Source organism: Aplidium turbinatum, chromosome 4 (assembly GCF_918807975.1).
Source record: "Aplidium turbinatum chromosome 4, kaAplTurb1.1, whole genome shotgun sequence".
NCBI lineage: Eukaryota > Metazoa > Chordata > Ascidiacea > Aplousobranchia > Polyclinidae > Aplidium > Aplidium turbinatum.
The window spans coordinates 12,880,479-12,948,811 of record NC_137475.1 but is presented as its reverse complement, the minus strand read 5'-3'; the positions used below and the strand labels follow the sequence as shown (position 1 = coordinate 12,948,811).

At 38.5% G+C, this 68,333-nt stretch overlaps 1 protein-coding gene and 1 non-coding gene across 3 annotated transcripts; one reads left to right on the top strand and one right to left on the bottom strand.

The window, feature by feature from the left end:
• Window positions 1–5,838: 5,838 nt before the first annotated feature.
• Window positions 5,839–5,950, top strand: LOC145769780 (U6 spliceosomal RNA). Its single transcript, XR_014289093.1, has one exon. It is a non-coding gene; the product is annotated as a U6 spliceosomal RNA (small nuclear RNA).
• A 20,721-nt stretch (window positions 5,951–26,671) lies between these two features.
• Window positions 26,672–46,872, bottom strand: LOC145768206 (leucine-rich repeat-containing protein 49-like). Of its 2 annotated transcripts, XM_082579692.1 has the most exons (20): window positions 46,739–46,872; window positions 46,124–46,275; window positions 45,785–45,849; window positions 42,358–42,464; window positions 41,802–41,873; window positions 41,008–41,074; window positions 40,378–40,483; window positions 39,755–39,958; window positions 37,735–37,873; window positions 37,033–37,166; window positions 36,464–36,611; window positions 36,121–36,192; window positions 35,523–35,779; window positions 34,925–35,008; window positions 34,404–34,519; window positions 33,137–33,243; window positions 32,442–32,630; window positions 31,433–31,586; window positions 31,140–31,216; window positions 26,672–27,549 (listed from the first exon to the last, which is right to left on the bottom strand). In XM_082579692.1, exons 1-20 carry the CDS (start codon window positions 46,790–46,792, stop codon window positions 27,349–27,351), a joined length of 2,505 nt encoding a protein of 834 aa, XP_082435818.1. In that variant the 5' UTR covers window positions 46,793–46,872; the 3' UTR covers window positions 26,672–27,348. The 2 variants fall into 2 exon arrangements, with proteins under 2 accessions (XP_082435818.1, XP_082435819.1); XM_082579693.1 differs by lacking the exons at window positions 45,785–45,849; window positions 46,739–46,872 and having other exon boundaries at window positions 46,124–46,237.
• Between the last annotated feature and the right edge of the window lie 21,461 nt (window positions 46,873–68,333).

Genomic DNA, 68,333 nt, shown 5'->3' with positions numbered 1-68,333 from the left:
AAATCCACATAAACTAAATACACCTCTATATAACCTGTTGTAAGCAACTTTAAACTTTCTTTTCCATTTGACAGAGACATTGGTCCATAGGTGTGCGATATAAAGAGGCATGCAATAATCTCGAAATAAAGCTTGTTTTACGTCCACACTTCAATGTTTGACAAACGAAGGCACATTATTAGCGGCACAATACAAAGCTCAGATTTGTTTTTTTACATCACTATTGTCACACAACATGTAATCAATAAGCACACCAATATATTTGGTTGACTGCACAAACTCAACGTGTTGACCTTGAAGGGTCACAACAGAATTACAATGTAAGTTCATGCGTTTGTTACTAGTGCAAATGCAATGTGTCTTTGATGCATTAAACATAATATCATGAGATTTAGCATATTCGGAGCAAAGTGACAAAATAGCTTGGAGACCTTTCAAACTCCGGGCAAAACAACACATATCGTTAGCAAACATTGTTTAAATCAAATATTTTATTGTTACTATCTGAATACTTAACAGCCTGTTTCACCTCAAACATATCATCAGAAGAGTCTTATTCAAATATAATCTTTCTATAATAGATTCTATTTGAATAGGGCTCTTCTGATGATCCGTTTGAGGTGAAACAGGCTGTTAAGGATTCAGATATTAATAACTGTACTTGATTTAATTCTCTCTGCTTTGCTTTTTTGCTTAGCATTAAGCACTTTTTGTAGTATTAATAGTTTTCATTGTTTTAAGATTGTTTAAACAACATGCATGACCGATGTAGCAGCCTATTGATAATGCATTTAGTCGCTTTGTCAAGTCATCTACATAAACAGCAAAAAGATAAGAGCTTAGGATTTCACCCTGTCTGACCCCGTGAGTAACTGTACAGTGTACATGAATCAGGGAAGGTAGATCCCCAATGTTGTATTCGCATGTGCTGGTTGTGGAACCAGTAACTTACATGCAAGTTCTACTGTACAGTGACAAGGTATAGTTTGTGACGGTGAGTGCATTACGTAGGTACAGGTACATTCACGCACTACGTCCTCAACATCAAGTCGATATCTTTTCTTGCTTTCAGTTTGTAATAGAGAAGGAAATCCTGATACGCAAACTCACTCAGACGCGAAAAGAAATAAGAATGCCAAGAGCTTTTCTGTTGTTGCTGAAAAGAATCTTTCTAATCCAGAACTGTGGAAATATAAATTCCTCCAATAAACTTTTTAAATTCCTCCTTGGTTACGTTTAAGCATCACAGTGGTATTCGGATACTGTATTCATGATTCCGATATCCATCCAACTTCCAAAGTTCTTGAATTCACTCCAAATCCAGAAAAATTAGTATGATGGCATGCGTGTCAAGTTATTAGCATGTAGGCCTACTACATCTATGAAAAAATAGAGAAAATGTTAATGCATATTGAAATTGTACAGCAGATCAAAAACGAACTAGAGTTTTATCAAAATTCACCGCACAAAAAAACTGCTTCTTTTGTAAGTCCTGTACGTTTCGTTTATTAGAGCAGCCCCTATTGCCTAGCTTACAATTTATAAACAGTTGAACAGCTTTGTGACCTGCATACATTAATTTAACAAACAATCAGAAATATACTTGCCACATATACTGTACAAAAAACTGTATGACAATAATAGCTTAATCTGCTGCTCAGCTTTCGTATCAACTCTGGCTAATTAGGTTGATCAACCTTAAAATTTACAGTTAATCAACAATGGTTTAGCAGCCTAATGTTTTATATTAAGCTAAATTGTTACTGCTGAATGCAGATAGGCTACGGGTAAATATTAAACTGCTACAGTATTGTATTCTGCCATCTTAAAAAAAATGCATATTCAAATTCAAGTAGGCTTACAACACATACAAGTGAAACTGTCCTTCGCTGTACCAGGTGGCCTACCGGTACCGGTACCCACTGTTATTACATAATGTTTGGCGAGAGGCTCATTTTCAGATACATACGCAATATCTGTACCGGTTTGTAGATCAATGCACCATCACAGAATTTATTTTTTTCAGGTTTTCATTAAATTTTATATAAAAGGCAGCTCAGTCATAGAGCTGAACAGTTTGGCCACTAAGTTCAAGTGTGCCCTGTCTCTAAATAATTGCCCAACCGGCTCACTCGCCCTAGCAGTTTGGGATATGCGCCTACGCCCATTGACAGACTATCCACAGTAGGCCATACATAATACATACTTTTAATTTTATACTTTTTTCCAAAAAGCTGTAGCCCAGTAGCCCACTGCAGCCAACAACAGGTAAATCTCTTATAAGGGCGGAAAACCCAAATTAACTTTTGCGAGTTTTTTGTTTCAGCGTGATGTCATTGTGTACAACATGCGTTTTAGCAACAAAAAAATCCAAATTTTGTTGCCCTCGTCTCGCTAAGGCCGCTTTTGTTTGATACCCGTTTGCGAGGCCTCGCGCGCATCCAGCCGTGATGCTGTACGATGTGATGTCACAAGGTACATACTGTACAGCCGTAGCCAAAAGTTTAAGACCAGACTTGATTTATGACGATTTTTGCATTACTTCAAAATACTGCGTCATATATTGTTTCAGTTGCATCATCTTTATGCATCATCTTATATCTGATGCAGTATTTTGAAGTAATGCAAAAATCGTCACAAATCAAGTCTGGTCTTAAACTTTTGGCCACAAAAAAAAACAAAAAACAAAAATGGAGCTGTCCTGACACAGCTCCAAGATCATCCCATCTTATCATTCTAAGGCAGCCAAACTACGTCATTGTCACATGACTTTCATTTGGTTTGTTTGCTTTGATGACGTCGGGGCCTTGGAGCTGTTTTAGTCTTTGCGCCAGCCAAAGCAAGCGTCATCAAAAAGCAGTCATGTGACAATGAGGTACTTTCCCTATCTTAGAAAGCGTTTCCAGTTAACAGAGCGAAAAAGTTGTAAAGGTCTACAAAACTAAACGGATTAATAAAAATAATGAAAAGTCACAACGTTTGCTACATTTCTTATAACGTGAAGAACGAGGGAAAAATTTGGTGATGCTGCAGCGCCACAGCACCATTACACGAGCCGCCACTGATGGTAGCACTCTGGGTACGGCAGCTTCTCATATGGCTCTGAAGTGCAATCCTGCCGTGGCAGTCTCGTTCACAGTTTGGACATCTGAAATCAGAGGAGTTCTGAGGCTGCTGTCTCTCTTTTCTTCTTTGTCTTCTTTCCTCTAGTTGCTTCCTCCGCCTCGACTGACCCTTTGCTAGACCCGCACTGACTTTGTAGCGCCATCTGTTGCGATTTGCTGCGATCAGTTCCCAGCTGGCAGGGTCTATGTCAGTTTGCTTCAGGTCTCGTTTGCAAACGTCTCTCTAACGCAGTGCGGGTCGTCCTACTGGGCGTTTCCCTGTGGCAAGTTCACTGTACAGAATGTCCTTTGGAATGCGCCCATCCTTCATTCTGGATACATGCCCCAACCAGCGTAGACGTCGCTGGCAGAGGAGAAGGTGTATGCTCAGGGAGCAAGAACGTTCCAGAACAGTGGTGTTGGGTATTCTGTCCTTCCAGGAAATACCAAGAATGCGCCTCAAGCAACGAAGGTGAAAGCTTTCAAGGCGGTTTTCTTGTCTGGCGTAAGTGGTCCAGGACTCACTACCGTACAGCAGAGTACTAAGAACACACGCACGGTACACTTTGAGTTTTGTGTTAAGTGTCAAAAGATTATTGTCCCACACTTTCCTCCCGAGTTGAGTCATCACTCCTGCAGCCCTGGATATCCGTCTGTCGATTTCCTTATCTAAGGACAGGTTGCTGGTGACCGTTGAACCAAGGTAGGTGAAGTGGTCTGTCACTTCGAGCACTTCTGGTCCTATGGTGATGACAGGTGGCTTGGGGACATCTTGGCCCATGACTACTGTTTTCTTGATGCTGATGGTCAGTGCAAATTCCCTACAGGCGTGTGCAAACTGGTTGAGCAACTGCTGCAGCTCGTGCTCGGCGTGTGCTGACAGTGCTGCGTCGTCGGCAAACAGCAGTTCTCTGATCAGCACTGTGCGAACCTTTGTCTTGGCTCTCAGTCGGGCCAGGTTGAACAGTTTCCCATCACTGCGGGTGTGTAGGTGGACACCTTGTGTGGAGTGACCGAATGCAAACTTCAGTAGGCCTAACAGAGAGAAGAAAATCCCAAACAAAGTCGGCGCAAGGACACATCCTTGTTTCACACCAGATCGAATTGCGAAGGGTTCAGAGGTCTCCCCGTCGTATCTGACCACACCCTACATGTCCTTGTGGAAGGAGATGATGATGCTAAGCAGCTGTGTGAGACAGCCAATCTTCTGCAGTAGCTGAAACAGGCCTCTCCTGCTGACAAGGTCAAAAGCCTTCGTCAGGTCAATAAAGGCGATGTATAACGGCCTCTGCTGCTCACGGCACTTCTCTTGAAGCTGTCGTACGGAGAAAATCATGTCTGTTGTGGACCTCTGGGCGTGGAACCCGCACTGAGATTTAGGGTAGACCCTGTCGGCCAATACCTGAAGGCGCCTAAGGACCACCTTGGCAAAGACTTTTCCCACGATGCTAAGCAGAGAGATGCCTCTGTAGCTGTTACAATCAGTGCGATCCCTCTTGTTTTTGTACAGAGTAATGATCTTGGAGTTGCGCATGGACTGCGGTACTTGGCCCTCTTTCCAACAAAGACGCAGTAGCTCGTGCAGTGGTTTTAACAGGACAGGTTTCCCACACTTTATGACCTCGGCTGGAATGTTATCCTCTCCCGGTGCTTTCCCACTTTGCATAGAGTCAATGGCTTTACTCAGTTCTTCTAAAGTAGGTTCTGCATCAAGCTCTGCTATAACAGGTAAATCTTCAATGTTGTCTAGCACTTCTTGAGAGACTGAGTTTTCTGTTGAATATAGTCCCAGGTAATGTTCCACCCAGCGTGCCATCTGCTTGTTCTTGTCTGTAAGGATCTCGCCAGTCGATGCTTTAAGGGGGCACACTTTCTGATTGGTTTTCCTGTTGCTTGCTTGATGCCCTCATACATTTTTCTTATGTTGCCACTGTCTGATGCAAACTGGATACGTTCTGACAGCAGAAGCCAGTGGTTGTTAGCACAGCGGCGTGAGGTTTGCTGAGCTTTGTGTCGGGCGGCTTTTAAGGCTTGTAGGTTCTGACTGCTCGGGTTTTGTTTGTAGCTGAGCAGTGCTTTACATTTCAGGTCGATAATAGGTTCCAACATAGAGATGTGTGCTTTAAACCAGTCAGTGTTCTTTCGCTCCTTCTCTCCATAGGTCTGGACGGCTGCACGGTGGATGGTCTTACTCAGTGACTCCCACATGTGTTCTGCGTCCTGAGTCTGGACAATGTTCAGGCTTTCTTCAAGACGTTCAAAGAACTTCTGGTTTTTGTTTGGAAGGGAGGTTTTGCTGACATCGATTTTTGGCTGGCCTTTCTTCTTGATGTGATGCAGCCTCTTGGGCCTTATTGATATCCTTGAGGCAACAAGAGAGTGGTCAGTGTCGCAGTCTGCACTGTGGTATGATCTTGTGTTGCAGACACTGTTTAAAGACAGGCAACAATAGGCTACAGGCAACAATAGTGACCCGCAAACATATCAGCGAAAAATAGGCTCTAATAACAGGGAAAAAGAAACCAGGCACCATGAAACAAACGCTTGTGAAAATCAGCGAAAAATCGTGATTTCTATCGTAAGTCATGAACAGTCTTCCCTCTAAAAAAGCAATGAGTTGATTTTTCATCCTTTTTGTGACAGTCTATAAAACCGTCTTTCATTTATTATTGACAACTGTCACTTGCGGTGCTTATCAGCGTGGCAAGAATTTGTTGATTACCAACATTTTGCAGTACTTGCTTCGGCAGTACATAGGCTACACTAAAATTGGAACGATACAGAGAAGATTAGCATGGTCCTTACGCAAGGATGACACGCAAAATCGTGAAGCGTTCCATATTTCTTAAAAAAAACAAAAAACATTTTGCAGTACGGTACTAAGCTAAATATTTTCAAAATACAATCAGAAATAGTCTTTAAATTTACATAATTATAATATTTTGCCAATTTATTATAAATTGAGTTGACACATCGACCTATTTTGCCAACAAAAACTTGCATAAAGGGAATACTGCTCGTGAAACACAATAACGGTGAAACGCACACTATAGTGTTTGCATGACATTTACAAACTTAAAATAAGCAACCCTATGCTTACAGACAATTTCGAAATTCGAAAACAGACGTTTTAATCAACCACTGGTACAGTGTGGCTGGACATCGCATTGGAATAACTTTAAGCAACCCCCACCTAGAACTATAATCTGATTGGTCGGTCGGCGGAATCGTATGCAAAGCGAAAATATGCTTCCCGGAAAGTATTTTTTGCCTTCGTGCTTTTTAACTTCTCAAGAAAAGTATTTTTGGTTATACTTGTACGCTGATACCTTCCGCGGCCTGCATGCGGCCCACGGGCCGCCAGTCCCAGTTGGTGACCCCTGCTTTAACAAAAAAGCTTGTCACTAAGATCTTCTTAGTGACCACCTGCTGGTAAATGTAACAAACAGGAAAAAGACAAGATCTGAAAAAATAACCGCAGCAGGAAAAGCAATACAGTTTTGTTAAGTTCCATTATTTAAAGTTGTACACTCAGGGGCGGATCCAGAGGGGGGCGATTGGGGCGATCGCCCCCCCTAAAACCCAAGAAAGTAGCTTTATTCTTCATTTATATGTATACGATTTGGAAAACAACATATCGAAAGCAATGCTGAATAAGTCTTTCGCCATGTTCAAAGATTAGGTTAGGCTAGGGTAGGCTACAATAATAACATAGTGTAAGGCTATTATTTCGTCGCAGAGTCTAATTACCGAACGAAATTACTAAAATTTAAAAAGTTTCTAAACTTTTTGCCGGCACTGTAGAGCATAGCGATAAATCCCTTAGCCTAGATAATTTGGTTGACAGAGCAAGTTATTGGCAACTTTGACGGTCAGACGTGGAACTAAAACCATTGAAATTCTACCTTGAAATTGCATCTAGAAACAGCAAAGCTCAATTTTTTTCAATGAGACTTCAGCATCTTGACACCTAACATCATTGCTACCACGAAATTGCTTAAGTACCGACCCGATAGCATTGACAAAAGTCATTTGCAATGCCTACAACGGCTTGTTACCTCATATATATAGTGTGGAATCTGCTCTAGGTTTAGAGATCCAACTATGGAAGAAGTGGGAAAACAAAACTGTTCCGGCGACTGCTGCAGTCTTACCGATGACTGCGGAAGAAGCTTTACAATTGTGTGATGAAAATGTGTACACAATCGTAGACTCTCTTCTAAAAATACTATTAACCTTGCCAGTCAGCGTAGCATCAGCCGAAAGAAGCTTTTCATCTCTTCGGTCGTTGAAAACCTGGCTGAGGAACAACATCGGCGAGGAAAGACTGAATGGATTGGCCTTACTATACCAGCATCGGGACATTTTAATTGACACAGACTCCGTGATAAGTCGATTAGCCACTGTAGAAACCGTAGACTTGACTTAGTGTTGTAGTCAAAGGTACGACACCTGTTAGTATTACCCGTACCGGCAAAGTAGCTTTTTATTTTCGTTTTATTTGTGAAGTCCACAGAAATAGTTGTTTCTGTTATTGTTAGTTTTTTTTTTGTCTGGTGCAGCGACCGTGCATGACACGTTTTAAGGAGGACTATATCTTTTGGTCGTCATTTAATTATGTTTAACTGCCATTCTATTGTACAAATTGTAGTGTTTTGCTGGTCCAAATTAAAATTTACAATTGATACCTAGCCTATAGTGGCGATTCTACGGGGTGGAGCATGACCCAGTGTTTTGACCTGGCCCCCACTTTTGTTACTCATTATGTTGAGTGTATGCATAACCTTTCATCATTGCTCTTTATAACAATTCAAAACTTGTCAGAGGAATAAAACCTCAAAATAATAACTTCAATGTTTGTATCAATATTGGGAAAACAGAATTACCTGTTATTATCTTTCCGAGGTCAATTTTTAAATTGCCGTAAAACAATCAAGAGCAGTGGCGTGCCAAGGAGGGGGGGGGGGGGGTTGGGGGTTACAACCCCCCCTTTGGCACGCGTGTGACGTCACGATAATGAGAATGATGCTTTCAGTCTAAAAAAAATTGCCTAATTTTATACAAACTGCATTAAAAGAGCGAGTTTTTCCAACACCAAACATTCAAACATCTCAGCCAGGAATTAGCAACAAGAAAACATAGAGACTTATAGCTTTATTTCTGAAAAATGCCGAAGAAAATATGATCTTATCCTTTCGCTATGCCACCGGACAACACCATTTTACAGGAATATTCATACCCACATTTTTGTTGAAAGTGCTCTCAGAATGCACCAAATTCAATGTAATTTTTCAAAATTTTCTGGGGGAGGACCCCCAGACCCCCCGCCGCTAGGTCGTCAAACCCTCCCCCCCTTTCAAAATTCCTGGCTACGCTACTGATCAAGAGTGCAACCTTCAGTCTCAACTATAAATGCGGCTAGGTTGCTCAGGCTTCAACTTGACATGGCAAAGGCATATCAGCTCTTCATCCCTCCCTTTGTTAAACAACAGCATTGTTGAAGATTTTTTAAGTGATAGAATTTCAATTTCTCATACTTTGTGTTCGAAATGCTTTCAACGCATCACATTCGATCTAAATTTTCTAGGGGAGACCCCCGTCGTTGTTTGTGCCTGGCTGATCACTTGTCTGAATGTCAATGACATCGCCCCCCCTAACGTGAATACCTGGATCCGCCCCTGTGTACACTATGCTTAGTTTGCTATACCATCAAACTTTTTGAACTGGAGATTATTAATCCTTCCAGCGAAACTTGTTTTCAACTAGTTCCCTCCCCTCTGACTTTACCTAAAATGGCTCTAATTCCCGACGACAGATCCGCGGCATGCCGCCAAAGCGTTTAAAAAATCTCGCATTGTGATTGGTTAAAACTTGTATCACAGTCATGTGACATTCAAGTCCACGTAAAGGCGTTTGTGAATTGTTTTGCTTGTAAAACGTGTAAATTTTTTACAAGTAGAAAGAGAGTAAATATACAAATTTTTTTAACAGTGTACCCAAATTTGAAGAGCATGTTTCCGCCTCTGCTTAATAAAGGCTAGTAGGAATTTTGTAACGTATTAAAAACATAACGGCAGAAAAATTCATTTAATTCATTTTTACTAGACTGTGTAATATAGTGTAATATGAATAGTTGCTTACCAATGCAATGATATAGACGTTTTCTTCTTTTGCTCATTGAACTTTCTTTACTTATTCGCAACGTAAGTTTTATAATTTTTCCATTAATTTTTATATACTTACAATACTTTAAAATAAAATATGGATAGCATCATTTAAAAGCTTATTCCTATCAACTGTAAAACGAATACAAAATGAGCAAGCGCTCAAATTACAAGGTTGCAAATGCAGCAAAATCATCTTTAAGTAGACTTTAGCCATGCTACTGCGCAATGTTATCACTTTTCAACAGCCGCGTTCTAGTGACGGTAGCAAAGTTATTTATTACAACAGTTAATAAACATAGTGTTGTACTCCCCCTCTCCCTGCATTTAAAATATATAATTGAGGATACAAGGCCGGTTTATGTGGCCAAAAGTGAAATCCAGTGCGGCATGGCATCAGTAACAATAGTACAGTAGTCAGTAGGTAGTGGCCTATATTGTTACAGCAATTAATAAAAAATCTAAATCTGAAAAAATGCACTGCGGAGCTCTGCAAAACCGGTCTAACTTACACAGCGATAGGATTATAGTTTCGCGTAAGCTATACGGCAAAATCATTTACTGAAATGTTTGTACTATATAGTGCAGCAGCAGTAGATTACTATGGTTAATCAGTATTCAGCAACGATGTGTAAAAACAAGGTAACTCCCTATTTCACTGAAAATCAAGAAATATTATCAGTTAATATTAGTGATACCCAATTACCAATGGCAACATCAATATTATAATCAAAATCAGCTTTATATTTTATTGAATTACTAGAGTAAATCGATTTCACCTAAATTGTTGGCAACATTCCATTATCATGCTGAAAATTGAATGAGGCTGTTCACCAGGCATTAAATTAAATGATATGAGATGTTCTACTGGTGCAAATTAAGCTAAACTATCACAAGATGTATACAGTGACAATCTGCTTTTATTCCGACGTTTCGTCAATCAGACACGACTGACTTCTTCAGGGGGCTAGACCAGGTAGTGACCACCTGTCTAGCATGGCAAAACACAGGACATATTGCTGAAAACAACTAAACATGCAAAATGAAAATTCAACTTCTGGACAAAAACTTATCGCGCGCAAAGTTTGAAATAAGTTAGAAAATAAAAAGGGGGACTTAATTGCGATCAATAGGAGAGTGAACAGCATGAGTCATGAATCGAGTTTTGTACGCACTACTGCACAGTTTTACAATCAGCATGAAACCAATTTAAATAAACGTCAAATAAGCACTTACAATAGTTTTTTGTAGATAGCAGGAAAAGAGATGCCATCATTGCGATTCATTACATGAGGCTTTTGATTGATGAACCAACTTTCAGAAAACATTCGCTTTTTATAATCACTTTCAACTTTTAGAATTTTAGAATTTGCTCCAAGTTATTTTATGATCTGAAGTTATGGCATGCATGCAAGGAGCAGAATGTTCAGGGCGTTGATATTTGAAAGCTCTTTTGTGTTCATTAACACTTTGCTCCTCAAAGGGAGGCCAGATTTGCCCCCCCCTCATATTTCCTTTGATTATTTGAAGCACAGTAACGCCATGTACTTGGTTTTTCTTGACTTTTCCTAAAATTGCCAGGCGGATCTGATGATATTAAATTTGATGCTAAAAGTTGTGTAGTTTTCTTGTAAATTCAAGATTTTGGTGAATTTTTGCTATTTCTAGCTAACTTCCAGCAAAGCGTGAAATGGATTACATTGCGATAACAAGCCATAAGCTCATAATTGCTTCGTGCATCGATATGCGCGAGCAGAGAGATACACCCTCTTGTTTTCCTTTGTTTGGTTTGACCTCAATAATACAAAGCGCGTTATTTCTTATGCTACAAAAGAAAAGCCAGTGATCACAAAGCTGTTAATTAGAAAAAATAATAGCAAACGTTTTTTTGCGTTATCAGCTCTACAAAGATGAATAGCAATCCACGATCAAAATAGTAGGCTATGTAGGCCACAAACTATTCAAAACAGTTGTTTCAAGCAGATAATATTCATTGACGAATAAAAAACGTTACAATAAGAAATCTTGGGTAAAGGCACGAAAACCTGGTTTCGAAATAAACGTTCTATGGAAATACTCTCATTGACAAGCATTGCAATTGCAGAAATGTATGACTGCAAATGCTTTTGGGAGAAGCCGGAGAAATAGCGTTTTTGCAAGCAGTAATTGTGAGATACACTCAAAATTATGAGATAGGCTCCATTTACACGTAGCAGCTAACTCGATGGCGTCCCTTCCCTGCTTTATGTCACCTACTTGTTGTTATGTCCTGCATTTTTGTTTCACCGTGCACTGTGTGTTGTTCCAAAGAGCGCAAAATAAAGATGACACTGCCTCATCTACATTACAAAATATTTTGTAATGTAGACAAGGCATAAAGTTAGGCGTCACATTAGACAAAAAACAAATCAGCTTTCTTCATCATTGATTCAACATCTGAATACGTTGCGCCAATGTACAGTATAAGAGGCCCGCTATTGTAAAGACCCGCCATTTATAAACGATCCGATTATACCACAAGTGGGACAAACTAGTGGATCAAAGAATCAATAAACAATATTGAGAAAACTAAATCTAAGTGACGAACAATACCGATGTATTCATTTATCTTGGAAAAATGCTGCCTAAACTTATCAACAAAAAATACCGTAAATAACGGCAAATATCCCGAAAGCAGAATTTGCTCGACTTCGGCATGAATTTAGTCAGACATCTACAGTAATAATTCCACACATACAATAACGGGCTCTCAACGGCTGTAAGATACATAATAATCAACCTGGTTCTGGGCGGTTTGTGTAACAGCTTAGGGGAAGACACTACTTGAAATAATGCACCACACAAAAGATTTTCAATGAAGACTGAGTCTAAAAACCGATGTGGATTGTGCTTCACAATGACTTGAAGTTTAGGACAGAAAAGGCACAAAAATATCATGATGAAAATAAAGACCTTGTGGGAAATTTTCGAGAATCATAACACGATGCAAATACCAAAAACGCGTAGTTTGCATGCTGGTCTAACCTGGCCGGCAACCACAAAGGTAGACAATACAGGCAGTTTATAATTCGATAACAGCGCAATAAACATTATAAATACGTAAACCGACAATTTTCTTTTACAAACATTTTACGTCTAATAGTAAATTTTCCCCCAATAATTTTTTGTGAAGCGCTTGCAAACCACGGTTTTGTAAAATAATTCATCATTATTATTTTTTACTTCTCGGATATTGTAAAACGTCATCAGCAAAATCACAAAAAAAAATTCATTACTTCAATGTAGTAGGGCTAAGAATTTTTTATACAATTGTAGCCACGTTGTTTCAACAAAGAAGCCATTTTTTGGCAATATAAAGTTATAGAAACAATTTGCAATCATGCAAATGTTTGAAAAGAATCTGGGAAGTCTTCCCACAATCTGGCACAAAATGATTATGTTTATTGTATCTCTGCAGTATTTTTTACGACAAACTTTGAAGCTTGTTATAATCATTTTTATCTTTGAAGTCAAACGTTAATTTTTTTTTGGGCCAGAAACATAATCGCTGCCTTGCTGATGTTGTCGCCTTTACGCGTATTTTTTGTGCTTCAAACAATAAGGACCCAGTCAGCAATCCAGTCCTTTTACATTGATCCAACATTTGTAAACGTTAAATTTATGTAGATTTCCTGACTGTGGGTTATTTCACATTTCCTTTGTTTACGCATGTTCCTCAATTCGCTGTTGCATTGTTTCGACGCTGGCAGACTAAAAATGTTATTTCAAATTGATTGACACAATCTTCAATAAAAAGTAAGCTTCGAACTTAGCTTTGTTGATGTAAATGCTGTATTTTTTGTGGATGTAATTTATGAGTCATGTTTATAAACACCCGTAAGCGAAATGACTTATGATGTGGCCTGCATGATATTTGTGTTGCGACTTGACACAAGTCCACAATTTCAAAAGCACCTAATTTGAACTTAGAAATTTCTGGAGGTGGGCAGTAACTAGTTACAAAAGTAACTAGTTACTGTAACTAGTTACTTTTTGAGTAACTGTAACGGTAACTTCGTTACTATTTTCCAAAAGTAACGAAACGCGGTAACTAGTTCCTATTTTAACACTTTTTCAACAGTTACAGTTACAAGTTACTTTTGTATTGAAATTTTAGTTTTTAATTGCCGTTTATTTCTCTGCACGTGTTTGTGTCTTGCTTAGTGCGTGTTTGCTGCGTTTTGCGCAATAATGCATTTTTTTCGCAGATGTATCGGCGCAGCACTGCGCATGCGCGGTTCTACTTTTGTTTTGTGGTCTGGTGGAGAAGGGTTGCCATATTGGCGAACTGATCGCCAAAGTCCAGAAATCTGGCGATTTTTTAAGACGTTTAGCTTCATATTTATGATTTAGCTCTTTTTTGGCGATTTTTTATAACTGATTTGGCTAAATTAGTTGTTTTTGGCGATTAATCAATATGTACCAAAGACAGGCAAGACACAACAATGCAACAGGGTTGAGCATTATAATAATAAATTTTACATATTTACAAATGAATTTAACAGTCAAACGTTTTCGGTTTAACTTAAGCCCTCATCAGGAACCTGAAAATATTTATAAAAATGCAGTAAATTTCAACTTCTTGAAGGTAACTAACTAACTGACTTTAAGCATCAAGAAACACGCAGCAATTAAAATAAATTTGTTGATGCTTATAGTCAGTTAGTTATAGTTACTTTCAAGAAGTTGAAACTTATTGCATTTAGTGTAACGCTTGCAATGCCTCTAAAAAGATTGTCTGACATTAAAACCAGCAACAGCATTGCTGTTTGCTTGCCGTTGGTGGACGTTCTTGTGGAAGCAATACAAACCAGATTTGGTCATTGGTTCGAGGACAGCGACTGCATTCCACCTACAATTTAGACTTATCTGTGTTTAATGCCTGAGCAATTGAGCATTAAGCGACACTGCTGAATTGAAGACAAAAATAAAACAGAACATGCTTCAAGCAATTGAAGAAGCAAACTGGTCTGCTGAAGAGGGGAGCAGCAGCGACGCTGAAGTGGATGGTGGTAAGTAGAGCCACGGAGGACTTTTGCACCACTTTACGCAAATACCTAGAAAAGAAAGCAATGCGCGTTGAATCTGTTACAGGAGTATTTGGAAGCGGACCCTGAGGACAAGTTAAGCGGATCCAGATTCACAATTGGACCGATGAAAAAACTGTTTTAAAAACATAACACTCCCATTCCGTCAAGTGCTGCAGTAGAAATATTGTTTTCATTGCAGCACTTGTTCATCACCAGACTATTCGTTCATCCCCGACGCCGACACACGCTCCATCGACCTGACACTACCAAGACAGGCATGGGTGCGCCTCAACCGTCTCCGTACGGGCGTCGGGCTTTTCCGCTCAACCATGCACCAATGGGAAATGGCCTCTTCCTCCTGTGAATGTGGTGCCGAGGAACAGACCGCAGACCACATCATTGATTGATTGATTAAATCTTTATCCTCGGACTGGGAAAGCTTCTTGCAGAACTTAATCCTGGCAGTTTCGCATACTTGTAGAGGCTTTAAATCACTGACGCAGGCCCGGTCACCGAGATTGACAGAGTGAAGTTTCCGATTGTTGAAGTCTTGTTGCCGGGAAATTATTCCATCTATTAGATGCCGCTAAATAGAGAGGAGTCCTTAACGTGCGTTGCTCAAGCGCATGCCCTGAGAGTCGAACCAGTGCCGCTTGATCTTGAAGCTTTTTCGTTCCAGAAGTGACGCGCTAACCAATTGAACTATCGGGGCGGACATCATCGATGACTGTAACATCTTCAAGCCACCCAACGGAGTGGAAGGTCTGCGTCATGGATGATGAAACCAAAGACTGGCTGCTCTCTAGTAGCCTTCCAGTGTAGTCCGGGAACATCGTGAATCTAGGGCGGTAAAAGGATAGACTTTCGGCCCCAGGGGCTCACACAACGACGACGATTGGGCAAGGATGGACATTTTAAAGCCCAAAAGGGCAGGCCTGAGTGACGAGCACTTTGAAATGCTCGTATTTCTCAAAGGAAATAAACATATAAGCCACTGAGTATTTTTTTTAAATAAAACCTTGTTGGTTTTGTACTTGTGCTGTTATGTTAGCATGGATGGCTCTAACACTATATATCAAACATTGCGGTTAAACTGGGCTTGCATGCAGAGCTGGCCAGGTGCAGAATTTTATGTTCAGATTTGTGAGTAACTGAAAGTAACTAGTAACTGTAACTAGTAACGGTAACTAGTTACTTTTTAAAATTGGTAACTGTAACGGTAACTCAGTTACTATTTTGGCCAAGTAACTGTAACTGTAACTCAGTTACTTTTGAAAGTAACTTTGCCCACCTCTGGAAATTTCAGATCATTTCAACAACTTGTTCAATTGTCTTCTCTCTACTAAAAATATTCATGCTGCAAACTCAATTGTAGACCTAAAATACACAAACGAAGATGTAAACAGTTATTCAAGCAGGCTAAGGTGTTACTTATATGAGAAATTTGGTTCCATAAAACTAGAAGCTAGCCATGAGTTTCGGAATGCATTAGTTTAGGATAAAAATGTATGACAACAAACGCAGTTTTGATTTTTTTCAAATTCGTGTAACAATATTACTCTGATTGTAACTATTTTAGAATCAGTGAGTAGCTTACAATAAGATTTGCTCGCAAGTCGTAAATTCTAATCAATGCAATGATTCGGCACACCGCACACACACTTCGTGCGTTCGATCGAGCTCTTTGTTATTCAGAAGTTTGCATGAAATCGGATTAGCACGGTAATTAAATAGCGTCAAGTTAAGTCAAAAGTGTCGTTTTGGGTACCTTTGCAAAAATTGAAATATCAAGTTTAACATATAAAATTTTTAAATAATGACTTTTCAAACTTATAGACAAATGATTTGCTTTCACACCAGTGCAACTTCTGTTGAAATGGCATCAGCGGATAACACGTAACAGATGATTGAATTTGATCCAAAAACGGCCCCCCCTTGAGCAGTTAACTTCCAAAAAAATGTTGAAAAGCAAAGGGTTAATGCGAGATTTGAGATCTCGTTTTGTTTGGCCAACATAGATTAAATTGCAAATTGCAATCATCACAAGAAACTTGGTACACTAAACCTGAGATTTCGCTTTGATTCAAGGGGTCTTTTAAAGACGGCAAAAATTTACTTATTGTCAAGAAAGGTTTCAAAGCGACTTTTACACCAATTTCATTTAAGATGCGCCAAATTTTTTCAGACACTCCCTTAACATAAGGTAAACAAACAAAAGACTTATACTGGGTAGATGGGGGTACTAAACTTTTAGGTTGTCGTTGGCAAGCATGCTTTCTTGGAAATCCATTGAGGCGCAAAGTATCGTGTAATGCTTTGTTCTGTTGTGAACGTTCATGCGGATCGATTGACGAAACGTCGGAATAAAAACAGATTGTTTGTCACTGTATACATCTTGTGATAGTTTAGATTAATTTGCACCAGTAGAACATCTCATATCATTTAATTCCATTATCAATTACTAATGGACAACTTTATAAACATAATGTGCGATTACAGTAAACTTCGTTTTCCCTCTACAGCTGTAACAAAAATGCACGGCCGCCTTATTTATTTTCTCATATTAAAATTAATTCATTCTATATCCTTTGGTCAATGTTTCTGGTAAAATATTTTGTAAACACAAACGTTGGTTAATAGTTATTAGGCCTACTGTGGAGTAGCTTATCTAAAGAGTCAAATAGTAAGTTGCAAATGTAACTGTTTTACATTTTAAAGCAGTTTCTGTAACATAAGTGAGATTGTGCATGAGTCACTTCAAAAGTTAATTTTTCTGCTCTGGCTGCAAAGTCGTCAATTACCAAATCAAAATTAATTGAATCTGCAAGATCACGCGCAACGGAGAGTATTGACTTAACGTGGAATTATTCCATGTTTTGAACGTTGCCATTCTGTTTGCTTTTATTTTTCGTGTACTTTTGCATTATAAAAAAAAAACAAAAAAAACGTCCTGTCTGAAAGTGCCGCCCCTAGACGTGCCGCCCGGGGCGGTCCGCCCCCCTAGCTACGTCACTGAGATGTACCGATTCAGCGACGTCTCAGTGGCCGCAACAAGTGAATAAGCGTAGAAAAGACTACAGCAATAAGTAAGAAAATTTTTCATTTTTAACAATGATTCTACGTTTGCAGACGTTGAAACAATACAGAAAATTACTGATTTGCTGCCTGTGCAACCATGCACAGAAAACAACCCAGGGAGAAAAATCCGTCAATTTTACATTGACGTTGAATAAATGTAAAATTGACGGGTTTTGTTGTCTGAAAAATCTTGGCAATAACTTTTTCAAAACACCACTTTCGACAAGCGAAAGCTCGAATTCGAACGACTGTTCTTTGAAGTTGTTGGTTGTAGTCATCTGAAGAACATTCATTCCAGATGAACTATTTCCCAAAGTTTATATAGGATGAAATTGAATAATATGAGATGTTCTACTGGTGCAAATTAAGCTAAACTATCACAAGATGTATACAGTGACAACTGCTTTTATTCTGACGTTTCGTCAATCAGACACGACTGACTTCTTCAAGGGGGCTAGACCAGGTAGTGACCACCTGTCTAGCATGGCAAAACACAGGACCATGTTGCTGATTGCTGAAATCAACTCAACATGCAAATGGAAAATTCTACTTTTAGACAAAAAATGGTCGCGCGCAAAGTTTGAAATAATTTAGAAAAAGGAGGACTTACATATTAACGATCAACAAGAAACTTAAATAACAACAAGAGAGGAGAGTGAACAGCATGAGTCATGATGAATCGAGTTTTATACGCACTACTGCACAGTTTTACAATCAGCATGAAACCAATTTAAAAACGTCAAATAACCACTTACAATAGTTTTTTGTAGATAGCAGGAAAAGAGATGCCATCATTGCGATTCATTACATGAGGCTTTTGATTGATGAACCAACTTTCAGAAAACATTCGCTTTTTATAATCGCTTTCAAGAATTTTAGAATTTGCTCCAAGTTATTTTATGATCTGAAGTTATGGCATGCATGCAAGGAGCAGAATGTTCCGGGCGTTGATACTTGAAACCTCTTTTGTGTTCATTAATGCGATATTTAAGATCTCGTTTTGTTAACGATGTAGATTTACCAGATTTAAGATCTCGTTATGTCTTAAACTTCTGTGATTTTGCCACCTTTTCCTTTTGTTGGTTTTGTTTCTATTTGTAACTTCATCATTACTGTTTTACTCTTACAAAAAAAAAATTGAATTAAATTCTCTATCAATGTGTTTTCACCATTTTATCAGCTCAGGTAAAAGGTCCCAGACCCATGCATACCCAGTTATTGAGCTGTCAGCTCAGAACAGGTCGTAACTCGTAATCTATAAACTCTTGTATGCATGTAACATGTAGGTTACCGTGATTTTAAATAACAAATTTAAATTTATGAGAACATTTTGCCAAAACCTATAAGAACTAAAATTTGAAAATGCACTTCAACTGTGAAAATTCAAAACCTAAATTCCGCTCTCACGAAATCTAGGTCACGCTTCCCCACAAATGCCACTCTCACGATAGGCTATAGCCTATAACTCATAAAAAGGCACTACCGGTAGCCTATATTGTGAAATAAGCGGGGAATTTGAAAAATGCTCAAACTTAGAGACAGACTTTCAAAGAGAACATACCGAACGACTCAAAAAAGAGCAGGTAAAATTCACGACTGGAGAATTCGCTTTTCTGACTGTCACAATCAATGTGTATTGCCTCGCGATGGGTTGCTTTGTGTCTTTAACGAGCGTTGTTGTTTTGATTGTAACATTCTGGTGCGATGTGTGATTATCGGTTATGACCTGAAGTAACCTTTGATGCGAACCTCGAACATTCTGTTGTTTTCGCAATCACCAAATATCGTTTGTCATGATATGTCACAAGGATGTCATAATGACGTCATCAATCAAATTATTTTGTGTTTATTTTATCTCACTTATTTGTATGTGCTTTTTAAGTTAAAATGTGCAAAAATCAAATATGTTATTGCACAAAAATGCCGTAAAAAGAGCTGAAACTTGATTTCTAGGGAAATCCCCGATTTGGGAGTGATCACGTGACCCAAAAAGTTGCGGCACCCACTAAAGTCAAAGTTGGGTTGACCAACTGCAAAAATATGCAAAAAAACAACGTGTAACACGTTTAGCCTAAAGATTCCCCTAAGGGTCTGCACTATATTGGCTAGATGGGCAGTTGTGATATCACGTTCACGTGGAAATAATGAAGTTTAAACAAAAGCAATCAGTCAAAGGAAAGGGAAGGCATCAAAGAGCGATAATAATGAATGAAAATATAAGGCCCTAGTCATTACAGTCATCCAATTGGGTTACAGTTGTACCTCTCTCACTGGCTCTGGAACAGTGGCGTAACCAGATCAATTTTCACAGAGGGGGAAGGGCAAGGAAAAAGCAAGACTTTTCCAGGAGGGGCAACGTTTACAATGAAGTCATAAACGAAACCGAGTAGTCATGCGCAAGTAAGCCAGCACAAAATTTCCGAAAGAGCAAATATAAGTAGCCGCTTGAAGGGTCTCCCCAAGAAGATTTTGAAAAAACGCTTGAAGTTGCGCATTCTAAAAGTAGGCTAATTTCAGCCTAAATCAATAGTTAAACTCTGTCAAATAATGCTGTAGCCTAACAGAAGATGAAAAGTTAAGTTACATAAAACCGGGGATAGCATAAAAACCAAAACAGCTGCAAGATTAAATAGGCCTAGACTGGACTAAGTCTATAAAAGTTGGTTTAATGGCAGGCTTCAGTGTGTCAATAAATACTTTACGCATACAATACAACACAGGAGCCTAATTAGGCCTATCTAATGTTCATCTTATATCTGAGGTGTGCGTCCAACGTAGAAATTAAAATTCGACATTACAGTTGGCTACTGGTAAGTAAAACGTTAAACAACAAAATTGCACATAACTGCTTCTGATTACTGTTAGCAGCGAAAGTGTTATATGACTAGCCTAAATGCCCTGTAAATTTAATCGAAAACTGTTTTCTCTGATTAACGTTTTATTATTTGCCTTTTAAAGCAGATCGAGCAAGAACTTTTACAGGGAGGCAATGGCCCCTCTCCCTGCCAGGGTTGGAAGTCGTTAGTCAAAAAGCAATGACTATTTCGCTATTCGATATTGCCCAAAAAGTAATGACTTTCCGCTATCAATACTTAAAAAAAGCAATGAATAGCAATTACTAAAAATTGACTGGCCATAAAACAAGCCCAAAAACAAGCAACTCGCAAACTCAAAAAAAATACGAAAACTCGAAAAAAAAACAAGCCAAGGTTGGCAACACTGTTTAACGACTCTCACTGGCATGGTTTTTCTAAACTGTGTTGCCACAAAGTTTTCCTTAATCCTTTAAAGTTCGAAAACCGAAAGGGGACTAGGTAGGATATAGTAATCTGAAAACTAAATCTCATAAATTTGTTTTGACGACGAAGTAAGTGAACAACAAAAAATGATTCAGCAGTTCTCCTAAGTAGGCCTATCGATTAGTGAAAAACAAATAATGATTTCGTTGCTTGCATAAAAAAGCAGTGAACAACGCGCATTCGATATTTATTTTTAAAAGGAATGGGTATAAGCATTCGACATTCAGAAATCAACGAATAACGCTATCGAATAGTGACAACTAGTCGTTATACTTCCAACCAGCACCGTATTTAGGAGGGAGCACAGAGCATCAATCATGCTGCCATTAGGAAAAGACTTGAGTTTAGAGACAAATAGTCTAATTGCACTGAAGCATCTTTCAGTCTCAACTGAAGAAGGTACCGGAGTAGAAAGGCAAGGCAGGATTTGTATATTTCCAGGTACTACGACAGTTTACCGAGCGACAGTTTATCGAACGACAATTTATCGAAACGACAGTTTATCGAACGACAATTCATCGAACGACAGTTTATCGAAACGACAGTTTATCGAAACGACAGTTTATCGAACGACAGTTTATCGAACGACAATTTATCGAACGACACAGGGCCGTAGCCAGACCGCAGAGCAAGGGGGGCCAACTTTTTTTAAGGGGGGCCGAAAAAAATTAAATGGGCAAAAACATTATAAATGTAGCTGTTGCTCTTGAATGTTTGGATTTTGCCAGGGGGGGAGGATTTGTTTTTAAGGGGGGCGAGGCCTCCCTGGCTCCCTGCTGGCTAGGGGCCTGGAACAACAGTTAATCGAAAACCTAACCCCTAAAACCTAACCCTAACCCCCAACCCCTAACCCCTAACCACTAACCACTATAACCCCTAACCCCTAACCCCTAACCGTAACCCTACCCCTAACCCTTAACCCCCAACCCCTAACTCCTAACCACTAACTCCTAACCACTAACTCCTAACCACTAACTCCTAACTCCTAACCCCTAACCCCTAACCTTAACCCTACCCCTTAACCCCCAACCCCTAACCCTACCCTTAACCCCTACCCCTAACCCTTAAACTCCAACTCCCAACCACTAACCCCTAATTCTAACCTTAACTCTTAACCTTTAGCCCCTAGCCCCTAACTCCTAGCCTCTAGCCCCTAGCCCCTTCGATGAATTGTCGTTCGATGAACTGTCGTTTCGATAAACTGTCGTTCGATGAACTGCCGTTTCGATGAACTGTCGTTTCGATAAACTGTCGTTTCGATGAATTGTCGTTCGATAAACTGTTTTTCGATAAACTGTCGTTCGATGAACTGTCGTTCGATAAATTGTCTTTCGATAAACTGTCGGGTCACGATATTTCCAAGAGTCCGCCCGTTAGCTCAGTGGTTAACCGTTAAGCGCCCGACTCAAGATCAAGCGGCCCTGGTTCGCTTCTCGTGGTGTGAGCTTGAGCAACGCATTCCAGGGAGTGTTCTCCATTCAGCGCCACCTAGTGGATGGAATAAGTCCCCAGCAACAACACTGCAATGAGATACGCAATTCGTTCCCATGCTCAGAAACTACTGTCGTGTTTTCAAATATAACTTTGGCCACAGTTTCACTATAACATGTGCTATTAAATTTTACAACCAGATTTCGAAAAACAAACGTCTGTTAGTGCTAAATATTTACCTCAAAATTTTACTAAATGACTTCAAAACAAGTTTTTTTTTCACTAAATCCAATTCACAAACTCAACTAATCTCAAACTTTCCATGCTGGTGAAGATTGCAACTCTGCATTATTTTACACTTTGATCACGTGACACGATTAGAGATGTAAAAAAACGTTTTTTTTGTTTTAAAAAAAACGAGCTCGTTTTTTTTCATTTTTTATCTTTTTTTTTGTTTTTTATTCCTTTTTTTTGTTTTCTTTGTTTTTTTTACCTATTTTGACATTAAATGTCACAATATGTAGCAAATAGGGTAAACTCATTGCAATAACACAACAGATTATTCATCTGAGGATTCTGATCTTGCATAACTACTTCGTAGCAGACAAATAGACTCTTACTACATCTGATTTTTGTTAGTTTCATTAAATATGTTCTTTTTCTAAAATAAAATAAGTTTTCATCTTTGATATTTGTTTTGTATCTTTCTCCTGCATTGCAGGAATATGGGTAAAACTTTATACTTGTCAGGAAAAGTATTATGAAGCATTTATTCACTATGTGAACACTGAGCAGTACTGAAAAACTCCACTTTAAAGGGAAAACTTTTAACCTCCACTTTCACCCCCCCCCCCCTTTGGCACGCGTGTGATGTCACGATATTGAGAATGATGCTTTCAGCCTCTTTATGTCTCTAAAACAAAGTTTGCCTAATTTTAAACGAAACTGCATTAAAAGAGCGAGATTTGCCAATACCAAACATTCAAATATCTCAGCCAGGAACTAGCAACAAAAAAACGATGCCGAAGAAAACATGATCTTATCCTTTTGCTATGCCACCGGACAGCACTATTTTACAGGAATATTCATACCCACATTTTTGTTGAAAATGCTCTCAGAATGCACCAAATTCAAAGTAATCTTTCAAAATTTTCCTGGAAAGGCCCCCCACCGCTGGGTGTCGTCTTAGGCGAACACGCCGACGGGCTTCACCCGCCGGCCGTCAACCCCCTCCCCCTTTCAAAATTCCTGGCTACGCCACTGCAGAGCCATCTTGCTTTTGCCAAAATTTCGTCAACCCATTGAGTGTGTAGGCCTACAAGAATAACCAGTACCGGTATACTAACAACGTAAGCTAACTTTGATAAAGGGCACTTCCATAAAAGGAAAAAGAAATTAACTCATCTACATTATGTCATGTATCAAATTGCATTAATTCAATGTTTGTCAGGTCTACTGCCACAAACATGCCTGAGAATGAAGAAGAAAGCGAAACAACGTAGGACTATGCAAAAAACATAGGCTATGCTGCCAAGCACAGATACTTAGAAATTTCAGCACACCAATAAAACCATTTTTACTTGTTTAATGTTTTTCCAGAGCACTATAATGAAACTAAGCTGCAAATTGTAAAAAATTTGCAATTTTTCCAAAAAAGTATTAAAAAAAACAATAAAAACAAAAACAACGCGTGTTTTTTTTGGCCCAAGTTTTTTTCATTTACATCTCTAGACACTAGACACGATGCATATAGTTTCATCACAAAGCCGCTGTAAGTTTTTACACTGTGGAACGTTGTAGGCCTACCCCATTTCATCCAACCTATTTCGACATTATCGGCTACAGCTGATGGCAAGTTTCATTCTTCAAGCGAATAGGATACAAAAAGTTTTTGAATGAAGACATGTTTGAAAATATGTAGGCTACTGTGATCAAAATCTGTTGTTTCATTAGCCTACACTGTAGGCCCTACAGTGTCGCAACCATGCCATATTTTAAGCTGATTGTCCTGTGTGGCTCCTGCGAGCCGTGTAGGCTACATGTCATTTCAATATTGGTTCTGGAATCTGTGTAACTTTGGATTTTTCTTTGCGTTGCGTACAAATCCTCAGGCTGGAATTTCACAGAGCGAGTGCTTGCTCTCTTGCATTCACATGATTTTGCGTCTATCTGCGTTGTTGGTCTGTTGTGTGCGGTGGTGGATTTCCAGAAGATTAGCTTCCGGAGCGCTAGTTTTTTACTTTCCAAATGCGCTAGGTGCCGTAGAAGAAATTCAGAAATATGTTTTTATAAGACTTTGAAACAACACACTTGATGTACGGTACCTAAAACGTTGCTAAAGTAAGTATCATGGTTTATAGATGGTATAGCGTTGTTCAATGCAAATATTCATATTTTAGTGAAACAATAATACAAAAAAATACAAGTTATAGCCCAGAAAAAAAAAGAAAAAATTTGTTTTTAGTTTTTTTCACTTTTGATTTTTCAAGTTATAGCCTCCAATTTTTAAGACACTTATCGTATTCAAAATCATAAAACCTCTGACGACTTCGGGTCTCAATTGCCGGGTTACGTCCATGGTGTAATCAGGATCCAACATACTTCGCTGGTTAAAAATTTCTCAGTGGAAGACGGATCATTCGTTTCAGTGGAAGACGGATCATTTCACCATGTGCCAAAATTATTAAAAGTCACCAATAAAAGAGCGAGTTTTGCCAATACCAAACATTTAAATAGCCAGCTAGGAATTAGCAACAAGAAAACATAGAAACTCAGCTTTATTTCCGAAAAATGCCAAAGAAAACATGATCTTATCATCATCACAATGGTAGCCACTTTAACAAGTCGAAATTCTGCCACTGAAATTGACTACAATGCAACCGCCAACCAATCAGAACGTGTTATAAGAGGCTACCGTCCAATTGTGACCCTTCTAGCACTCATCCAGAGAGTTAATGCTTGTTTTGAACTTTATTTGGTAATTACAGAAGAAAAAGAGCAATAGCAGTGGTGAGAATCGAACACGCGTCAATGAAATGACTATTTCTAGCTCTAACCCTAACCCCTAAGCCAACCAGCTGACAAAAAATCCATCACTTAATTTGCTTTCTATCATCTTCTTTTCGCCATTTTTTACGTCACTTAAACCGTAGCTTATGATTGGTTGGCGGTTTCATTCTAGTCAATTTCAGTGGCAGAATTTCGACTTGTTAAAGTGGCTACCCATCATAATCATAATCCATCGTCGGTTTGTTCCCCACTAGTGGGGGTGGCCGATTGTTTCCGCGCAGCAATTGTTTTTATCCCTTTTCTCCATTTCATCCTGTCCCTTGCATCTTCCCCTTCAGTCCGACTTTTTTAAATTCATCCTTCACTTGTTGTTTCCACGTTCTTCTTGGACGACCGCGTTTCCTCTTCCCATCCACCTTTAGATCTAGTGCCTTTCTAAGAAAACTTCCTTCCTCCCTGCTTATCACATGTCCAATTGTCCATACCATCTTACTCCATTTGCCTTTGCCATTTGGTCTATGGTCTCTCTCATCTCTAGCATATCCAACAATTCTTCAGTCCTTTTTTCCCTTCTCGTTTTCACCCCACACATTGCTCTCACCATTGACCTTTCCGTTCTTCTCAGGATTGCCAGTTCACTCTCTCTCAATACCCATGTCTCGCTACCATATAGCATTGCAAGCCGCACACAGCTCCTTATCCTTTTGCTATGCCACCGGACAGCACCATTTTACAGTAATAATCATACCCAAATTTTTGTTGAACATGCTCTCAGAATGCATCAAATTCAAAGTAATTTTTCAAAATTTTCCGAGGGAGGTCCCCCAGACCCCACGCCGTCAGGCTTCATCCGCCGGCCGTAAAACTCCCCCTCCCCTTTCAAAATACCTAGCTACGCTACTGAATTGGATCATTGTCATTGGGGCTCGCAAAGCATATTCCGCACAGGGTCCGAAATACCCTAAGACCGGCACTGGTATTATGCACGCTATAACGTCCGCGTTTTGTCGTTTTTACCTTTTTCTAGACCTCTACTATACTTGACATTTATTTTTGTTGTTGTTGTTATGGTCACTAATAAAACCAAAACTAACTGGCATTAACGTTTTGAAGCGAAACCCAGTCAACTTGTTAATTGACAGGATCAGCTTGCTTGGGTCATATAGGATACTTTCATTCAGAATGAATGAACTCAACATTTCTATGGGAGAGATTGTAACAAACTCTGCGACTTACCAGCAATGTTGTCTCGACGTTTAAAAACCGTTGTGAGTTGCATTGCTGGCCTGACTTGTCGTTCCAGCAAAAATGGTTTTGTGGCAAAAATCAACCTATCATGTCTAAAATAATTTCAGTATTTTTAAGTCTTCTCCAATTGATATATTTTCGTCCGATCTTCACTGAAGAAGATGCTTCCATCAAAGATGGTACAATGTTATTGAATATTATGCTTTAAATTCACATAGGCTACTTATGTAGACGGAAGCCGTTTTAACAGCGAAATGAAAATGACAAAAATGAGTGGGAACCTTTGATGTAATCACAGTAACTGTTTAACCTGATACGTTCCAAAAACATTTCAAGCGTTAAAGACTTTAGGCTACCTGCTGATGTAGTGCAGTAGAGTACGTGCGTTAAAAGTGCAAAATAAATTCACGGTTCGTTACCACTGAAGAGTGAAGAGGCTATAAAAAAAGGCGGAATCTTACAAAACTACAAAATATCGCCACATCCAATACGTCAATAAACAGAGACTGATTTTCGAGAATTGAAAACAGAATGGACAAGTGCTCAGCTTACTTCGGTTACTGTTCACAATTTAGTTCCAAGTGCAATTTGCATGAACAGCCTGCTTTGATGACAAATCTAACCAAGACCAAAAGGTAGTATATCGACTGCGGTGTGCAGGTAATTCGCCAGAGAGCGTGGTTTGACAAAGTTTCACTTCATGGTTTTTGAAACTAAAAACCTAAACGTAAAAGTTTCAACAGACAGGTGAATAGATAGTGCCAAACCGTGGGTACCTGCTCGCTAATCAATCCTTTTTATAGGCTATTGATTTAACGTCTGCCAACGTTGAATTAATGTACAAAAGGACGAATTTGCTACTGCCAGGGCTTCCCACGAATGGCATTTTGTCGCCAGATCAGCAACACACGAAAGGAAACATTAAACAAGTGAGCCGTGGAATGCGCTAAGTTTTTTCGAATTGCCTCTGTTGCTTTTTAATGTAAGCTTCCATGTCCCACATGTCCACAACTGCGTCTTTGACCATTTGAACAAATATCATTGGCCATATCTCTTCCAGTAGTTTTTGCTTAGCTGCGATGGTAGATGACTCTTTGCTAATTCGGGCTACAACATCTTTAGCGATTTGTCCCCTTGCTTCTATATCCTGTGGAAATAATGTGTAAAACAAATTGTAGTTTTCAATGACACGACGGCAAAAAAAATCGTTCATAACAAAGGTTGTTAACGTTTTGCTGCATTAAGAGATGGACCGGTTCCAACCCCTAACGAAAATACGGTAGTGGTCTAGCATAGTGGTCTAGCATAGTGGCCTCCACAATGTCTTGAGACGTGGCCGAATGATTCAGAACGGCATACTGGACACCGTAGCACAATCTCGACAGTTATTCGATTCTAACCAAGTCGGAGACGTCCACAATTCCTATCAAGTTGGAAGTTCGATTGCCGCTCAAGACACATGGATATGCACCACTGACGATCTTAAATAAGGGTGAAACTGGATTATGGCGTCTTCCATTCACGTTCGATCGGGGCCTTAATGACTTCACAAAGCCCCATATTCTACAATGGAGATAGTAACAATGTCCTAAAGCAATGGTTCTCAACCTTTTTGTCTTGGTGGACCCCTTTTGGTGCCTTCAAAGCGTTCGCGGACCCCTAAAATTTTTATATTTTAAATTTTGGTATATCGCGTCTCCTTATGGAATCATATGTTACATAAGTTTCGAAGCAACACACTTAGAAGAATTTACTGAATTCGCAATTCGATTGACGAAATTATGTTGTGAGCTATGTTGGCACACAGGGTCAAACATTTGTACTCTATTATTATGCTCATTTGATGTTTTTCTATACTATATATATTAGGGTGTCCCACTTTTAGGCGACTTTTCAGGAAAATTAGGTTCGGGTCAAATTCTGAATGGATTTTCGTCACTGATTTCAAAAATGACGTTATTTTTCATTATGACGTCATCTTGATGTGCCAGCTAGCAGATTTTTGCTATTTTGGCCTTATCACGACTATGGCAAGAGCTAGAGACTTGGAACTTGCGCCAAAATGACCGGAAGGGACGATGTCCTATTTGTTGTCACTACAATATGAAACGCTAACTGCAACAGAAATGAAGTTATTTTGAAAAAAACATGTTTTTGCTCATTTTGGACAAAAATATGAGAAACACGGCAATTTTGCTACAGTGACGCTTTTATTTCGGTTGTTAAGTTGCTGTGCTGCGCCACATTGTTTAACAATTAAGTACAGTGGTAGTTAGTCTAGCATATTGTATTTACAATTGATTATATACCTCAGCATTGATTTTTACATGCATGTTGTAATTACTAATACTAGCTAACTTTAAACCCTTGAAAATTTCGATCAAAGATCTATCAAACAAAACCACCATTCAACAACACAACACAGTTCAATGGGATTATTTATCACACCATACTGTGCAAAGCAGCACAAATGCGCAAGTCTGTTTTGGCCACATCATCTTGGTCATCTCGAATCAAGCCGTTCACTACGCGTTTCAGTCTTCCAATAAAGCGCTCTGTTCCTCGATTGTTGTTGTTGATCATACGCAAAAACACTGATGGAGATGAAAAACATGCATTGCGTGGAGCCATCTTACTTTCTTCGGAGAAAAAAATCACTTTAGTTGTTACGCTTCAAAAGCGTCTGCTCGATATCAACGTTTCTTGGAAAACTTTTCTGTCTTGCCTCATCAGCAGCAAAAGGCGGAGCTTCAGCGTGGAGAACTTAAACTTAAAGCAACGTTTTTAGGGCTCAACCATTGAGATGCATGCTTAACGAAATGTTTCAGAACAGCGTTGAATACTGGTTCATCCACAGATTTATATGCAAGTAATAAATCTCTTGTAAGCAGTACCAATTGAGGGACCTTCAGCAGCTGAAGGTTTAAGATGGATGACTAAAAATGCTGGCAAATAAACACAAACAATAAAAGAAACCATACGTTGAAGTTTAGGGATATCTTGAAGCCCAACACAATACCCAAAAATCAGCAATCTTTAGTAACCACTCGCTGTTGTTATTCAACGCGCATGGGATAACCTTTCTTGACGATAAAAAAGTAGGGGTTTCAAATTTCCTAGAACATTCATCACTAAATGAACTGCCATAGCAAGAAGACACATATGGTCGCTCCGAAAAGATGAATCTTAGCTTCTTTCTTGTGCTCAGAAAACCATAAGATCTTGACTTTTAAATGATTTGCGGCTATAGCTGTGATGAAACATTACAATATTGTCGGATTTTCAGATGTTGGGGCTTAAGTTTTGATATTTTCTTAGCCTAATTATGTTCATCAAACCACCATCTTCGTATGCATTAGGGCCTTTCACTTTGCCTTCCAAAAAGCTTTTTGCGTGTGTAAAATAAATCTCATTTACATGGAAGAGACATTCAAGAGTGTGTACCACTCCTACTACCACTGTACTTAATTGCTAAACAAGGCGGAGCAACTTAACAATCGAAATAAAAGCATCACTGTAGCAAAATTGCCGTGTTTCTCATTTTTTTGTCCAAAAATTAGCAAAAACATGTTTTTTCAAAATAACTCCTTTTCTGTTGCAGTTAGCGTTTCATATTGTATTGACAACAAATAGGAAATCGTCCCTTCCAGTCATTTTGGCACAAGTTCCAAGTCTCTAGCTCTTGCCATATTCGTGATAAGGCCAAAATAGCAAAAATCCGCTAGCTGGCACATCAAGATGACGTCATAATGAAAAAATAACGTCATTTTTGAAATCAGTGACGAAAATCCATTCAGAATTTGACCCGAACCTAATTTTCCTGAAAAGTCGCCTAAAAGTGGGACACCCTAATATATATAGAATACTTGCAACTGTTATAAAGAATTTTCCCTTTTTCATTTGTAATCAATATTTAATTCGTTATAATCATAGTCATTGCAAAGTGTGAGTGGTAATAGATGCTGACTAACGTTTGTATTTCCAAGTTAAGCATTGATCAACAATCTGCTGTCTCAAGAATTAAGTTGAACATAGCCTTATTGAAAGGTTTAAGTCATTTATATGACATTTTTTAGTTAAGAAACCAAACCTTTGCGCACTGTCCTTTGCAATTTCAAACGACGCGCCAGCGCGTTGCGACTTACAGTTTGAAAATCTCTGTAGGCTAATACATAAATAAAGCACAAACAATTTTTAAATTTTGCAATTTATCAATCATGCTGAAAACTCATAAACTTTCACGGACCACCTGAAATCGCTTAATGGACCCCTCGGGGTCCGCGGACCCCCGGTTGAGAACCACTGTCCTAAAGTATGCAAGTGTTTAAAAAAGCCACCACGCTTCATACACCTGCGCTGTCCTTAGTCATAAGTAACCACGGGACTTGAGGGATTTGTTCACTGTATTAGACTGTAAGCAGGTTCCAGCTAGCAATATCTATTTTTTTCAAATTTTGACATCCCTTTCTGCAGACATTGAATCTATGTCACAGAATGGATTTTGTTACTTGGGAAACGACTTTCGATCACAAATCTGTTTGACGCAAAAACAAGCTAAGCAACATTTTCACTCCCTGGAAAGATATTTTCATTTTATCAGTCATGGTTGTGTAATGAAAGACCGACAACAGGATGTTCGTAACAAGCCAAAACCGACGTAAACAAGACAATTGCTGAAACTTTTAAACGTATAGTGCGTTTTAGCCTTTTGCTGCGGAGATGTTGAAATTAACTCACTGCATTTTTCTTTTTCAACATCTTCGAGGAAACGTGTTGTAATCCAGCTCTGCCAACTGATTCAGGTGTTTCTTCGCCTGAAACACCAAAATTAAACAATGTTAAAACAGCAAAGAGAAACACTGACATTGCATAATGACGTATGTCTTTTTCATTTTTCCAACGAAAGTCTGAAGCCAAAAATAGGAAATGCATAACTAGCTTGTGCGTAAATATCTCAACGTCTTAAAATATGCAACATCTAGTTAAGTCATGATGACCGATATAGAACGTTATGAGCTAAGTATAGTTACTCTGTTTGTTTTTCTTGGAATCTTTGTTAGTTGGGACCTTCTGCCTCGTCTCTCCCAGCAAAGACACAAGTCGGAACTGCGACAATTGGGATGTTGCAACCAACGACAACGAACCAAATACTTTCTCGGCTGCCACGACGTCAGCTGCTGTCACCTGCATTTGAATATAAGCAACGTTTGCTAAATGATTGAGGCAAAGTAACAAGATCAAAAGTCAATAGCCTTACTGCTATGCAGCATAAATGAACAAATACAAATGGCAGTAGTCAAAACTTATTGACTTGTGGTAATTGAATCAGGATAATCTGTTTTTCCAATGTCATACATGCAGTATCTTCTACAAATGAAATACGGTATATCAAATATGGTTTGAGTATTAATTCCAAGCAACAGGGGAAATGGTGGAAAATATTCTATAGAAAGCGTCTTTGGTATTCCAATACCGACGTCATGCAATTTGATATCGCGTTGTGTATCTCGATACCACGTTTCATCGGAATACATGATTGGTATCTTCAGAGTCACAAATGGGCAAGGCATGCAAAGATACTGCAGTGGCCCATGAATAATAATACCTCATTTGATAGACCAGTTGTTTGAAAAGAGCTATTCCTTGCAACGTAGTATAATATGTATATGATATAGTACATCAAATGCAGTTGCTATTCACTAAAAATTTTACAGGTTGTTTCACCCTTATTGGGATCATCAGATGGTTCTTATTTAAATAAAAAAATAAATTATGAACATAATTTATTTTTCTATATTTACATATATTTCAGTAAATAACTGCATTTGATGCAATTCGCTTTGCGCTTTTTTGCTAGGTATTGAGCACTTTTTTGTAGTATTAACAGTATTTATTATGAATATGATATAATATATAATTATAGATGCAGGGTAAGTTATAGGCGATGTGACAACCAATAACGTGGAGACGCTTCGGTGCCAGCATGGGACGTGGTCTACACGTTCTACGAATGTTAGAAAAAACAAACTTTCAAACTACCTCTTCTCCATTGAGCTTATAAAGCGCAAGGTGAGAAAGTCGAAAGAGAACATAAGGTTTCCACAAGGCGAACTGAGTGACTGGATTACCAGGACCACATTCAATTGAAAGAGAAGTGACTTTTTTCAAGGGGGAAAGCGCGTTGATTTGCTGCAAACTGTGGAGGTTTGTTTCTTTGAGCACGAAATTCTAACAAATAATGACAAATGACTTATTAAGGATGAAAAATAAATTCATTAACTAAATAATTTACATAGATAAACTTCTGTCCTATCCAGAGTCTGTTTACGTCTGGTGATTAAAGATTTAGATCAAGTGGACAGGAATGCAAGGGAGCAAATCTTCAGTGCTGTTGTTATAGTGGCTTCTCCCGTGTCTTGTAAGAGAATGAAAAAGTATATTACTCCCCACAGCTCCTTTGGGCTAAGAATGAATGGTTAACGCACAACAAGAATGTTTGGGAGCATTTAATCTTCAAAGGTACAGAAACTCAATCAGGTATAACGAGGCTACATTATGAACCCAGCAAGAAAAATTAGCAACATTTGTAGACAATGAATCAAAGCAAAAAAATATCAAGTTTGCTAACTGCAAAGTGAATTTCGCTCAAACGAGCATCAGTCAGAACAAGCTTAAGTTGAAGCCCACCACAATGATGCTAATATCTCTATACTACACGTATGAAGTAAACCTACCGTTGCATTTGGAAATTTGCTTCGTATTTTTCCGGTGTAAAGAGCAAAATCATCAAAGTTAATGAATTGCACAACGACCGTAGTGACAGAGGCAGAAGCTTGATTACCTTAGGCGGAAAATAAAAACTAATCAGTTCCAACATTTTCCAACACCAATTACATTCCGAGAAACTCTTTAAAGAAAGTCCAAATAAACTGCAACCCTTTCATTTTGAAAATTTTTTCGTAAATTTTATAAAGATAAAGCTTTGGTAGAGAGTTTGCTTTGTTGAACCATAGAGAAATAAAACAAAGTAACTTCAGCGGGTTTAACATGATGTATTACATACACAAATATAACATAATTAAAATAAACTCAAACGTTTTCGACACGTACATGTGTCCTCATCAGGAATTACATATCTGCAATATAAATAAAATGAAGTCTGGAGTGTCGTTAGTATACAGTTACAGTTATAATGCAAAGTCAAATTTACCTTACAATTTTCATTTTATTTATATTGCAGATATGTAATTCCTGATGAGGACACATGTACGTGTCGAAAACGTTTAAGTTTATTTTAATTATGTTATATTTGTGTATGTAATACATCATGTTAAACCCGCTGAAGTTACTTTGTTTTATTTCTCTATATTATAAAGAAAAAAAAAAAACTGCACCCAAAGTATGGTTAATAATGCAGTCACATTTACTGCATGCATGTTAATGTAACTACCGAACAAACGGGCAATATGCGTTTGTAAGTAACCAACAGAATTATATGGGGATGTGATAAGTATCCTGAATGTCGAAGTCAATCTTAGGGTGATGTTTCAACATGCGTATTGAACAGCAGCATTAAAACTTAACCATCATTTATTTAAGTTGACAAATACGTTACAAGGCAAACACAAACGACATCGCTACATACTCTAAAATGACATATTAGCGAGCGAGAAAGAAAATGTACCAACTAACTTTAAAACATTAAATCCTTGTTTGATAAGGATGTGTCATCGGCTACCGGATATAAGTGAAATACCTTAGTTGCTATTTTGGCAAAAATGTTGGAACACAAACCAACAAGTCCAATTAAAAAGTAAAAAAAAAATACAGTCGAGTCGAATCAAAAAAATGCAACAACTTCGCTATTGGTGCGTCACAAAACGCAAAATGACAAAAACACGATCATTACGTCATTACAATGAAGAGAGAACCAAATTTTCAAAACATACAGCATATCACGTCACTATCAAACAAACAGTTATCAAGATGTCGTCCACTTACCCCAGTTTTTGTCAAGCGAATCTAGCGCACCATGACCAAACAACTGCAAGCTGTCTCCGTCGATCTCCGCGAGATACGAGTCAGATATGTCCAATGACGTCATCGAGATAGTTTTGCTGAGAGCATAGAACTTTAATGAGCAACGTTACAAAAGCTTTTGTTGCAGTTAAAGAACTTCTGCTGGATTATAAATATTATAAAAATTGAATCAACGACGAACTAGCAGATTGAAAGGAAAAACAAGTAGATGTTTTCACACAAAAGAAAAATTTCAAATAGAAACAGTTTGACGCCATACAATTCATATAAAGTTAACCATTTCTAACCATTGTTAACCACTTTCTTAGTGATGAAAGAAGTTCTGCTTTCTAGTGTAAAAATCAACAGATTCAGTAAATTGTTGGGATGAAAACAGCTAAAAGATAAATCTCATTGCCCCCAGAGCCCAAACCAGAAGCACAGTATGCATTGCACAGGGTAGAAGAAAGATGGATTCTTAAAACTACAAGATCGAAACTCACTTGCTATTCGGCTTTGTCAGGTTCGGCCAACTGCCTTTCTCTGTCGGACCCTTTTGACCACCAACGTCCTTCAAAGACAAGGTTCTGTAAGAATGAGACATAATGTCGGTAAGAGACAAGAGGGGTAGGAAAAAAGAGTATCAAAAATTTTCGTTTCTTGGTTTTCAAGAATACTTGCTTGGTTGTTGTGACGTTATTTAACGTTACAGCACAAAAATAATTAAAAATTTGAAGTTTTGAGGTAAACCAAATCTAACTTGATTCGACAAGTGCAAACTTTTATCAATTAAGGCTTAATAGTCTCAACTGGAACACACATGCATGAAGTCTTGAAGCCATAAAGTACATCTAGGAGCCGTCATCAGAAATTAATTCTTTCACTGATGATGGTGAACAATATCAACATCCCAACACGTGCTCTTTGATATAATTCGGTTAACTATCAAACCCATATTACCAACTTGTAGATGTCTACTACACCGGTGATTCGCCGCATGGGGCTACAGAACACAATCACTTAACGAAAGCGTTCATAGTTGCCACATCAATATCGTGCTTGGAAAATCTCGCAAAACTTAGAATCGATAGGAAATCTTACTTTCCGATGTCGCTTCGATTCGTCACAGGTGAGCTGCGACCAGAAGTAGAATTGGCGTAGAAATCTCTTTGGTCCCTGCTGAACTCTTCCCATTGGTTGACGGGTTGGCTATTAGGCTCCGTCTCCCATTTCTGATTGGTCAACTGTGTCTTAGCGCCAGATTTCCAGAGCTGAGTGGTGAGTGGTTCGCCATACTCAGACTCCCAGAGTCGAGCCGCGTTGCTGATTGCCAGTCTCTTTTTTTCCTTTGCAATAGCCTGAAAGGTTAAAGTTGATTATTCATAGAAAGCAATAGACGTTGTATAAAATACATTCAAAAATTTGGCATAAGAGAATATTGAAAAAATCGTTGAAATTTAAAAAAATATAGAAAAGATACACTAACGTTTGCCATATATTATCAACTACTCTGTCATTTACTCGTACCAGCTTCGTTCCGAAGCCATATTACAACTGGTTGGCGATATGTTGGCGATTTGTAAGCGTCGTTTCATTTATGCTACCTGCCTATGTTCTACTACCATACTTTTGAAGTCAAAAGTTATAAATTTCTTTGGCAACGAGAATTTATTTTTTTAATATCTTCCAAGCAACTGACCTGTTTATGAACTTCTCGTTTTCTCTCCTCTTCTTTACGGAGCATGACAGCAGCAACTCGCTTCTCATCCTCCTGTGGATGGTGACATTAACAAACTATGAGTAAGACACAGAAGAGGGGAGTGTTGGCAAAGTCCATCCCCAGAGGAAATTTAAAAGAAAGTACATTAAGATAGTTATGATTCTGGTTGGTTTATTACTATTGAAAGTAATGTAACAAATCAAAAGTAGTGTAACTTTTACAGTAATGTACATTTCCCGGCATAAACAACACAGAGACTAACATTGCAATTGCTTATTGGGAATAATTGAGGATAAAGAAGCAAATGTTTGCCAATACGAACCGTTATTCGTTTCATATCGAGCTGACGTAGTTGCGGCATGTTCTTGATCACGATTTGCTTGTAGCAAGCGTCGGTTGATATCGGATTACCGTCGAGGGATATCTCGCACAAGACAGACGTATCACTCAAACACTCGATGTCGCTCCATCTGGCAAGAAATAAATCTTACAACCAGTAATATAATATGAGGCTTAGCCACTTTTCCATCGCGACCAGTTTGGGTTAGCATAAGATATTGACACACATACTTCAATATTTATAAGTAAACAGAACACCTCACTAAAAACCCACGAGTGTCAATTGAAAAAGAAAGAAACGAATAATCAGGATAAGTGATGTTGACTTAATGTACTTAAAACCAACACCAAGTGGAATTTGAAATCTTATAAAACAATGCCGTTAGAGTTGTGGTGAAACCCAGGACCGTTAAGATAATTTGGGCCGGTACCAATGAGATCATTGGACCCCAAATGAAGACACTTAAAAAAAAACGCACAAAAAATACTCTCTGGACCCACCAGTCCATCTGTCAACGCTACTAGTGAATCCTGAAAGCATGGGAACTCTACCTGCGTATGTTATTGAAGCTTAAAAATAGTCTTTGCAACGAAGTCAGCATATCGATCTCGGTGACGGTTCGAATGTTGTTTCTTCGCAGATTAAGCTCAGCAAGCGTGACCATTCCTGCCAAGTTGCTGACGTGCTGGAAAGTCATACGTCATATCAGAGCGGTCCATAGTTCGTCAATTGACACGGCAATGACAAAGCTCAATGTATATGCTGGATGCATCAGGTGAAGCGTACACTGACAAAGTGGGACTGTCGATATAGACAGGGAGCTCGATGACAGGATTTTACCTTGTTTCAATTCAATCAGTTTATGTCTACAAACATATGGACAACTGGGTTAGTTCCGATAGAGTTCTTTGCAATACAGTGCAAATATTATTATCATATTGTAGGTTATTCCAAGGATAACAATCCTTAATATGCTAATTTTTTTTTTCAATTAATCAATTTATTAATTTCATTATATTTTACCATTTGCTATGTTGCTTGTATCTGTATATACTGTATATAAGAAAAGTATAGTAAGACGATCAAACGATGGATAGAAAAGAGAACAATACAATAACCAGCCACAGGAGGCCGCAAGATGTAGCCTGATGGTCAAGAAACTGATTACGCCATCTACTGCATCATACCATGCATCACGATCGCATCCTATTTGCATGTGAAACCCATAACAGATACGAAGAATAAGTACATACCACGATCTGATTACCGGCTAAGTTAAGAACTCTTAACTCTGTGAGATGATTAAGACTTTCAATTGTGGTTATTTGGTTGCCATGGAGATCGAGGACGTCAAGCTTGAGTAGGTTCTCCAACCCAATAACCTGTTGAATCCTGAAACAAGCTGAGAATTGGTTGACCATGCTCAATATAAACTTAGTTAGTCTAAAGTCTAAACTAAATCAACTCAAACCCAACGGATACTGACAGTCAGACACTATCTACTTTGTAAAGCGCCAAGGGCAACGCATATCTGCGATGGGTGGAATGGTGGGTACAGCGCTACATAAAAACAAAAACAAATAACATATACCAGGGTGATTGAAAAGTAACTCCCTATTTTAAAATAAATACAATTTATTCAAATGCTATATCATGTTTCTCAATTTTTGTGTATATATTACTTAATGTATGGCAATTTAATTTATGTTCTTGTTTTCCTTTCAGATTTGTTTAAATATTGTTCAATTTCAATTTTTTCAAATTTATTTTATTTCAAAACCCTACAAAAATGGCTGGACGTCTTACTCTACAGGAACGTTGGCTTGGCTTGAATGTTGGCTTGGTTTAGAGATTGGCCCAACCTCTTTAAAAATATTCTATGGAGTGATGAAGCTGTATTCCACATAGGTGGATTTGTGAACCGTCATAACTGCCACTACTGGGCGGAAGAAGACCCTCGTGTTACCTGTGAAAAAATGCAAAATCGACCCAAAGTAACGGTATGGTGTGGAATGACTTTTGATGGGATTGTGGGTCCTTTCATTCTTCGCGATACCATGAATGCCGAAAGGTACCTCGCTATGTTGAAAGATGAAATTTGGCCAATTATCAGTGCTTGGGAAAATATTGAAGATTTGATTTTCATGCAAGATGGAGCTCCTCCACACTTTGCTATTGTTGTTCGTGAATGGCTAAATGCTCAATTTCCTGGAAGATGGATGGGTCGTCGCGGTTCACACGAATGGCCGGCCAGAAGTCCTGACTTAACACCCTGCGACTTTTTTCTCTGGGGTTGGCTGAAAGAGGAAGTCTACTCAACCAAACCAAGAAATTTGGAAGAACTTGAAGGGCGAATACGAGAAGTTATGATTTCCATCCCGCAAGAGTTTCTTGCGAAATCAGTTGATGCGATTCCTGGTCGACTTGAGAAGCTGGTGGCAAATAAAGGCGCCCATATCGAATTTTAAATAAAAGCCCATGCATTATACTTCCTTCTCATATTCATTAATTGTAGAAATTATATTTAAAAAATAAATTATAGTTTTTTTAAAATAGGGAGTTACTTTTCAATCACCCTGTAACATAAACAAAAAACTTGCACATAAAGACAAAAAAACATCAAGATACACCACATCTATTGCCATACTTCGAGGGTCAGTTTTTGATATGAGGCTTAGCCACTTTCGCATCGCGGCAACAAAAGGGCTACCAGAAAAAAAATTGTCAATTTATTTATAATTTAGACGCTTTCGGTATTTTTCAATTTGATGTAATATTATTATTAGTAGATAAATATTTCCTACTGTAAACATCAATTTCTAAAGATGCAAAACTGAGAGGTGAAAAAATGGAATATTTTTGTCTTTTAACAATGAGCGGTTAAAATCCTGTCTACTGCAGCAATATACGATCGCAAATTGATTGAATCTTTATCCTCGGACCGACAAAGCTTCTTTGAAAGCTTAATCCTGCAACTTCACATATTTGTGTAGGCTTTGACCACTGACGCAGCACGCAGGTCCGCTCGCCGACTTTGAAAGAATTAAGTTTCTTGAATTAAATTATTGTTAAAGTGTTGTTGTCTGTAAATTATTCCATCCGCCAGATGTCGCTGAATGTATAGCAGTCCTTTAAATGCGTTGCTCAAGCGCACACCCTGAGAGTCGAACCAGCACCGCTTGATCTTGAGGTTTCTTCGTTCCTAAGTCAGGTGCTTAACCAACTGAGCAATAAGGGCCGACAAATCTAATGTGAAAAACAGTTGTGCTATACCGGTTCTTCCCCAGCATCAGTACTCTCAGAGATTTCAGAGCAGAGAGACCGGTCATGTCTTCAATCTGGTTGTCGTAAAGATCAAGAAAAATGAGTCTTCGGAGGTTGGAAAGATGCTGGATGCGGGAGATGGAGTTGTGTTGGAAGTTGAGCAGCCGAAGATGTTCTTCTCCTTCTAGTATGGGACAAACTGACAGATGACGCCTATATACATTTTTTCAATTCAATGAAGCAAGAGAAAAATATCTCTTGCAAACAAAATGTTGTCTAAACTCACAGTTGAAGCCGTTCAGCAAACTTAAAGTGATGCTAAAATGTTGCTAAAAATAATTCCAAAAATACGAGACATGCAAAAAGAATTTACGTCCACTCCATGCAGGTAGATGAAGACTTCCAAAATATGTAGTGTATACGGTACTGAGTTTAGTTATAATTTTCCAACCATACTGCTTGTGGCCAAAATGTAATAGTCAGATTCAAAGAGAGCCATATGAATGTATCATGATTATGATGGATGTGCGTTACATAATGTGTGCTATGGCAATTTTACTGGGACAAGGATGCCAACAATTCTGAGTAAAAAGCGACAAGTCTTACTCTTAGATCTTGGACTCCGTACAAACCTGTCCAGATTAAGACGATCCGGATTGGAGGATCTCTCCTCCATGGTCCGATATACAATCGGTATTCCAGGAGCAGAGGGACTTTCAGCGAATATTACTCGATCGCCTGGAGACAAAAATATAATAATTGGTAATTAACATCAAGATCAAAAACCCACCTCCACTGAGTTATCGAAAAGTTTCTAGTAAACCCATTGTTCAAAATTTATTTTACACACAAAGCAGTTGTTTAATTATCAAATAACATTTTATTGATGTTGTTACTTCTCTATTATGACGCTAAAATATGAGGTTTGCCGCAACCTGTAAGACCGTTCTGACAAACTCAAGGGATCAATACGGTAACCGAAGTGCGAAGAGCACAATCAGAAGAATCATCAAAATTCAAAGCTGCACAGTTTCAAGTAACACCAACAGTCAACACGTAGCCAAACGGTCACAGTGTGTCGGCGTTTTTGACAACCCAAATGTGCAAGGACGGTGTTAATTCATATATCAAGCTAACACTATCGGAAAGTGAATCATGTAAAGCAGTTCAGCCCTGGCAATGCACGCCTTGGTATGAAGTATCAGCTCCATCCCAGAAAAAAAAAACAGATGCACACACTTAAAGCATTTGAATTATGTTACCTGGTAAGTATGGAGTGCTCTTCTGTTGTTGGTTTTGTCCTCGAGTTAAACTTCTTGGGGAAGAATCCTGAAGAGATTATTGGATTTTTGTGAATGTCATTATATGTAGTAGAGAAGAAGATAAATGACAATTAAGCAGCAAAACAGTCGCAACAATCAAACTGTGTTTCCAATGCTATACTAATACAATACTGTATTGCAATGGTGAAATGCGGAATGGCCCGTTTCGGTGAGTCCGATCCCTTAACGGGGGATTTTTTCAATTTTTTTTTTTAATTATCGTGTACTGTAGCCTAATTATCATTGCCGTTTTAGGATTAGGGGTTTGGGGTTAGGGGTTAGAGGTTAGGAACTCACCGAATCAGACTCACCGAATCGGACTCACCGAATCGGACTCACCGAATAGTAGCAGACCCGGTGAAATGAAGCAGAAGATAAACGATGTGCGAAAAAAAACAAAGAGCTGCAACTAACCCAGAGACAGTGCTAAATAACCAATGTTTAACAATATCACACATAACCACAATTAACATGGTCTATGTCACGTGCTAAACTGCTTTGAGATTATAACAGTGTCCAGTCCATCTATCAAAAACAAATATTGTGCAAGCACGGTGTGGCATCATATGATGTGGATCATAACATTCTTGGTTAAGCAGGCCGATCGTAACAAACCTCTAAGTACTGCATTGTAGAGTATCGTATAAGTTTCTTAAGACCTTTTTTATGTTAAATAAATTGCCACAAAGAAATTAATGTTCATATACAGCGTAATCATTCTCGCAAGCACTGACATAGTGAGAAGGTTGAGGAAGGTCGTTCTCAGGAATGCTTCCGTGCCTCTGGAACTGATCCCCAACCGACAACTGCAAAAAAGCCCTTGATTAAAAACAAGATCAAGTGGGATGTGAACATCTAAAATAATAAAAGTGATGTTGGCACAAATTGCTGTGGCAAGACAAACTTGTATCGTTGATAAACTTAAGCACACAAGCTCTATTATTAAACTAAAAAGCAAAGATCAATGATGCCTGCAGGAAGTGACATCAAGGCTTCTAAATACCTAAGATACTAGGCCTATACAACAGAAGATACGATTAATTTTAACCAATATGGCTTGGTTTGGACAAGCCCGTAGCACCTTAAGCCGACCGGGTAAGTCCAACGCACAACAGAACAAAGTTAAGTGGTTAGAGGGTTCTATATTTTATAGTTCATTTGTAAGAAAGTTTATCTTGCAACATACATTCGCTAAAGTTGTCTGATAACTTACGTTTTCAAAAAAACAAAAATACACCGTTGCCTTAATGTTTGTGCGATATTAGAAGTGGACTAAACTAGACAAATCACCTGTGCAAATTCGGTGGCGTAAACCTTGGAAGGGCTAACGACATTTCGTTTATTTCCCAGCAATCTTGTTTCACTCATGGTGTGTAATAGTGCAGGTGGACCAAAACCTAAACAATAGAGAGCGTAAAAACTCTTCAAAAATATCTTAAATGAACGATAATGTGAACAAATTTAGGTATATTTAATCGATTTACACTACAGTACTTCCCGCTTAATAAGCCCACGGTTAGTAGGCCCACCCGCTTATTAAGCCTAATTTGGTCCGGTCCGGAATTACTCCTATTCATTCGTGTAATAAAAAACAACAATTAATAAGCCCAATTTTCGATTTTATTTTCTTCAAATTGGGTAAAAAAGCGTCACAATTTACTATTTTTCGTTTGCTTTTAACAATTTTACGCTTTACGACGGAGCGAACTCAAGTCTTCAAGTTCTGTGATCGTTGGGTTGTACAAAGCACGGCTCGTTGCTGATACAACTAGCAAACAAACGCAATTTTTGGCGCTTCGTAATGATGTATGGCGTATAACAGGAAAGAACTAATTGTTGTGTATATACAGTCATTAACAGATTTAGCTACTAATAGCCATAGTAGTAAGTACAGTCGGCCATAGTCAATTATGTGTATAGAAGTGGCAGAAATTTTTCTGCTTAATAGGCCCACCGGCTTTAGCCCAAAATCGTCCGGTCCGGAGGTGGAATTAATAAGCGGGAACTACAGTATTAGTATTGTTGAATCGGTCAAAATTTTCTATCAAATTGATTTAGCGTATGGAATATTCTGTACATTAATGTAAAGGATTAAGTACTTTTGTTGCAGCTTCAGCAGTTTCTTTTTGGAATATAATTAGTTAATTACACTATTATGTGGAACAAATAATGGCATAGGGGTCAGTATAAACTCAAAAGTAATGTTCCTTTGAATACTGGAAATCCCCTTTTGCATTTGTTCCCATGGTAACGAAAAAATGTGTTGCCAAAACACAAAAATACACTTTGGAGTTTCGGTGCAAATCAATGTTGCGGACAATCAGCAAAAATATTATTGCGGTTTCAATCGCGCCGCGCCATTCAGCAAATCACTTTATTTTTCATTGAATCAAAGTATTCAGACGTGAATCAATGTAAAGAACCGATAGGCTAATTCAACGTATTCATAATGTTGAATCAATGTAAAAATGAACTGTTAGGCTAACTGGGTGCTTGAAATATATCAAAGCGCTCATCTCAAGGTTTCTTAGTTTCAACTTTCCAGTCAGCAAAAGTTTCTTTTTCTACATGGTTCCGACATTGAAGCAATGTAGAACCGACAATTTATGCTGGCTGATAAGGCCTACTAGGGTAGGGTGCTGAAATTGAACTCGGTCTGTTAGGCTGTGCAAAACATACTTATTTTCGAACAAACTTCTAACCAGAACTTTGGAAAATAGTTTGTTGATCTGAAATATCCTTGGAATTTTTTGTGTTACAGCATCTGAATGTGAAGAATTTTGTTTTGATGTAACAACTTTTATATTGAATAGCCTAGGCTAACTATTCAAAACTAAAAAGCACCCAAAGTTAAACATTGGATAAAATTTATTTGACACATCAAATAAAATCAACTAGTAGTTGACAAACGTCCACATTAGTAAAATAAGACATAAATTTTTAGCCTAAGCTAAAATACTTTGGTTTTTAGCCTAAGCTAAAATGCTTTGGTTTTTAGCTTAGGCTAAAAATAAACCCTAACCAAACCGAAATTAAGTAAGTAGCAAGTGAAACAAGAGATTTTCTTCTGGTTGCAGTAAGCAACTGGTAACTGCACATGAATCATTGGACATGTTTCAATTGACAAATTGAAATGAGATCCTATGCAAACTGACTTCATAGATACTGCATGAAAAAGCAAAGTTTAGGAGCAAAATGGTTGGAACACCTGGTCAATGTAATAAAAAAATAAAGAGACCAAAATGAAGGTACTAAACTTATTTCAAGCAAATGTCTTGAAAACTACACTGTTTTCACCTTCACAGATAATGAATGAAAGCATTCCCTGTTGTCCTCAGTTTTAAATTAAATTGCAACTGACAAAACAAGAGGTAATCAGCAAGCTTACTATGAACATAAATTACCTAATACAGTACAATAACAAATTACGTAATGTATAGTTTATTTTGAAACAATGCTTTTTATCCTAAATAGACAAGACTAAAAAGCAATGCCATGCTTTACAAAATGCAATAGGACATGAAACATAAAATATGGATCAAGTCATAGCCTACAAGCAAGTTGATTCACTGCCTACAAAAAATGCAATTGAATACAGTGGCGAAAAATAACCAAGCTGGTGATTGGGGTTGATGCATTGAAGGTCGAGTTTGGTATGCTGGTTGTTAAATTTGTTGGTGTGTCTTCCTCATCAGCAATCTCCATTGCATGCAATACCTCGATTTCCTGCTCCGCTCTTTCTTCTCTTATGACCCCATCTATTGATGTTAAAAATTTGTGTTAATCATGGAGTTTCAAATAATTTTGGCATTTTATTTGTTGTTTGCATTGATTTCGGACTATTTTTACACATTTTTCCACCAACAACAGCAGAATCAGAACTTAGACTAAAAACCTAACTTTAAAAAAAATAAGTGCTTCAGTTTTTTTAACTTACCTGATATAGGATGATTTGTCCCCACTTTCATACTCCATGTCACTTTCTTCATTCAGTAGCAACTCCAAGGCATTTGATATACCCATATTGTCAGTTTGTTCAATCAACCAATGGAGTATTTTATTGAAAATTTATTTAAAAATTTGATTGAAAAATGGTTTAATTGAAAGTTTCAAAGTGACTTAGTAAAAACCTGTTTCAATAGAAAACAAACAATGTCATCATAACCTATCTTCATAAAAAAAAAATACTTTCTTGCTGGCAGCTAGATAGCCTAAGATAGGGTAGGTAGATTGTACAGTACGGTAGTAGTCTACTGACCCTAAATAATTAAATTAGCCTAAACCTTAGCAAAATAATATAATTATTCAATAACCTTGCTACATCATCACCTACCTGCATTGATCTATGCACTTCATTTGACTAACCATACTGGGTAGCCTATAGTCCTGGAATGCCTCAGTCTAACATACAGATTACTGACTTACTGAGTTGGACCTCGAAATCGAAAATCGACTGCTGGATTTGATGTATTTCACACTTGATTGGCTTTTTTATTTATAATTAATTTCAAGAATTTGAAGGGGATCAAATCGAGATCTGGGTTAAAAATATTTTTTTAGGGTTTAAAATTAAAGCAACCCATCAGGGACCTAGATTGGCAACACATCAAGCCCTTTTGGGACATTATGACGTCATGTGCCGTCAAATTGCCTCATAATGTCACTAGATATCTAGTTGTCGGCAGTGAACGTGTTTAAAAAAAAATTCAGTATTCACCCACTGTCTTTAGAGGCCCGGATGTAAAACTATTAGCAGAGCCACCATCACTTTGAGCTGATGATCTAAACAAAACCAGAAATAAAATGAGGAAAGAGAATATCAAAATCTGGAAAGATACTGAAATCACTTCACTTACAACAGAGTTACAAATATCTTGTTTCTTTGTTTCAAGGTACAACTAAGGTATTAGCCCACTAAAATTTAGGTATTAAAACAAAAGTTATTTCTAATTTTAGTCATCTTTGACAGTGTGTACATCAAGTGCTTTGTAAATGAATACAAATTTCACAAAGTAAAGCGAACGACTTCACAACATCAGAAAAACATCATTCCTACCTGCGAGGACCCTGACCAATTGGTAAATCAGATGGACGAAATGTAGCAGCTTGATCTCTTGTCAGTCGATCAGGGGTGGCTTGCCTAATATTTCTCTCTACAACCGGTGTAGCTGAAGCTTGAAGTGTTAAATGCACAGGATGTATGCTATGCTGGAAAGCAGAAATGGGCAAGTATTTATAAGATACACTATAACTGATGCAATGTTCAGTGATGCACAGCGAGAAAAATCACCAGTTATGTTCAACAAGCTTTGCATGCACTGCAAAGCGAAAACCTCAAACTAGTAATTTGTGATACAAAATAAGCTTGACGGTTCAAAGAAAGGAAATTAGAATTTACAGCCCTCTAAGCCTGGTATGTTTTTACAGCAAGGTAAATCAACGTACTACAAAATTATATCCCTTGCTAATCCTTCAATCATTCTCTGTGCATGATAAATTGCCAAAAAGAGTTCTTCAAAATTATTACAAATGTTGACTCATTAAAAATAAGCTGAAAAACCAATAAGGTAATTGCAGTTAATGTGCAGTGTTTGGTAGGAATTTTTTTTAACCATTTTAAATCGAATTGGTCAATCTTCTTCAGTTCAGTTTGTATACAGCACGCACATACCTGATCTTTGTTAGAGCTGCCTCCTGCTCTGCCACGGAACTTTCCATGATACATTTAAGATACTGTTGGCAAAATTTTAACCTTTAAAATTATACATAAACCATAGGGAAGGTCATCACAGCTAGATATTTCTTTCAATTCAGAAAGCTCTTTAACTCAACATTAATTAATTAAACTAACAATATTTAAAAAATCTACACAACATCGCAAAAGGCAGTAGTTAATGGTATTGCAATGCATTGTACAGTATATAACATGGATAAACTATTGTTCAAGTCTAATGATGCCATGTAAAGCTTTAGTTTATTCACCCCAATAGCTCAGTTGGTTAGCATGTGACTTCGTGAACAAAGAAGTTTCAAGGTCAAGCTGCGCTGGTTCGACTCTCGGGATTTGCGCTTGAGCAACGCATTCTGAGGACTGCTCTCCATTCAGCAGCACCTAATGGATGAAATAATTCCCCGACAACAACACTTCAACAATTGATTCTATTTGTTATCAAGGTTTTTGTGCTAGGGCTTTTTTTTTGTAATCAAGATTGTAAGATTTGTAATCAAGCTTTTTGAATCTTTGAAATTTCTAAGCTTAAAATTGCCTGCTGTCAACTGTTGCTAAAAAATGGCACAACTTTATGACATTTAAGGTAATTCCATCAAAATGTCATGCGGAACCACGTTTCAAAACATATTCGTTAATTCAACGTCTGATTACACAAATAACTTCTTAATTTTGTGTATGGTTGCTGTTAAATTATGTGAATTCAGCCAATAGTAGTAGCATCTTATGAAATACATCGGAGCCGGAGCTATTTTACAAACAACTGGCTCCAGCTCCACTTGAATTTCACGAAGAGCTCCGGCTCCAGCTCCGTTGAAAATGCACGGCTCCCGGGCTCCGGCTCCAAAGCCCTGCGCATAACCCACTCTGGAATATGACTAGAATCCACTGAAGTTCAAAGTCAAAACCTATTTGTTTACCACCACCAAACCACTTGTGACGATCCAATTTGTTAATTCATTACTCAGGTGTGTGGTAGGTGTTTACTCAGGTGTGAGGTAGGTGTGTGGTACAAGTAGCACCTTTGAACCCTGGGCAGTCGCCATGGATTGTTACACCATGGGTCTCGGGGAACACTGGTCTTGATCACACACCAAACTAACAAGTGGGTCCACGTCCCACCTCATGGGCAACAACCTCGACTGGTTGGCTAAAACTTGTTAGAAATCCTGCTGCCTTGCAGGAAATACTTTTTTAAGTAAAGGCTAGGCCCACCGCCAATAACTGTGGTTAGCGTCAGGAAGGGCATCCGGCTGGAAAATCTATGCTCCAAAATATTATTTAAATGCAGCAAAAGCTAAAAATGGCCCCTAGTCCCCAGCAGCCCTTAGATGGGCAAGGGGTGCGAAGAATCTCTGGGTTCCGAGAAAACAAGAAAACATTGAAAAAAGATTATGGTGTTAGAATCGGATGCTGGAATGTGGGAAGTTTGTGTGGTAAAGGAACTGAAATATGTGAAGAACTAAGAAAAGAAGGGTAGATATATCGACGGTCCAAAACAAAAAAGTTGTAAGTGACATTTTTGAGAAATTCGCTTTTTTGTATTTTCAAAACCTATTCTACTACTATTTCCAGCTTGTTTCTATCGTGCTTGTACAACGAGATATCCCAAGCCATTCATGAAAAATTTGAAAACAAAAAAGCGGTAGGTAACACATTAACATAACGTAACACAAGTGATTAAATTGCTCTTAATTCCTTTTATTTGAAAATTTCATCGAAAAAGAAATGTGGCAATCAGTAAAGTATAGAAACGCGCTTCATTTAATAGTTACAGATATTAATGTTCAAAATAACAAAATTTAAAAATGAAAATTTTTTTTGGGTTTTTTGCCTTTTACTCCAAAGTGTAAAACTGCACTTACGACTTTTTTGTTTTCGACCGTCGATATGTTGCCTAGAAGAAGTAAGATGGAGGGGACAGTCAGCGCGGTTTTTAGGTGCCAATGGGAGGAGATATAAGTTATGGTGGTCAGGAAATAACACGAGAATCGGTGGTGTTGGTTTCTTGGTAAAAGAGGAATTGTGTGAGAAAGTAATAGAATATGTTTCTCGGCAGCCGATTTGTAGCAAGAATTGACAGCGATAGACACCGTGTTTGCTGCGATACTGACGAGCCCAGCCTCATGGGCGAAACACGGTGTCTATTGCTGTCAATTCTTGCTACAAATCGGCTGCCGAGAAACATATTGTTGATTGGATGGTCTGAATGGCTAGCGTGGAAGCTACACTGTTATGGTTAGCAAATCGCAACTGCTCGCTGTACTAGTGAGTGCTCAGCCTTGTGCTGATAGCCGGGAAGAACGCCCCTTTCTTCACAAAGTAATAGAAGTTAGAAGAAGGAGTGACAGAGTGATGACAATGGTAGCCTACTTGCTTTTGAAGAGGAGGTAGTGAGGCTAATCTGTGCATATGCACCTCAAAGTGGTAGGGATTACTTAGAAAAAGAAAGTTTTTATGATGTTTTGGCAGAGGAATGGGATTTACGGAGTTCAAAAGAGTTGGTGTTTGGATTAGGAGATTTTAATGGACATGTTGGAAAACAAGCAAATGGGTTCGAGGGCATTCATGGAGGGTATGGTTTTGGGGAGAGAAACATGGAAGGAAGAATGCTACTTGAATTTTGTTATGAAAGGAAACTTTGTATTGCCAACACATGGTTTAAAAAGAAAGAGAAAAGGAAGGTGACTTACAGCTCAGGAGGACATGAGTCGGAAATTGATTTTATTGTGGTTGGGCAGGAACAGAGAAAGTACTTGAAGAATGTGAAAGTAATTCCGTGGGAGTTGCAGCATAGACTAGTAGTAGGAGACTTAAATATGAAAAAAGTGAAGAAAATTGTGAAGAAAGAACGAGTTTTTGTGAGAAAAATGTGGAAACTGGAGGAAAAAGAAACGAGAATTAAATTTGTGAAAAGAGCAAAGGAGCTGGTAAACATAAGTGCGCAGGACTTGTGGGCTTCATTTCAGAAAGGTGTCCTAGCAGCATGTGATGAAGTATGTGGGAAAAAGAAAGTGAGGAGGGATCGTGGAGACACATGGTGGTGGGATGAAGAGGTGAAGCATGCGATTTCACAGAAAAGAGATGCATACAAGCAGTGGCGCAAAAATGGGTCAGAAGAGAATAAAAAGAAGTATAAGAGTATGAAAAAGAAGGCAAAGAGGGTTGTTGCGAGAGCTATGAAGAATGGTGCTGAGGAAGAACTTAATAAAATGGGGGAAAGCCAAAACAAAGTATTCAGACTCATAAAGCAAATGAAAAAGGATGGGAAAGATATTGTAGGGGGAAGATGTATAAGGAGTGGAGATGGGAAGTTGCATTTCAGCATGGAAAGCAGAGAAGTGTGGAAGGAACATATGGAAAATGTTATGAATAAGGAGAATGTATGGAATCATATGACAGAGGTTGATCTGGTGGAGGGTCCAGTGGGAAAGGTGACTCGTGATGAAGTGGTGGAGGCAATGGGGCAAATGAAACTGCATAAAGCAGCCGGTCCATCAGAAGTGAGCGTAGAGATGATAAAAGCAAGTGGAGAGTTGGGAATTGAAGTAATGCTACAACTTAGCCAAAGGGTATTAGATGGAGAGGGAATGCCGGAGGAGTAAAAGCATAGTACTGTTGTTCCACTGTTCAAGAGAAAAGGGGATGTGAGAAGTTGCAGTGCATATAGAGGTGTAAAACTACTAGAGCATGGAATAAAAATTGTGGAGCAAATACTAGAAAAGAGGTTGAGAACATTGGTGAAATTAAATGATATGCAGTTTGGATTTATGCCAGGAAAAGGTACAGTGGATGCTCTGTTTATATTGAGAAGAATGCAGGAGGAATACCGAGAGAAGCAGAGAAAACTATATATGTGTTTCGTCGACTTAGAAAAGGCATTTGACAGAGTACCAAGGAAAGTGATGGAGTGGGCAATGAGGAAAAGAGGTATACCAGAGGTATTAGTGAGAGCTGTGATGTCTATGTATGAGGATGCAAGAACAAAAGTGAGAGTTGGATCAAATTATTCAAACGAGTTTTTTGTGAAGGTTGGTGTACACCAAGGATCAGTTTTGTCACCTCTGATATTTGCTATTGTGGTTGACGTTGTAACTGAAGGAGTGAGGGAGGGCTTATTGAGTGAAATTTTGTATGCAGACGACCTGGTCTTGACAAGTAATAGTATGGAGGGACTGGAGAGAAAGTTTAAGAAATGAAAAAAAGCATTTGAAACCAAGGGTATGAAGGTGAATCTTGAAAAAACAAAAGTGATGGTGAGTGGAGCAGAAGGAACAGTTGTTGAGAGCAAAGTAGATCCCTGTGGAATATGTGGTAAGAGAGTGATGAGAAATTCAATGCAATGCAAGGAATGTGGAAAGTGGGTACATGCAAGATGTGCTAATGTCAAGAGAGCCGCAACAAGATTGGCGAAGTGTTTTGTTTGTGGGAAATGCAGTAAAGGAAGGAATGAAGTGGAAGGCCATGATGATGAGTTCTGCCATGGCATCGAAACAGTGACAGACTTCTGTTATCTGGGTGATCGGATAGATGGAAGTGGTGGATGTGAAGCAGCGGTGACAACAAGGGCAAGATTGGGCTGGGCAAAGTTCAGGGAATGTGGGGAAATGTTGTATGGCAGAAAATTTTCACTAAGGATGAAAGGAAAAGTATATCGGAGCTGTGTGCGGCCTATGCTATATGGTAGCGAGATATGGGTATTGAGAGAGAGTGAACTGGCAATCCTGAGAAGAACGGAAAGGTCAATGGTGAGAGCAATGTGTGGGGTGAAAACGAGAAGGGAAAAAAGGACTGAAGAATTGTTGGATATGCTAGAGATGAGAGAGACCATAGACCAAATGGCAAGGGCAAATGGAGTAAGATGGTATGGACATGTGATAAGGAGGGAGGAAGGAAGTTTTCTTAGAAAGGCACTAGATCTAATGGTGGATGGGAAGAGGAAACGCGGTCGTCCAAGAAGAACGTGGAAACAACAAGTGAAGGATGAATTTAAAAAAGTCGGACTGAAGGAGGAAGATGCAAGGGACAGGGTGAAATGGAGAAAAGGGATTAAAACAATTGCTGCGCGGAAACAATCGGCCACCTCCACTAGTGGGGAACAAACCGACGATGGATTATGATGATTACTCATTAAAATGTTTAGATGATGTCATGTCATTACGCCGATTTGAGATATAATTTCATTTATGACGTTGTATGGATGAAAAACTTTTACAAGTTTTATACTCTGCTGAGAATAAAAAAGAAACACAAATGATAAATATTGGAGAAATTGAGTCTCCTTCACAACTTAAGAATCGAACAACACAAAACTGCTGAAACAAAACTTTTCTTTGAGTGAAAGAATCACTGCAGGCAACCAATGCCAAAAGGTGCGTGCAAGAAGTCATGGGAGTGTGAGGTAGGGTGGTTTAAAAAATATTTTTTATTTTTTTTTGCAATTTCATTGTGGGGGGGGGGTTCTGAAAACCTGGCAAACCTTTAACATATAACATTTCCACAACTTTTTTTTGGTAGGCCCCCAAAACCCAGCCACCTTTTCCACATTTGTTTTTTTGGACCATTTTCAATTAACCATATTTTTTGTTCCAAAGGTTATATACAGTTTATGTTTGGTAAATTGGTTCACTCTTAGCTATATTACATGATTGCATTATCAAAATGCAATTATATCAATTATCAATCGGCCACCTCCACTAGTGGGGAACAAACCGACGATGGATTATGATGATGAATTAATTTTCAGCATACCGGTAGTGGAGTAATTAAGTCTCAAAGTAGCTTTTTTCTTCACCAAAAACAAATGTTGTGCCATAATTGGAAGGCTGTAACTTTTTTATGAAAAGTAGGATGGTTATTATATTTATCATGAATGTTCTTTCCTTACCAGATACCACTTCACCAAGTTTGATAAGTAACACTACATTTATTAGAAAGGTACAATGCATCAAAATATGCACCCAAAGCAAAAAAGTCAATGCCGTGGTATAAAAACACCCCTGTAAAAAAGTGTTGACAAAACAATCTTTTTTACCTGTTGAAGAACATTACCTAAGGAAGAAGAATCAAGGAATATGAGTCCACTGCAAGGATTATTTATAGGTTGTAGGCTACAGTAAATAATAAATAAGCTACAGTGGAAAAAAATGAAATAAAATACTAGTCTACCAAAGGAAACCATAAACAGAGTATATATAGTATTTGTCGATATTGAAAAAAACAAAACGATACAATATTTGAAAAAATACTCGATTTTCTATACTCTTCGATATTTTTGTTTTAATTAAGAAAAGAGTTTCTCGGTCTTTGAAATTAGTGCAAAAATGGTGCATTAGCGTCGACAATAAAAATGCTGAGGCCACAATGAACGCTTGTAAGATTAGGGTTAGACATTCGTCCCAGTCATCATGCCACAGCCATAGATTTGCTCCTTAGTCAACACCCTGATGGAGCTCTGTGAAAGAGGCTTGTGGATGGGTATCAAAGCACAAAAGCGGCAAAACGTGGACGCTTCTTTGCAAAGACAGTGTAGATTTACAGCCAAGCGATGAGCCTCTTGATGTGTTCGATTTCAGTGATGACACGACAACCTCACCCTCCGATACAGCATCTGATGATTCCGATTCTGATATCTAGTTCTTTATCAAACAGACTTTGTGTTGCTCGCAGTATCCCAATTGTGCAGAAATTATGTTATTGCATACGTAAATAGATGCAATCTTCTCGCAGGAAGCTATTAACTTGTTACCGGTACTTGGTTGAGCAATTAACATTATTTTATGATAATTCAACATCGCGAGATGTCGAATTAACGTAAAAAAAATGCAAATTTCTTATTGGGAATTGTTGTTACGCAATATAACCCGCCGGGAAAATTAAATCGATTTGTGTTGACTCGAACGTTGAATCAACCCAAAATTAACTTGCTTTTCCTCCCCGTGAGTTACCGTAACAGCGTGCGTATTGCGTTGTTCGCTTTACCGCTACTTTTGGTATTATTGTGACGTTTGGCTTCGACCACCGCAAGCCCGCGCGAGAAACTAAATTAGTCTCGCGCTTGTCTTCAGATGATCTCACATTTTTTGTAAGTTACGCGTTTCATTTTTTTGACCAAGGTTTTAAGTTGGTTGAGTTACAGGACGGTTATTCATTTTTTTGCTTATTCCTAGAGAGAAGAAACTGAATTAATAAAACAAAAGTGCACAATTATTGTTTCTCTTCATTTTGCAAGTCGTTGAAAACTGAGACCGAAGAAAGAAAAGTGAACCAGTAGACCGTATCGCGCACATTGGTGACCCCGACAGTTCAGTTTATAACAGGAGTGCGATCGATTACGATATACTGACAGGAAGGAAGGAACAGCAACCCTGGCGTCGTCACATCAGATGGTCACTAGGTCACGAGCAAAACTCACAATGGGAATGGGAAGCCCCACAATGGGAAGCGAGATGGACAGGAAACAAGGAGCATCAAGATCGACAACACCAGGTAACCTACCACTCGTAGGCCTACCAGATTACAAATTTTCGCATCCCCCTTTGACTCAAAAGATTCCCTTCAAATCAAACAATCCCGCTACTGATCCATTCACATTTGACCCATTTCAACCAGTAACATCTCAACAACAAACACCCTCTTTGAATTACCAACCAGGAAGAAAGATTTTCATAGATTTTAATAAACAACATCCTTCCATCTGGTTTGTCGCATTGGAACTCAGGCTAAAATTCTGGAACATTACAAACGAAAATATCCGCACAGATATATTAGTAACACATCTAACTGAGGAACCTTTATTAGTTATCCAGGATTTACTGTTTGAAGAGCCTACCTACGATTCCATTAAATCTCGTTTATTAAACAGGTTTGAACCATCAATGAGTAGCAGGGTGGCGGAATTATTCAATCCAACACACTTGGGTGACAGACGGCCTTCAGACTTATTAATACACTTAAAGGCAACTCTAGCGCGAAAAGATATCTCCCCTAGCATGCTAAAAGAAATGTTCATACTACGCATGCCAGAAAGCATCCGCCTCTCGTTGTGCACCATGACTGAATCCTCCGTGGAACAGCTAGCGGAAGCCGCGGATAAAATGGTTGTAATCTCTCCATCACCCGGAATTCATAATATTTCCTCCGCTTCTACAGGAAATACGGCTTTGAGCGAATCCATAGCTAAAAACGAACGAAGAACCCTTCAAGCTCGTCTTAGTCACTTGGAGGAGAAAATGGAAACTCTTCTAAACCAACATTCACCTTCTAATAAGCCTTCAACCTCTGAATGCCAATCACCTCATCATAGATATTCGGACTCGAGCAATTTTCGCCCACCTAGATTTAACCAACACAACCATCCTCAGTCACGAGGAAGGCAAAATCTTAATCAATTATGTTTTTATCATCAGAGATTCGGCAATAGAGCATTCCGATGCACAGCACCATGCGAATGGCGTCCAAGAGCATATAACCAGGGAAACGGATGGAATCCACGTCAATAGTGGCGGATGTGGAGAATCAAGACAGAAGCCCACTTCCTCATGTTCGAGATCAACGTACCGGAACTCTATTTCTTATCGACACGGTGCTGAAATTTCAGTGGTGAAACCGAGTAAAACTGAGCGGAAGTATAAAATCACTGATCGTACTTTGGCGGCTGCCAATGGTTCCCCCATCGCAACCTACGGGTACCGTTCCATGACAATAGAGATTGGTACTACTAAACCATTTAAATGGATTTTTATGATTGCAGATGTGTCCCATAATATTATTGGCGTGGATTTTTTGGCTCACTTTTCCTTATCGCTGGACTTCGATCGAAAATGCTTGAGAGATCAAGAGCAACAGTGTTTCGGATATCTGGTGGAAAAGATGATATGCAACATTCAAGCTCCACGACCATTTGTTCCACAAAACGACTTTATGAAGATTTTGGCTAAGTACCCTGATCTAACCAGACCTCCAAACCGCAAAGACCCACCGAAGCATAGAATTAAGCATAAAATAGTGATTAGTGGGTACCCCTGTTCTGCTCGACCACGCCCTCTGACTCCCGAGAAGTTTCGTCATGCTCAGAAGGAAATCGATGATCTGATGGAAGCCGGCATTATACGAAGGTCCGATTCACCTTTTGCTAGTCCTCTACATATGGTCCCTAAATCAAGCAAAAATGGGTCTACTTACAGGATGTGTGGTGATTACAGACAGTTAAACAAAATGACAGTAGAAGACAAATATCCGGTCCCAAAAATTCAAACTTTGTTTCACAGGTTACAAGGCTCAACAATATTTTCAAAGATCGACCTGGTTAAGGCATACCATCAGATTCCGCTGGAGGAGGAATCTATTCCGATGACTGCAGTTACAACCCCGTTCGGCCTTTTCGAATACTTGTCCATGCCCTTTGGTCTTAAAAACTCGGGTGCTACATTTCAACGATTCATCGATCATGTTTTGCAAGGCCTAACCAATGTAATGGCTTACATAGACGATTTAATAATATTTTCCTCTTCTGCAGTAGATCACAAACGTCATCTTGAAGAACTTTTCCAACGCTTAGACCGATTTGGAGTAGCCATTAATCCATCAAAGTCGGAATTCGGTTTGCAACGTCTCAACTTTCTTGGACATATCGTAACACCGGACGGAATTCTTCCCTTAGAAGAGCGTGTAAAGGTGGTCAAAGATTATCCTCGTCCTCAAAAATGTAAGCAATTGCGTTCATATCTTGGATTTATCAACTACTATCACAGATTTGTGGAGAATTTGTCAAAATATTTAGCCCCGTTATACGACCTGCTAAAGAAGCCCAAAAACAAAAACCAGGATCTTGTTTCTTGGTCTGACGAAACTAAAGAATGTTTTGAAAACAGTAAAGAGTTGTTAGCAAATGCAGCACTACTAGTGTATCCTGACAATAATTTGCCAACAAGTATTCAGGTGGATGCAAGTGACGTTGCCATAGGTGGAGTTCTACAACAAAAACATGATGAAACCTGGAAACCAATTGCTTTCTTCTCCAGGAAACTAGATGACACACAAAAAAGGTACTCTACTTTTGATAGGGAGCTTCTGGCTTCTTATTTATCCGTGCAGCACTTCTATCACTTGGTGGAAGGTAAGACGTTTACCTTATTCACTGATCACAAGCCACTAGTCGCTGCATTTTACTCCAGATCTGACCCCATAATTGCAAGGCGCGCACGACAAATGAGTTTCATTGCGGAGTTCACGAATGATGTCCAGCATATAAAAGGAGAAGCTAATTTTACTGCAGATGCTCTGTCACGTATCGAAATTAACAATGTTATGTGTAGACAGGAAGGAATTGACTACGTTGCAATTGCGAAAGCTCAAGCACAAGACGCCTATATTCGTGAAGTGCTAACCAACCCAGAAAAGTCCAACCTGAAACTGAAGGAATTTCCTCTTGAGAACAGCGATGTGGCCTTGATCTGCGATACGTCTATGCCAAAAGTAAGACCGATTATTCCTCTCGATTTTCAAAGACTTGTTTTTGACAAGATTCATAACTTATCACATCCTGGTGTGAACGCAACTCGATCGTTAATTCAACAACGATTTGTATGGAACCTCATGAAGAAAGAAATCGCCTTTTGGGTTAAAACATGCCCCGCATGTCAAAAAGGAAAAATCATTAGACATAATAAAGCAAAGCTTCAACAATTTACCTTACCGTCTCGTAGATTTTCCAATATTCATATCGATATTGTTGGTCCACTTCCACCCAGCAACGGTTACCGATACTTGCTTACGGTCATCGATCGATTCACTCGTTGGTACACAGCTACACCGATGAAAGACATTACAGCGGAATCAACCGTCGAAGCATTTCTACATGGTTGGATCCAATATTATGGGGTGCCGTCATCCATAACCTCAGATCGTGGCGGCCAGTTTATCAGTCAACTGTGGCATGACACTATGAAATTCCTGGGAATAAAGCATATTACGTCAACAAGCTTCCATCCTCAAAGCAACGGAATCGTCGAAATTGTCCATAGAAGGCTGAAAGATGCCCTTCGTATGCAAAAGAATCCAGACACCTGGCATCAAAACCTACCTCTCGTTCTACTAACGATACGTACCACTCTGAAGGAAGAATTAGAATGCTCACCTGCAGAACTTGTTTATGGTGAAACACTGAAGTTGCCTCAAGAATTTAGGGAATCCCCGAATCAGATTGTGGATACTCACCAATTTGTTCGCAAACTAAAAGAATACTTCGCCAGCATCCGCCCTACACCTCCACGCGTTCACAGTGAAGTAACTTCATATGTGGAAAAAAACCTCTGGACTTGCAAGTATGTGATAGTTAGAAACGACCACCAACAGGTCCCACTACGTCCCCGATTCAGCGGACCATACGAAGTAATCAAGCGCAATGAAAAGTATTTTATACTTTCGATGAACGGCAAAGAAAAATCAGTTTCTGTCGACAGACTGAAAGTTTTTTATAAACCACCAGATGAACCAGAACGGAATGTCAGCAACGGGCAGGACGGCAACAATGCTCAAACAATCCCAGGCTCTCTGGAAGAGGATAGTTGGCAGGCTTTTGTGCAAACGCGTGCTGGCCGCGTGGTTGTACCGCCGGCAAGATACAAACCCTAATCTATTTGTATGTTATCCTGAATAATATTTTCTCTTTCTGCAGGAAAGTTGCATGGCCGTTCTTAGTTGGTGGATCAATTTGTCTGGTAAACCCCGATAACAACGAAACATTCTATCTTTATTCATTCTATTTATAACCAAGAAAATATTACTTCAATCAACTAGTTTGTTTTAAATAAATCCTCTTAAAATCAATTATTTAATCCACCTTTTAACATGAATCAAAGTCAAGCAATTTGATGGTTCAGATGGTTATCAAGCCATCAAGGGATCTGATATTTGTTTCAATAAGAGTCGGATGTAAATATTTGTAGGCGTTGCAATAACTACAAAGAAAATGATTTGCAAACAACCAATGAAAAATGTTATCAATGTAACTTTTGTGACAACAATTTCACTTGTAAATCCACGTTGAAAATTCACAAGAGAAGTCACACTGGTGAAACGCCGTATAAAGTGTGATTTATGTGGAAAAGTTCTTTTCACAAGTTACTAATTTGAAGCGCCATAAGTTCATCTGGTGAAAAGCCATATAAGTGTGATGATTGTAGAAAATCATATGGACAATGTCCAAATTGTCAGTCGATTGTCGTTCATCATTTTGTGCAATTTTGAGTTTACACTTTTGTGAGCATTCTTTGCGCTTTCATAAAGTAGAATATTTACCTGTGTTGTTTTTCATAAGGAGTTCTATTGTTAACCATTATTGACCTTTTCACAGTTTGTTGTTCCCTTACCTTTGAATATGAATCCACACGAAAGCGTCCCTCTGAAGCTTCCTTTGATCTCTGTGTTGTTGAAAAATCATTCTCAAATGTCGATTTCTTATATATCATATTGCATTATTTTTTGTGCACACCACATATGTTTTGTCGATTCACCATTTTTGTTTAGAATATCACATGGTTCATCTGGGGGAGGGCTGGTGTGACGTTTGGCTTCGACCACCGCAAGCCCGCGCGAGAAACTAAATTAGTCTCGCGCTTGCCTTCAGATGATCTCACATTTTTTGTAAGTTACGCGTTTCATTTTTTTGACCAAGGTTTTAAGTTGGTTGAGTTACAGGACGGTTATTCATTTTTTTGCTTATTCCTAGAGAGAAGAAACTGAATTAATAAAACAAAAGTGCACAATTATTGTTTCTCTTCATTTTGCAAGTCGTTGAAAACTGAGACCGAAGAAAGAAAAGTGAACCAGTAGACCGTATCGCGCACATTATTACATCACAACAAATCAAACAGTGCGGTCGAACAGTAGACTACTCTAGCATATTTTTCGCTTCTCGTTTTACATGTTTTGGTACAATTTTTTTCGTAATAAACGTTCACAGCAATTGCCGAGACAACTTCAACTTTTGCCGTTTGGCCTCGGCAACGTTTTTGTAGGGGTTTGCAGTTACGAGTTAGGGCTGTAATAGTCAAAATATCGAACGATATTGAAAAGATATCGTATCGAAAATTCAATATATCGCCCAACACTAACAAAGTACAAACACCCAGAAAACAGAGTCACATACTATCTAAGGTAGCGGAATACTATCTAATGGCCCGTTTCGGTGAGTCTGATTCGGTGAGTCCGATCCCTTAACGGGGGATTTTTTCAATTTTTTTTTTTAAATTATCGGGTGCCGTAGCCTAATTATCATTGCCGTTTTAGGGTTAGGGGTTTGGAGTTAGGGTTAGAGGTTAGGAACTCACCGAATCAGACTCACCGAATCAGAATCACCAAATAGTAGCAGACCCCTAAGGTAGGTAGGAATGGGCAAAATAGAATAATTAGCTATTCTAGAATACTGAAACCAAATATAGAATACAGATATCTATTTTAGAATAATTGACAGTTTTAACCATCGACACATTTTATTGATTTTTACGAGTTTACAAAAACAATGAACATCACAAAAATTGCTTATTGCAGTGTAACAAATTTAGGCTTTTTAAATGTTCACCAGTCGAACGGAATCTCAAGTTGGTGGCAGTTAAACCTGCACTTGAAAAACAGCTCTCTGAAGAAGCAGATGTGGCAGGCAGGCCTACACAAAAATATTTTGAAACTAACTGGTATAAACAAAAAAATTGGTTTTTGTTTGCTTTCCACCAAACAAGGGCATTTTCAACAGATGTAGTGGATGCTTTTAACAACGTGAGATAGGTATCTATTTCTGAAGGGTGGAAGCCAAATTTGCTGATTTATCTTCACTACTGCATGTAGCATCATCAATCCCACAGCTCAGCAAGTCGTCCATGTCACTGTACTGGCATAGTACAAGCTAAGACAAAGTCAAATACCCGTAGGCCGTACGTACTTCCGCAAGACTGTGATCACTACAAAGCGCTTGACAAAAAAGATCTCTTTAATGTGAACAACAAAACTCAGGCGTTTTTCCTACGCCACATCGCACTAAAGCGATAAATAATTCTATTTTCGCATGCAGGGGCAACACTAAAAGGCGGAAATGCGGAAGGCGGAAATAAGCCGGGCATGAAATGGCGTATTGTCCGCAGAAGTAGCGATTTAATGCCGATGTAGAAAACGCGGAACTACGATCTTGGCGTCCATATTGTTTAACATAGCGATAACTTCATCATGAAAGAATGAATTGTTGCAACATGGAAAAGGCGGAAATGCGATTTTTAACAACTCATCACCGAACCTACTTTTATGTTGAAATATCATTGAAAGATATTGTTTAGAAGCAATTGTGAGGTCATTAAATACTTTGACTGTTTTAATTCCACAGTTATTGGAGTAAATTTCGAAATTTAATGGAATTTATTGAAATAGGAAAAAGGCGGAAATGCGATTTTTAGCCACAACTCAATACCGAACATTTTCTTATGTTGAAATATCATTGAAAGATATTATTTAGAAGCAATTATGAGATCATTAAATACTATGACTGTTTTAATTCTAAAGTTATTTCGGCTTATTCCGCGTTTTTGCATTTCCGCCTTTTAGTGTTACCCCGCATGCAGCATGAATTCGTTACAACCAAACTGAGTACTGAATAGTACGAAGTCGACCGTTAAAGCGGTTTCAAATATCCGATTTTATATGCATTATGCTTATAGGCTTGCCTTCAGGGTTAGGCTTGAACGGTTAGGCTTAACCCATAGGCTAGGCTTAACGGTTAGGCTTTACATCCGGTTATTCTATATTCGGTATTCTATAATTGCCCATCCCTAAAGGTAGGTCATATAAAACTCAGTATAACTGCAAGATACATTGTAATTACATAGTGGTACTATGGTATATAATGAATTTGAGTGGATTGGAAGTTTCCTTTGTTACAAAAATTTTGAAGTGGATTTGGAGTTTGATTTAGCAACTTTGAATTTTCCTTAAGTCAAATAAGTTTTGTATTTTAGTTTGAAAAACACTAAAAACTGTTCACAATTTTTGACCTAGTGGTAATGCTTCAACATTTTATCAGCAAGTAAACATTTCATTTTCATGTGGCAAGATGGCTCACTTGTCAAATCTGCTGGCTAGCAGTCTACTACAGTTGAGCATGGAGTAGGGCCAGAGTTTTTCCGATTTTCAGAAAATAGAGTGGAGTCAAAGTTTCATGTTTTATAAAAATTTCGGAGTGAATTCGGAGTTTGAAAAATAAGTTCTATATTTCTGTTTGAAAAACAATAAAAACTGTCGAACTCACAATTTTCAACCTAGCAGTAATGCTTATAAATGTGCGCACAATCGAAAACATTTATGTGAGCATTATTAAAGTTAAATAAGATTTTTACATTCCTGAGCTACCGTACTGTAGCCTACAGTATTTCGTGTTAGGCTATACTTACCATACGCATTGGCTAGTACGGTACAGCATTAGCCTACGTTAAGTCATAATTTGATATTGAAATGAATTCGGAGTCTGAAATGATGAAATTTTTCGGAGACGCGGCTCAAAATCACACTCGAATCAACACTGCAGTCTACCACCCTGAAGATATGACTCCAGCATAGATGACTTAATCATTCTAATCAAGTAATCTCTGTTTCAAGCGTTGTTAGTAACGAGTTGAAGTACGAAGTTGCCAGATATTCGTTTTAGTTCTAAAATGTAGCCCAATCATTTAGGCTATAAGCTGAAACAAACGTAAAACCAGCCCAAAATATGAAAGTCTCCACAAATTAAAAAAAAAAAGTTTAGCTTCATGTAGACTTATTTTGTAAAATTTGTTATGAAATGGCACAAAATCAACCAACAGACCAGCGGCGACTGCTAAATTTTCCCGCAATTCAGCAATAAAACTATCCAATTTCGCAGAAAAAAAAACGTAAAACTGGCAATCGTGTCAATTTTTAACGCTTTTGTCGAGAGACGGTAAATTTTTTTCCGTAATAACAACAAGAATGAATGAAAAATAAATTTTTCCATTTGAAGAGACAACATTTTTGTTTTCTATAAGCTTTACCGCAAAAAATTGGATGTGTGACTACATGTGCACTACATGATTTTCTATTCAGGCACGTTTTAAACCTTTCAAGGTTTTTCAATCATCAATCAATCATTTTATTTTTCGTCATTAACGCGTCCGGGACGAAAAAGATACTAACTACAAAAATCGATATAAACCTACCAGCACGTTAACGAACGGGAAAAGATGGCAAAACCTTGAAAGGTTTAAAACGTGCCTGAATGAAAAATTATGTAGTAGGCTATATATCAGTAGTTAGCACGGCCACAAAACCCAAAAAAAAACAAATAGCAAAAAATAAAACAAAAACAGAGAAGCACACATGTAGTATTGAATGACAGCCTAATGAAAAGTGTTGTGGATTGAATTTGCCAGTTCCAATATTGATATGGATGAGCAGTCATAATAATAATAATAATAGGATGGAGAAAGAAAACCGGACATAAAAGAAACCCATCCTCAGGCAAAAGCCTGTTTCAATGTGGCCCAGGAGAGCAGGTGTTGAGCTCTTTCTATGGTTAGACTGCACATCACACAGTAGCCTAAGACGATTGAGGTTTGATATCCAGTGTAAGTTATTGTTTCTTGTCCTGGTGGGTGATGGAATGGATGAGCTGGTATACACTGTTTAGGGACTGTGGTAGTTAATCGGCTACCAGGGATCACATTATCCGGTGACAAAAAGGGGTGCTCATGATGAAAAGAAAGTTGTGGTTGATGGCACGGAAGTGCGTGTTGTAAAATGGATAGGCAACAGATCTGTCACTTTATTGTCCACCTTTTCTGCTGCTCAACCAAAGGGAGAGTACAAACGGGTTAAAAAAAAAGAAAAAATGTTCTAAAACGGTACCTTACCCTGCAATTGTGAAGGAGTACAATCAGTTTGTGGAAGGCGTTGATCTCATGGACTCTCTCATGGCTCTATATCGAATCAAAAAGTATTACCATAAATCATTTTTTTAGATCTAACTATAATAAACTGCTGGCTGTTGTATAGAAAGGACTCTTTCGCTGTCAGTGGTTCTGATAAAACAATGATGCTTTAAGAATTTAAGCTTTGTATTGCTGAAGCTCTGCTTCTTGAAAGAAAACCTACGACACCTCGCAAAAGAGAGCGGCCATCACAGACAACGACTTCAAAATTCATAAAAAAAAGAAATTAGGTGCTGCTACCAAAGCAATACCGGTACCTCCTGTTGAAATCCGAACTGATGGGTTCCATCACTTTCCAGTAGTGATGACAAGAGGAAGATGCAAGAACCTCAATTGTAAGGCAGCCCCTGTGTTTTGCTGCGAAAAATGGAAAGTGCATTTATGCATCACCAAGGACAAAAATTGCTTTGTTGATTTTCACCAAAATTACACTGTTGACAACTGGTATTTCTAATATGTTTCAAATGTGGCTTCTAATTTTTTGTTGTGCTTTTTCTTGGAGATTTCCGTACGTTTAAGGTGGTGCTTCTTATGACGATGTTATGTGGCGTACGCAGGAGCCGTCGCGCACCGTCTCGACAATACTCCTCAACTCAATAATCACCTATGCAAGTCAATAATGGGATTCCTGGGGAGAAGTAGCCTACTGCTAGTAGCCTACAATGCAACCACAACCAAATTATCAGCCACAGCCATTCACAAACGTTGTGCCATATGTGTAGACGACATCAGAGGAACGGGATATTCCAAAAAAAGAAATAGTCTCACCAAAGTTTTTCATCGTTGCTTGAAATGCAATATGCCTTTGTGCTCAGCTGGTCATACAAGCAAATGTTAAAAATTTCATGGCAACAAAAGATCTATAACGATGAAGTATTATCCAAAATTAATTCAAGCAAAATTCTCTTACAAATAGGCTAGTCAAAAGAAGAAAATTGAAGTATTTCGGACACACAATAAGGCAAAACTCGTTACAAAGATCATTAATAGAGTAGAAGGGAAGATAAACTGTAAAAGAAACAAAGGCAGACCAAGAATGATTTGGACATCAAACATCACTAAATGGACAAAATTAAGTTATAAAAATGCAGTACGCACAGCTCATGGTAGAGAACAATGGCGCATTGTATCCAACCCTCAATACGAGAAAGGAACATAATGATGATGATGATTTGTGCTCAAAGCACACGTTGAAACTATGTAGGCTACCGTATTTTCTTGAATAGAAATCGCGGCTACTTTTTCTTATTTTTTGAACGTTTTGTGTGGCTTCTATTTGAAGGCGGCTTCTATTATGTTTATATGAACGTTATTGTCTTCTAATTGGTGCTCACTGCTCGGTGGGCATTCGAGTTTCGAGTAACAAGAAAACGTAAACAGTAAGTCAGCTGCAATTTTAATGTCTCTTTTTGTGAAACCGCTAATCCGACAGCTGCTATTATGTTCGCATCTGTGTGAAGCAAACAAAACCAAAAAGAAGTAAGTTACCCGTTGCTTTATCGGCCGCCTTTTAATTACCGTGCTAATCCAGTTTCATGCAAAGCGCTGAAACACAATGAGCCCGCTCCAATGCAATGCGGAGTGTGTGTGCTAGTGTATTACATCAGATAGCTTTACGTGCGAATCTTACATTGTGCTTTACTTCTGAAATCTTCGATGCTAAAAACCGATAGATATTTTACTGGTTATAAAATCTGGCATTGTTACATTATGTTACAATGTAAACAATGACTAAAATTTTCAGTAAACAATGACGGTTTACATTGTTGTGCAATGCAAAAATGACTAATTACATCGGCCTGATATCAATGGTTTCTATTGTTTTCAATATCAAATTGAAACAAAAATTGCATTTACTTTTCACAAGCCAATGCTTTCCGAAACTCATAATTTCTGGTTTTTATGGAAACAAGCATCCCTTATCAATAGGACTTACAATATTGCCTTTTTTGTTTGTGTTGTTTTGCCTTACAATCGCATGTAAATATTTCGATGTGAGAAGAGCAGCCTACTATTGAAATTATATGAAATTTCTCATTTGCAAACTTGTTGATGTTTAAATTATTGATTTTCACGACAGCGTCTAACAAACAACCAAAAGCCATTCCATTTGCACTGCAGCACGTTTATGACTAACCACATGTGGGATACTCACTAAAATGCAAATATAAATAACGCTAGGTTTCATTACTTCTTTTATTGTAGATTTCTATCAGACAGTTTACTTGCTCCCTCGTCGTAAGTAACAACGACAACACAAAATAAACAAAAAGAAAATATAGTTGAACAGAAATTATTACTTGAAAGAAGTGGTCAAACAATGAGTACATGCAAAGCAGCCATTATCCCAGACAGCAAAATCCGTCCTTTACGTTGATTTATCGTCTTCAGACGTTAAAAAATGTAAAAATGACAGAGTTTTCTTTCTAGGAATAGTTTCTAACAAGAACAAAGAAATTGTCATATGGTTTTAACAAAAGAAGTGATTTCAGCGTAGTTTCAAAGTTTATGGTAATAGTTGACATGGAGCTACAACAAAAAACATTTAATTTGTAGGCTACCCGATTATTACCCTTCAATTTTTTTAGAACCAGAACTTAAACAAATAGGCCAAGAAATAGAGAAGACTTCAAACTATAGAATGAAAATCAAAAGTTCAATGTTTCTCTGCAACTTTTATCAAAATTTATGAAAATGTAAAAAAACTGGGCACTGTAGGAGGTTCTCCCTTATGCTACCAAGGTAAGAGAAGTAGTCTACTTCACCTAAAGGTCTTTCGTTGATATTGATCTCTGGGGTGGTGTGGTCAGGTGGAGTTTGGTTGAGTATTCTAGTTTTATCAGTGTTAACTTCCATTCCATAATGCTCATAAGAGTTGTTGTAGATGGTGGCTATCGTTTGAAGGTCATCAGGAGTCCAAACAGGTGTGGCATTATCATCGGCAAACTGTAACTCATAAATTGTATGAGCAGAGGTTTTCGACTTAGCACGGAAGCGAGCAAGATTGAAGAGCCCTCCGTCCATGCGACAGCTCATGTTGATACCAGGAGAGGTTTGTGGGACCTCGTTAAGCATTGCAACCACATACAGTAAAAAACATGTAATTGCAAGAACGCATCCTTGTTTGAGTCCACCTGTAACGGGGAATGGGTCGGAGAGGGTGTTTTGGTAACAGACTCTGCCAAGCATGCCATCATGGACAGCACGGATCAGGGTAATAAAGTCGTCAGGGCATCTAAATCGAGCAAGAACAGACCACATAGTAGGTCGAGGAACTTAATCAAATGCCTTCTTCAGGTCCCAAAAGATAAATGAAAGAGGTTGTTGTTGTTCTTGACACTTTTCTTGGAGTTGTTGAGCACAAAAGACTATATCTACAGTGCCGCGAGAAGGTCTAAAGCCACATTGGGACTATGGGAGTACGTCCTCAGCTAAAGTGATAAGACGATCAAGGAGAATGCGGGCAAAGATCTTGCTAGTGATGCTGAAGAGTGAGATACCACGGTAGTTGTTACAATCTTCTCTATCTTCTTTCTTAAACTCTGTAACTATATTCGCATCTCTAAAGTCGCTTAGGAGTGTTTTTGTTTCCCATCTCATAAGAATCAGCTGCATAAGGCGGTCCTTTACCTGGGGTCCTCCGTAAAGAAGAAACTCTAGTGGAATGTTGTCTGGTCCCGGAGCTTTGTTTTTCTTCATGTGTTTGATAGCCTTATTGAGTTCATTCAGTGTAGGTGGTGTGGACATCCAATGACGGGTGCTGGGATGTTGTGGAGTATTGCAGAGAAGGTCACTGTGAGGGGATGAGTGGTTATTTAACAGTGTTTCAAAATGCGACTTCCAATGATCAATGATTTCTTCGGTGTCAGTGATAATGTTTGAGCCAGCTGCGTCTTTTAGACCCCCACCGATGACTTAGTCGGTCCAAATTTCTTTCGTCGCAGCTTAAAAGCTGCGCATATCTCGTTGGTCGGCATATTTTTGCAGATCTTCAGCTTTCTGTTGCCATCACTTGTTTTGGGCCTTACGAATTCCTTTTTGGCATGCTGTGGCAGCTTGTCGATGTTTTAGTTTGTTGCTTAGAGAAGAATTATTTTCAAAAGTGAGTTGTGCACATCGTTTACTTTCAATAAGGTTGGTGATTTCTTCGTCGTTTTCATCAAACCACTCCAGCTTTTTCTTGTGTTTGTAACCAATTGTTGCTTCAGCTGCAGCGGACATTGCGTCTCGGAGTGTAGTCCATTGCTTTTCAACTGTGACGTTATCTGGAAGGTTTAGATCATGCAAGTTTGTATCAATAGCTTTTTGGAAGGATTGCAAGGTGTTGGGATCATGAAGCTTACTACAGTCAAAACGACGATGGGGAGTGTTTGCCGAGATGCGTCTTGTTGGTTTACGGATCCCAATGTTCAGGCGGCATATCAGAAGGCGATGATCTGTCCAGCAGTCATCTGCTCCTGGCATAGAGCGTGTGATTTTCACATCTTCTCGGTCTTTTGTTCTTGTAAGGACATAGTCAAGGGTGTGCCATTTTTTGGAGCGAGGGGCTC

What these genes read in the sequence shown, in the direction of transcription:
- LOC145768206 (XM_082579692.1), bottom strand. Translation starts at nt 46,792, where the DNA reads ATGTATCATGGAAAGTTCCGTGGCAGAGCAGGAGGCAGCTCTAACAAA. An exon ending in GCAGCTCTAACAAAGATCAG is followed by an intron (nt 46,276 to 46,738) that starts GTATGTGCGTGC and finishes TCTGCTTTCCAG; the next exon opens with CATAGCATACATCCTGTGCA. An exon ending in TTCCAAGAAAAACAAACAGA is followed by an intron (nt 31,217 to 31,432) that starts GTAACTATACTT and finishes TTGGTGTTTCAG; the next exon opens with GCGAAGAAACACCTGAATCA.